Source organism: Miscanthus floridulus, chromosome 8 (assembly GCF_019320115.1).
Source record: "Miscanthus floridulus cultivar M001 chromosome 8, ASM1932011v1, whole genome shotgun sequence".
Taxonomy (NCBI): Eukaryota; Viridiplantae; Streptophyta; class Magnoliopsida; order Poales; family Poaceae; genus Miscanthus; species Miscanthus floridulus.
Window position 1 is genome coordinate 100,870,293 of NC_089587.1, and position 71,556 is coordinate 100,941,848.

The window sequence follows — 71,556 nt, forward strand, 5'->3', positions numbered from 1 at the left end:
CAGCACTAGAAAGAGAAAGCCGAGGGTGAGTCCTGTAGTCCTTTGCCCCTGTTTGGCTTATTTTCTTTTGCGCCTAACCCCATCCTGCTTGTCTCGGTGCAAGGTTGGAGAAGGAGGCTTCACGGGTAGCTGAGACTTCCATCACGGTGCAGGTGGTGCTCGAGGCCGAGATCAAGGGGCACAACACGCTGTGGAGCACCGCCCGTACCGCCTGTGAGGCCCTAGAGGTTGAGGGGGTCTAGTCGGGCAGCTCCCTTAGGAGCCGCTTGATCGCGTTGAGCGGCCAAGTGCACGAGCGACTTCGAGGGGCGCTGCACATGGGCATCAAGCGTGCCCTAGCCGTCGTCGCCTCGCACTACATTGGCGTCAACCTCGAGGCCGTCAGCGATGGCTATGTCCTGGCCGAGGATGACGAGGAGGCCGATAAGGAGGTCGTGAAGCTAATAGAAGCAGCTAAGGGCCTCAACACCGCGCTGGCCAAGCTGTTCAAAGAAGAGGTGGTTCCTCCCACACCGTCCACCGACGCAGGAGACCTTGAGCCCTGACCTGGGCCTAAGAGGCCGTGTAAATAAATTAGAATTATTATCGTGACGTTTGTGGCCGTCGAGGCCTTTTTTTAAAGTACTTGTGCGTCTATGCTTTCTAATCGTTTCTTTTTATGGTATTTCTGAGCCTCTGCCCTCTGTCTCATTTCTGAACATATCACTTGTAAAAAACTTCCTCAGAGCCTAAGCTGTCCCTAGGGAAAAATGGTGGTGAGGGAGTGTCGTAGCCTGAAGGCGTAGGCTGTCTCATGACTCGGCCGGCCTTTTGGCCCTGAGATAGACTTTTGGTCCTTAGGTCTTTTACAATTGATTTGTCAGAGTGTGCTAGAGAGTTTGGCGTAGAAATTTTTTTGAAAAATGACTAAAAATGGTGCATGGGACTTAGGGGGGAGTCCCCCCTTCTAGCCCCCAAGGGGGGCTCGATTCTATAGAGGTAGAGACATGTCTTGTTTGAGCCCCGTAGTGGGCACCTCTGTAGAGGTGGAGCCGAGTCTCCCTTATGATGTTATCATAATGCTGAGGCCCATGATGGGCTCAGGGGGTTTCTCAGAAATTAGAACAATTAAAGAACATTTCTTTATTGTATTTCGAGAAACAATATATACAATGCCTAGAAATTTAAGGGTAAAAGCGACATAGCTGTTCTATGTTCCAAGCATTGGTGAGGATTTTGCCCTTCTTATTGGCCATCTTGTAGGTCCTGGGCTTTAGCACTTGGACGACGATGTACGGTCCTTCCCATGACAGGGTCAGCTTGTGGCGGCCCTTGTTGCTTTGCCTCAATCTCAGCACTAGGTCACCCACCTTCAGGTCTTGGCTTTGAATGCGCCGGGCTTGATAGCGTCGTAGGGCTTGCTGGTACTTGGCCGAATGTAGTAGCACAACGTCTCAGGCTTCCTCTAGTTGGTCAAGGGCATCCTCACGGGTAGTGCGGTTGCTTTGTTCGTTGTAGGCCTGTAGCCTCAAGGAACCATACTCTAAGTCAGTGGGAAGGATGGCCTCAGCTCCATAGACGAGGAAGAATGGTGTAAACCCCGTGGTTTGGCTCAGGGTGTTCCTCAGGCTCCAGATGACTGATGGGAGTTTAGCAAGCTATTTCTTGCCAAATTTCTTTAACCGGTTGTATATTCTTGGCTTAAGGCCATGTAGGATCATGCCATTGGCACGCTCTACTTGGCTGTTTGTCCTAGGATGTCCTACGGCCGACCAGGCCACACGGATGTGATGGTCGTCGCAGAACGTCAGGAACTTGTGGCCAGTGAATTGTGTCCCATTATCGGTGATGATGGTGTTTGGAACCCTGAACCTGTGGATGATATCAGTGAAGAACAGCACTGCTTGCTCGGACTTGATTCAATTGATTGGACAAGCCTCGATCCACTTGGAGAACTTATTGATTGCTACCAGCAGATGGGTGAAGCCCCCAGGGGCCTTCTGCAGAGGCCCAACCATGTTGAGCCCCCACACAGCGAACGGCCATGTGATGGGGATGGTTTGGAGGGCTTGGGCTGGGAGATGCATCTGCCGTGCATAGTACTTGCATCCCTCGTAGGAGCATACGAGCTTGGTGGCATCAGCAACAGCCATTGGCCAGTAGAACCCTTAGCGAAAAGCATTTTTGACGAGCATCCGAGGCGCTGCATGGTGCCCACAGGCTCCGGCGTGCAAGTCCCAAAGTAGGGCTCGACCTGCCTCGGTGGTGATGCATCGTTGGAGGACGCCAGATGGGCTTCACCTGTACAACTCGCTGTTGCTGAGGACGTAAGTCTTGGCTCGGTGAGCAAGCCATCGGGCTTCGGTCCTGTCTACGGGAAGCTCTCCTCGGATGAGGCAATCAAGGAACAGGACTCGCCAGTCTGTGCCCTAGTTGGCCTCAGGAGGCTCTGTGTTGACTTCCATGACCTCGGGCTCGGCCAAAGGAGTCTCGGTGACAGAGGGGGCCTCGAGCCCTACGATGGGCTCGACCAATGGGCCCTCTTCTGCTGCCGAGGCATAGTCGATGGAAGGCTTATGGAGGTCTCTAGCGAAGATGTTCGGAGGAACCGGGGCCCGTGCCGACGCCATCTTTGCCAGTTCGTCTGTGGCCTCGTTGAATTTATGCGTGACATGGTTGAGCTCGAGATCGTCGAACTTGTCCTCAAGGCGACGTACTAGTTTGCAGTACGCCTCCATCTTGGGGTCATGGTAGTTTGACTCCTTCATCACTTGATCGACAATGAGCTATGAATTACCCCATACATTGAGACGTCGTACTCTAAGTTTGATGGCGATCTACAAGCCATTGACGAGGGCTTCGTACTCGGCCATGTTGTTGGAGGTGGTGAAGTGGAGCCGAATCATGTAGCGCATGTGCACTTCAAGGGGTGAGATGAAGAGTAGACCCACACCTGCCCCAGTCTTCATCAGGGACCTGTCGAAGTACATGGTCCAGCATTCTGCCTGGACTTGAGCAGGTGGCAGTTGGGTGTCGATCCACTCAGCCATGAAATCGGCCAAGGCCTGAGATTTGATTGCTTTCCGAGGCGCAAAAGACAGGGCTTCCCCCATGAGTTCGACAACCCACTTGGCTATCCTACCCGAGGCCTCCCGGTTATGGATTATCTCCCCTAGGGGGAAAGATGACACCACAGTGACCGGGTGGGACTTGAAGTAGTGACGCAGCTTGCATCGAGCCAAGGCTACGGCGTAGATCAGTTTCTAGATGTGGGGGTAGCGTGTCCTAGTCTCAGAGAGCACTTCACTAATGAAGTAAATAGGTCATTGGATGGGTAGGGCATGCCCCTCTTCCTACCTCTCAACCACTATGGATGCACTGACCACCTGGGTTGTTGCGGCAACATAGAGTAGGAGGGCTTTGCCTTCGACCAGCGGTATCAGGACGGGAGGATTGGTGAGCAATGCCTTGAGCTTGATAAGGGCTTCTTCGGCCTCGGGGGTCCAAGAAAAGCGTTCCAATTCCCTCAAGAAGCGGTACAGAGGCAAGCCTTTTTCGCCAAGGCGCGAGATGAAGCGGCTCAGGGCCGCAAGGCATCCCATAATCCTCTGTACACCCTTGAGGTCTTAGATTGGTCCCATGTTGGTCACGGCTGAGACTTTCTCCGGGTTGGCCTCGATGCCGCGTTCTGAGACTATGAACCCCAAGAGCATGCCTCGAGGGACCCCGAAGACACACTTCTTGGGGTTGAGCTTGATGCCCTTCTCTCTAAGGCATCTGAAGGCTATTTCTAGGTCATCGATGAGATTGCTGGCCTTCCTGGACTTGACCACGATGTCGTCCACATAGGCCTCGATGGTCCGCCCGATGTGTTCGCCAAAGACTTGGGTCATACACCGCTAGTATGTGGCCCCTACATTTCTGAGGCCAAATGGCATAGTCACATAGCAGTACATGCCAAATGGTGTGATGAAAGAAGTCACGAGCTGGTCGGACTCTTTCATCTTGATTTGATGATAACCGGAATAAGCATCAAGGAAGGATAGGGTTTCGCATCCCGCAGTGGAGTCAACGATTTGGTCGATTCGAGGTAATGGGGAAGGGACTTTTGGACAAGCCTTATTCAGACTGGTGTAGTCTACACACATCCTCCACTTCCCATTTTTCTTCTTAACTAATATAGGATTAGCTAACCACTCTGGATGGGACACTTCCTTGATGAACCCGGCCACCAAAAGCTTCTATACCTCCTCGCCGATGGCCCTACGCTTTTCCTCATTGAATTGGCACAGGCGCTGCTTCACCGGTCTGGAGCTGGCCTGGATGTCCAAGGCATGCTCGGTGACCTCCCTCAGTATGCTCGACATGTCTGAGGGACTCCATGCAAACATATTAGCATTCGCAAGGAGAAAGTCAACGAGCACGACTTCCTATTTGCTATCAAGGGTGGCGCTGATCCTCAGCGCCCGGTCGTTGGAGCCGGTGGGGTCGACCGGGATGAGCTTGACGGCTTTCGTGGGCTCGAAAGTCCCGGCATGACGCTTGGAGTTAGGCACCTCATCACCAAGCTGGTTGAGGTTGACGATGAGGGTCTCAGCTTCCACGAGAGCCTCAGCGTGCTCGATGCATTCGACGTCGCAGTTGTATGCATGCTCATACGTGGACTCGACCATGATAACACCATTGGGACCCAACATCTTGAGCTTGAGGTAGGTGTAGTTGGGGACCGCCATGAACTTGGCATAGCACGGGTGCCCCAGGATGGCATGGTACATCCCCTTGAACCCAACCACATCGAAGGTGATGACCTCCTTGCGGTAGTTGGAGGGAGTACCAAAGCAAATGGGCAAGTCGATGCACCCAAGGGGTCGCGTGCATTTCCCTGGCATGATGCCGTGGAAAGGCACGGCATCACCCTAGAGCTGTGACTAGTCGAGCTCTTGGAGCTCCAGGGTGTTGGCGTAGAGGATGTTGAGGCCACTGCCTCCGCCCATCAACACCTTAGTGAGCCAGGTGTTGTCGATGATGGGGTCGACGACAAGCGGGTATTGCCTGGGGTTTGGGACATAATCGGGGTGGTCATCCTGATCAAAGGTGATCGCCTCCTGAGACCAGTTGAGGTACCGGGGAATGGCCACCTTCACCAAGAAGACCTCTCGATGCTCCCTCTTCCGCTGGCGTGCTGTGAGGCACGCTAAAGGCCCATCGAAGATCATGAAGGCGTTGTGCACCTCGGGGAACCCATCATCCTTGTCTTTGTCCCTGTCGCTGGTGCCCCTTTTCTTGGCATCGTTGTCGGGGAACCCAAGCTTGGCGTAATAACACCGGAGTATGGTGCACTCCTCGAGGGTGTGCTTCATCAGGCCCTAGTGGTAAGGGCAGGGTTTCCTAAGCATATTGTCAAAGAGCCCGGGGCCTCTAGGGCCTCAGGGATTCTTGCGCTCTACGGTCGCGACTAGGCCAGCCTCGAGGACTTCTTGCTTGCCCTGGCAACCCTTCTTCTTTTTCTTAGGGAGGTGGGGAGCCAAGGCCTTGGGGGCCTCGTCCCTCCGCTTCCCCTTGGCTTTGTTGTCGGGGAAGATGGCTCTGACAGCCTCTTTGCCTGAGGTGAAGTTGGTGGCGACGTCGAGGAGCGCGGTAGCCAAGGTCGGTATGTTCTGGCCTAACTCCTAGACCAGATCTCGGCAGGTGGTGCTAGAGAGGAAAGCCTAGATGATTTCTGAGTCGCCAACACTTGGCAACTCGGTGCATTGCTTGGAAAAGCATTGGATGAAGTCTCGGAGAGACTTGCCCGGCTTCTGGCGACAACTTTTAAGGTCCTAGGAGTTCCTGGGGCGCACATATGTGCCCTAGAAATTCCCGACGAAGACCCTGACCAAGTCACACTAGTCGTGGATCTACGAGGGAGGGAGGTGTTTGAGCCAAGCTTGCACTGAGTCTGATAGGAACAACGGGAGGTTGCGGATGATGAGTAGGTCATCATCCACGCCGCCTAGCTGATAGGCTAGGCAGTAATCGGCTAGCCAAAGTTTAGGGTTGGTCTCGCCATTGTACTTCATGAGGTTGGCCGGTTGCTAAAATCGGGCCAGGAAATGAGCAGCGTGGATAGCTCTGCTAAAGACTCGAGGGCTAGGTGGCTTAGGAGAAGGACTGTGGTCCTCCCCACTGTCGTAGCGGCCACCTCGGTGCGGATGGTAGCCTCAGGCAGGCCCCTCGTTGTCGTGGCGCCGTCGTCTGCTGGCCACATCATGGTCGCCTTGCGCCTCACATCGGGCGCCGAGGCGGTCGTGCACCGAGGGGGCCATGTTGGCTGTTGGCGCCTGAGCAGGCTTGAGACAAATCGAGGCCTCTCTATCCTACCGAAGCGATGTTGCGGGTAGTTCCAAAGCGCCCCGCATCATCGCAAGGTGGAGCTCTCGGCCTGCTGCACCGCGGCAGTCTCGAGGAGGTCCCGAATCTCACTGTGGACCCATCGCCCCATTGTGGTAGAGGGCTCGGGCATCCTTCGAAGAAGCATCACCGTGGCCGTGACATTCTGGCTAGCACGATTGAAGATAGGGGGTTGCTCGCCCCCTTCATTATTGTTGATGCGGCGATGGACATCGCGAGCCCTCTGCCAGGCTGCTCCGCCGTCATCGTGACCCCACTGCTCTTGCTCGAGTGTGTCTTGGAGCTACTACAGAAGGAGTCGGTCTTATTCGACCTTGGCCTGAAGCTCATGGAGCTGCTCTAGGTCCGGGCGTCAAGGCCCTTCGGGGGTAAGGTTCTCGTTCTGCGCTGCTCGGGGCTCGACACGTGGAGGTGTGGCGCCACCCGCCCCCCAGGGGTTGGGGAGCGAGAGCCTGCCCCTTCATCCTCATCGTCTATGCTCGGCATCTCAAGCTCGACGTGGAAGCACTCACGAGTGGGGTCATAAGTGCCTTCATCATTAGAGTCAGAGTAGCCGAAGCAGTAGTCACTTGTGGCCAGGAAGCAATGCATGGCTTCAGGGTTGCGAAGTTCGGAGAAGTCCACTCTAGCCCATGCCTTGTCCTCTTCTGAGGAGTCAACACGGGTGTGGGTCAAAGTCATGGTGTCGAAGTTGAGGACGAAGCGTTGGTGGCGTCCTAAGGGCTCCATGTGAGCGGAAGTGTAAGCGGAAGCATAGGCGGCGGTGGTGGCATTACATAGCCCAAAGGGGTACGGGGATGGTGCCATCGCCAGGCTTTGCTCCGCTAGAGTCAACTCCTCAAGAGGTGGCAGGGCAGAGCTTGACGATGGGGCATCGCTGCATGCCACCGGCGTCTTTCCCTTGTCTAGGCTCAGGCTAGACAGGTCCCCAACCAGGGACCTCGTGCCAACAACTGGGCATGGGATACCGACGGACCACGGTGCGTCGCCCTGAGCTTGCGCGGTGTCGAGGTGGTCCCACCCGTGCCATGCCTAGCGAGCACGATGAGAGCGGCGGCTTGGGCGTCGCCTGCGCCTAGGCTGCTGGGGCATGACGTCGTCGACGGTCGGTAGGACTCTGGGTGAGAGGAGTACCATATTGTACCCATATCTTAGAGAAATGAACTCTAGGCTCCCGAACCAGATTATCGTGCCGAGACGTAGTGGTCGCACGGGGTCTGCCATCCAGAACTTGTCGGGATGACGAAGATGACACGTAGTAGCGCCCTTACCTGGTGCGCCAACTGTCGGTGTTTTGGACCGGCGGGCCCTCAACCAACTAGTGAAAATGTACTGCGTGCTCCTAATCCCGGATGGTGATGTAAAGAGACACAATGTTTATACTGGTTCAAGCAAGAGGTGCCCTATGTCCAGTCTAAGAGATCAATCTTGTATTCCTTACACCGAAGTGCTTGTAGTAGGGGGTTACAAGCAGGGTGAGAGAGGGAGCTAGTCTAAGGTCTCTACGTGGAGCGGTGTGAATTGCTTAAGATATTGGTCTCAGGCAGCGAGGAAGCGTGCGTGTTATGAAGTGTCGCTTGCGCGAGTGAGTGAGTCTGTCTGTGTTCGTCTATCTCGTGAGTCCCTAGAAATGGCCTCAGTCCCTCCCTTTTATAGTTGAACGGAGGACAGGGGTGATACATGCGTTCGCTACGCGGCGTCTCGTAAACAAAGGTGGCGTGTCCGAGCCCTGTAGCTCGTCACTGTGGCGGCATGGTCGACGGAGCGACCCTTGTCCTTGATGCACCGGGGCGACACGCCGGTCACACCCGATCCTGTGCGACGTGGGAGCTCCACTGATAGCTTGACGTAGGGCATGGCGGACGACGTGCCGGTCGCTGTGCGTTGACAGTATGAAGAGCCGAGGCTCGGTTGGTGCCGAGGCCGAGCCATCGTGGGGGCTCAGTGGGCGCGAATCCTGAGGCTACCGAGACCCTGAAGTAAATTGCCGAGGCTTGGAGGGAGCAGTCGGTTCTGTACACTGATTCTGAGGCTATAGTGACCTGGACTTGACTCCCCACGTCGTGTTGTTCCTGGAGCAGGGGTTAGGTAGCACAGTGCAGTGCAGGCGTCGGTCGTGGGCATAGCACCGAGCACAGCGCCCGGTAACCCCTGCCCCGTCCTGTCCCAGACGGTATGGTATTGATGTGACTTCTCGTTTCGTCGGTCGCTCTGCTGTGTCGAGCCGTCGTCCGGGTGATGTCGTGGGAGTGGTTGGTCGCATTAATTAGACGTGACGTTCTGTCAGGGAGATCGGTCAAGGCGGAGGCGACGGGGCTGTTGCCGAGCCGGCCTCGAGCGAGACGGAGGATTGATACCGCGTCTGATGCCTTACGTGCGGGGCCTCGAGCGAGACGGAAAATTGATGCCCCGTCCGAGGCCTTACGCGCGGGGCCTCGAGCAAGACAGAGAATCGGTTCCCTGTCCGAGGCCTAACGTGCGAGGCAGAAAGTCGGTAGGCCGTCCGAGGCCTCTCATGCGAGGCCTCGATCGAGGCGGAGAGTCGGTGGCCTCGGACAAGGCCGGGGGTTAGCCAATAGTTGTTTCTTGGCTTTGATTTTGATATGGTCTAAGCGATTTTTTTCGGTTTTCGCTTAGGGGACCTCTTTTTATGGTGCCCGACAAATAAAATACTACGGCAAGGATGCTAATCATGTTGAGAAAATTCCATTTATGATCTCCATCTCTTTAGAATTAGTACTGATGTATTTTGTTGGCTTTATTTTCTCCTCTTTTTCACGCAATAATAAGGCACCTCTATAAAATATCTTTGATGACAGTCCAACAGTTGTAAATTTCTTTATGTCCACAATATATTTATCCTTAAAAATAATAGTCATAAATTTAAGACCAGAGGATATTAATGAATTACCAACTGCTACATTTAAGTTATTACTAGACAAGTCTCCATGAACATCTTGAGGAGCTATGGACTCATCACCTACTCCACGGTGGCTGCTTATTTAGCGTGTCATGTCCGATCTATTCGTTAAACGAAGAGTTATGGACCTACGGTGAATCAGTTAAAAAGTTTAGGACCCAAAAATATAATTTAAAAGTTGATGAACTTGGATGACATACCACCAAAAGTTAATAGACCCAAAAATACAGTTTGAAAGTTGACAGACCTAGATAACCACCACCAAAAATTAATAAATCAAAAAATACAGTTTAAAAATTAATAAACCTAAATAACATACCACCAAAAACTAATAGATCTAGGTGCATTTAACTCTTTATTCTTCCTTTCCCTTTCATCCCAGCCATCCTCTCCACCCGTGCCGAAAGCTCCCCATGCCGACCTCCGTCCCTCTCCCTTGGACCAAGGCCACTCCCTTTCCCCCGTGGGCTTCAACCCAGCAGCCGCGCCGGCCCGCTCAGGAGCCCAGCACCGACACGCGGGCCCCACCAGTCAGCTCGCTCCCCTTTCCGGCACCGACAAGAGGGGCCCGCCCGTCATCTTCCACCTCCCGCCGGCTCCGATCTCCTTCTCACTTCCTGCTCTGCTGGCTGCTGCTCACGAATCCAGACGGGATTCCGACCACCGACCGCCTCGGCTCTCACCCGATCCCACCCCGCGATCACCGCGCAATCGTACTGCCCCTTCCTCCTCTTCTCGTCCCATCAATCGCGAGCGAAAACACCGGCCGCCATTAGCGCGAAGACGAGCTCTACGGCCGGCACCTCTCCTTCTCCTCCGTCCTATAAAAGGCGCCCAGAGCTCCGCACACGCACGCTGCCTCCTCTCCGCCCCTCTCTCCCGTTGCATCGCCACCAACTCACCGCCGCCGCCGGCATTAACGGACCTCGGCCCGCGCTACCGATCTCTGGGCGACTGCAGCCGACCGCACTGATTTTTTTCGTGAATTTTCTCCCGAGGCGCGCATGAAGTGATTTACGCGGTGGGGTGTGTGGCTCTGAACGTGTGACATCTACATCCACATGTGACAAGAGGCTACTGGCTACAGCAGCAGCAACCAAGAACCCGTGAAAGTAACCGACGAAACCGCCTAGCCAGCTCCGCATCAATGTCCTCTGTCATTGACACGATATGGTCAGATATGCGTGAGATAACTATCTATGCTCCGATTCGTGTATATACTAGCTAGGACTTTTTATGAGGTTGGGAGAGATGCGAACTTGTTGCTTTTTAGCATATTTGCAGGTGTGCCATCGTGTACGACTGGCTGTGCTTCAATCTCGCAGCAAGTCCCAACTCTTCGCCATCTCCATCTTTACATAGCTAGTACAGTGTTTCATAGGTAGTACAAACTGTCATGTGTCACACTGGACGGCATAGTGAGTCTATCAGTATACTGTCTCCGTTCGGCTTACCATATAATCCGTACTATTCAGCTTGTTTTTTTAGCTAGAACATTATTTTTCTCTCACAATAATTCAGCCAGAACAGTGTTTTTCAGCCAATTCAGCAAAGTTTCAGCAAGCCGAATTGGGCCAATTATCCAATCCATGCATGATCCATCAAAACCTAGCTTGCTCTCTCCATTGATCGGATACTGATTTTGTGTGATCCCTCGTGTGGATGGAATGATAGATGATGAGCTGGGTTTTCCAAATTACTATGGTTAATTATCAGCAGTGCCGGTACTTAGAGCAACTCCAACAGAGTTGGTAAAAATAGACGGCTTGTCGATGCGGGACCCATAGGATACCCCGCAAAGGACAGAGAAGATCTAGTCTAACTAGGATTCTTCCCCTGTAATCTTAGTAGTATAACTATTAAGCAATCCTACTAGGATATCTCATTATAAACCGACTAGGACTCTAGCCTCCTGACTATATAAAGGAGGGCAGGGCTCCTAAGACAGGGAGAACAATTGTACAACACAACACTTGAGAATCAATCCAACGCAAAGGCTAAGGCCGACTGGACGTAAGGTTATTACTCGATCTACGATCGAGGGCCTGAACCAGGATAAATCGACTGTGTCTTGCGTTAACCATCATGTTCGGCATACGCCGAAGCCCGAACATACTGCCCCGGGTACCCCCGTGGCAGGCTATCGGTGATAAAACATCGACAGCTGGCGCGCCAGGTAGGGGACTTCGGCGACTTTGCATCCAAGAATTCGATGGACCTCGACAACATAATCTTCCCGACGGAATCAACTTTCATCTTCGGCTCATGGATCTGCGAGGCAGACAACAACGGCAAGCTTCAGGGCCATCTCCTCAAAGATCCAGATCATCATAAAGAATTTCATATTTCACCAAATACAACGGATCAGCTCACCAGAAGATTCGCACAGCTCACAGTATCCGATTCAAATCAGATTTCACGGCCACTCGTATCCGATTCGAATTTAAACATCAAGGCGAAGTTTTATCCGAGTGCTTTCAAGAATCCGAGTTCTTTTTTGGCAAGATTCCAGAGCACATCCCAAAACAACTCGGATTACCCTCAGAATTCTTCCAAAAAGTCGAGTTCTTTTTCATTTAGGCTCGACAACATGGCAAAATCCTATCAAGAACAGTTCGAAAGATCTTTCAATCCAAGATGTGGGATACCACTGACAGGAGCTCAGGAGGGCCTCGTGCTAACAATAACATCCCAAGACTGCATCATCCATTGGCCAGGTTCTGTTCCTGAGGACAACAACACCCAACTAGTCGGCACGACGACGACAGCAATTCTACCCTACCAAGAAGGAGACTCGATCTACGACACCGAGGCATCCACTAAAGTCATTAGCAACTCTGACAGCATGAAAGCTAACACCAATAACAGAGCGACTCATGCACGAGAAGTGCTCATGGTTCGACGACCGCGGTCACCACTAAATCCCCCAGAAGCACCCGATGTCAGATCATCAGATGAATCAGAATCCAACATATCACCTTTTGCCCAAGGCTACGACGGAGAAACAGATAGTCAGAAACAAGCTAGAGAAAGAAAAAACAAGTTAAAGCAAGGGCGTCAACACCGTGCTAGGCAGCGCAAGGAAGCTTGGATCAGATACGAGTCAGATTTGGCTGAGTACGACAAAAGAAAATCGCAACGAGAAGTAGAGGGGAGACACACGGCGAATACACCTTACGATAAGATTCGAGAAGCATTAGAAGAACTCGAAAAAACTTCACACCCCAGTGACAAGTATGAACAGCTCCAGAACTTGCTCTGACCAACGATCCCGAAAACGCATGAAGAGAGAGCTCGATCAAGACTACCCGCAAGATCAACAACCCACAGGCAAGAAGATCAAAATCAAAGGAAATCCGCTTTCGAAAGACTTGGGCCGAGTAGAAGCCATGACGAAGGAAGTAGGAAGGAACATAATCAGAGTCACCGATTTGAACAACCAAGGAAGACTAGGAGTAGGGTACCTACCCAGACAATCTCGCAAGATTATTCCCGTCAGAACGACAGCTGGCCAGAAGAAGGTGCCGAATCCGAATTCAGAGAAACCAAGACACACGACAGATTCCCCTGTTTCGCGAACAGGCTTGCAATGGCACGATTACCTCACAAATTCAAACCGTCTAACCACTCCAAGTATGATGGCAAAACTGAACCAAGGCAATGGCTCAGAATATATTCACAATCAATCGAACTAGCCGGAGGAGATGACGATATCAAAACCCTGTTCTTTCCCATGGCACTGGAAGCCATGCCTCTCCAATGGTTCGACAAACTGAACCCAGGATCTATCAGAAATTGGGAGGATTTGCAAAGAGCTTTTTGTGAAAATTTTGCAGGAATCATTACACATCCAATCACCCATGCAGAATTAAAAGGACTCAAGCAAAAGGGAGGTGAAAGTCTCAGAAATTATTATCGACGATTCGGCGAACTACGAGCCCAAGTGCATGACATAACCGAACGAGAAGTAATTGAAGCTTTCTCTCACGGAATCATGGCTAGGTGGCAATTTCAAGACTTCTGCAAAGAAAATCCGAGAAACAATGAAGAATTCAGACGAACAGTAGAAAAGATGATTACTGCAGAAGAAAAAACCCAAGAAAGGTTCCCGAACAGAAACAACCAGGACAACTCGGACAAGCAAAATCATCGAAATAGCAGACATCAAGAAAGAAAACGTAGACCAGACAATACTGTGGCAATGGCCGACAAATCAAAGAAGTTTACCAAACCCAGAAGATATGATGACATTGAAAACATACGTTGCCCATTGCACCCTAACGGGAGACACACCATTGGAAATTGCTATACTTTCAAAGATCAATACACAAGAAAAAATAAGGAAGACACCAAAGAGGAAAATCAGAAAAGAGAAGAAGACGACCACGAGGACAAAGGATTCCAAAAACCTAGGGGAACGGTAGCAGTGATTTTCTCAGGGGCTCCGGATTGCAGAAGCAAACATCAAGAAAAACTAGCACTGCGGACCATTATGACAGCAGAACCGGCTACACCAAGATACCTCAATTGGTCACAGTATCCTATCCAATTTACCAGGGAAGACCAATGGACTAGCGTGGGAAACACAGGCCATTATCCATTGGTTCTGGATCCGACTATAGCTGGTATGACTGTCACCAAAGTACTAATCGATGGAGGAGCTGGGCTTAACATCATCTTTTCAGAAACTCTAAGAAAAATGGGACTACAACTCGCCGGGATGATTACACCAACAAGCACACCTTTTTACGGAATAGTACCCGGCAAAGCAGCCATGCCACTCGGACAAATTACTTTACCTGTTACCTTTGGGACTCCTTCGAACTACCGAACAGAGTTTATCAAATTCGAAGTCGCCGATTTCGATTCATCATATCATGCAATCCTAGGACGTCCAGCACTGGCCAAATTCATGGCAATACCACATTATTCGTACTTACTACTAAAGATGCCAGGACCCCACGGTATCCTTTCTCTTCGAAGCGATTTAAAGCGCGCTTTTGACTGCGACGTCCAGGCAATCCAAATTGCAGCCAAAGCACAAGCTGACAATGGGAGAAAAGAAATAGCCACAATCGCGGCAGAAACAAGCCAAGAAGAATTAGAAATACCAGCTAAAAAACCCAGTATCATCGCACCACCAAAAGAAGCCGATGTCAAGCGAATCGACTTAGGCACGGGCGACACCTCCAAGACAGCAACTATCAGTGCTCACCTCTCGGAAAAATAGGAACTCGCGCTCACCAACTTTCTTCGGGACAACAAAGATATCTTCGCTTGGAAGCCAGCCGACATGCCAGGGGTCCCAAGAGAGTTGGCTGAGCACAGAATTGATGTCAACAAAAGCTCCAAACCTGTAAAACAACGGCTACGACGATTCTCACCCGACAAGAAGGCGGCAATTAAAAAGGAAATAACAAAACTGATGGCAGCTGGGTTCATCAAGGAGATCCTACATCCAGACTGGCTAGCAAACCCGGTCCTTGTACAGAAGAAAAACACGGACGAGTGGCGTATGTGCGTCGATTACACAGATCTCAACAAACATTGCCCAAAAGATCCGTTCGGGCTACCACGCATTGACCAGATAGTCGACTCGACAGCAGGATCTGCGTTATTATCTTTTCTCGATTGCTATTCAGGATATCACCAGATCGCACTAAAAGAAGAAGACCAGATCAAGACATCTTTCATCACCCCGTTTGGTGCCTACTGCTACAAGACCATGTCGTTTGGACTAAAAAATGCTGGCGCCACGTACCAAAGGGCTATCCAGACTTGCCTGGGGAATTAAATCGGTGAAAATGTGGAGGCATACGTAGACGATGTGGTGGTGAAAACAAAAAACCCAGACACTCTAATTGAAGATTTAAGGCAAACTTTCGAAAACTTGAAGAAATGGAGATGGAAATTGAATCCAAATAAATGTGTATTTGGAGTTCCCTCAGGACAACTACTCGGATTTTTGGTCAGTCAGCGCGGGATCGAAGCCAGCACCAAGCAAATTCGAGCTATAATAGAAATGGGCCCACCTAGAAATGTCAAAGATGTGCAGAAACTAACAGGATGCATGGCGGCCCTCAACCGTTTCATATCAAGACCCGGCGAAAAGGGGTTACCTTTCTTTAAACTACTAAAGAAGACAGACAAGTTCGAGTGGACAATAGAAGCCGACGAAGCTTTCAAAAAACTTAAAGAATACCTCACTTCATCGCCTATCCTGACACCTCCAAAGAAAGATGAAGATATGATGCTATATATCGCGGCCACTCCAACCGTAATCATCACAGCAATAGTCGTAGAAAGAGAAGAACAAGGGCGCGTGTATAAAGTGCAACGTCCAGTATACTACATCAGCGAAGTGCTGTCAGAATCCAAAATCCGGTACCCACATGTACAAAAACTACTCTACGCTCTACTCATTACCTCTCGGAAGCTTCGCCACTATTTCGAAAGCCACAAGATTACCGTAGTGACAGATTTTCCACTCGGAGACATCCTACACAATAAAGACGCCACAGGGCGCATATCCAAATGGGCAGTTGAAATTGGAGCTCTGGACATCAATTTCACCCCACGGAAAGCAATCAAATCTCAAGCCCTCGCCGATTTCGTGGCCGAATGGACAGAGATTCAACAGCCCTTATCAGATACCATCCTCGACCATTGGAAGATGTACTTTGATGGATCACTCAAACTAGGCGGGGCCGGTGCAGGCGTTCTCCTCATTTCTCCAGAGGGAAAACAACTCAAGTACGTCCTTCAGATATTATGGCAAGCTACAAATAACGAAGCAGAATATGAAGCCCTCATCCACGGGCTACGAGTCGCGATTACCCTCAGAATAAAAAGATTACTCGTATACGGCGACTCAGCAGTGGTCATCAACCAAGTCAATAAAGATTGGGACTGCACCAAAGAAAACATGGGTGCTTATTGTGCTGAAATACGGAAACTTGAAAAACACTTCCAAGGATTAGAAATTTTACACGTTTTACACGATTCCAATATTGCAGCAGATGTCCTTGCCAAGCTCGGATCAGACAGAGCAAAGGTTCCACCCGGCGTGTTCATAGAAGAGCTATCAGTTCCCTCTATCAAACAACCCGGTGAAACAACACATGAAATTCAGGCTAAAGGCGTTCAGATATTGATAATCAACACTTCATGGACTCAAGTTTTCATTGACTATATCAAAGAAAACAAATTACCAGCAGATAAGGCAGAAGCCACCCAAGTTGTTTGCAGAAGCAAAAACTACGTTCTAGTAGGAGATAAACTTTACAGAAGAGCAGCATCATCAGGAGTACTCCTAAAATGTGTTTCGTTTCAAGAAGGAAAAGAGATCCTAAACGAAATACACTCAGGTTGCTGTGGAAATCATGCCGCTTCAAGAACACTGGTTGGCAAAGCATTTCGCACCGGATTCTACTGGCCAACCGCTTTGAAAGACGCAGAAGAGCTTGTCAGAAAATGCAAAGGTTGCCAAATGTTTGCAAGACAAGCCCACGTACCAGCTCACAATCTTATCTGCATCCCACCCACTTGGCCTTTTTCCTACTGGGGGCTAGATCAAGTAGGACCTTTGAAAAAGGCAAAAGGCGGTTTCGAGTACATCTTTGTGGCGGTTGACAAGTTTACCAAGTGGATTGAATACAAACCACTCGCGAAATACAGCGCAACCAAAGCAGTTGAGTTCATCCAAGACATTATGCACCGTTTCGGCATGCCAAATCGAATCATCACAGATCTAGGCTCCCCCTTCACAGCTACAGAATTTAAAAGCTGGGCACAAGACTGTGGTTTCAGTATAGACTATGCGTCTGTTGCACATCCAGAAGCCAACGGACAAGTAGAAAGAGCTAATGGACTCATACTAGCCGGATTAAAACCAAGGTTATACGAAGAACTAATGGACTATGGGTCCAAATGGATTGAAGAACTACCGAAAGTAGTATGGGGGCTACGAACTCAAATAAGCAGAGCAACAGGCCACTCACCTTTCTTCCTAGTTTACGGGTCAGAGGCCGTACTACCCACCGACTTGATCTGGACATCCCCAAGAATAGAACAATATGATGAAGGAGAAGCAGAACAAACAAGAAGATTAGAACTCGACAGCTCAGAAGAAGTCAGAATAAACGCTACCCTTCAATCAGCTAGATACCTACAAGGTTTAAGACGGCACTACAACAAAAGTACCCAACCTCGATCACTACAAGTCGGAGACTTAGTGCTAAGAAGGATACAAAAGACTGATGGACGACATAAGCCACTCAGTCCTTGGGAAGGCCCGTTCATTGTCACAAAAGTCACCGGACCCGGCACATACAAGTTAATGACCGAAGATGGAAAAGAAGTCAGCAATATATGGCACATCAGCCAGCTAAGAAGATTCCATGCGTAAAAACAACTCAGGGAAAAGCAGACATGCAAGCCACAAAGGACCTATGTTCACAATCAACGAAAGACAATACTCTTCAAAAACATATGTATTAGTTTATACTCATGATCAATAAAGATGATATTCATCCACAGCACGTCTTGTCATGACTTCCAACGAGTTGTTTTCACGAAACAAAAAAGCAAAATGGCTGAAAACATGCCTGAGCATCCCGGCCGAGAGCAAAATAGCTAAAAAGACGCTTGAGCCCGCCGATGAGGGTAGCTAAAAGCTAACACCCGAAACAAAAAGCAAAATGGCTGAAAACATGCCTGAGCATTCCGGCCGAGAGCAAAATAGCTGAAAAGACGCTTGAGCTCGCCGATGAGGGTAGCTAAAAGCTAACACCCGAAACAAAAAAGCAAAATGGCTGAAAACATGCCTGAGCATCCCGGCCGAGAGCAAAATAGCTGAAAAGACGCTTGAGCCCGCCGATGAGGGTAGCTAAAAGCTAACACCCGAAACAAAAAGCAAAATGGTTGAAAACATGCCTGAGCATTCCGGCCGAGAGCAAAATAGCTGAAAAGATGCTTGAGCCCGCCGATGAGGGTAGCTAAAAGCTAACACCCGAAACAAAAAGCAAAATGGCTGAAAACATGCCTGAGCATCCCGGCCGAGAGCAAAATAGCTGAAAAGATGCTTGAGCCCGCCGATGAGGGTAGCTAAAAGCTAACACCCGAAACAAAAAGCAAAATGGCTGAAAACATGCCTGAGCATTCCGGCCGAGAGCAAAATAGCTGAAAAGATGCTTGAGCTCGCCGATGAGGGTAGCTAAAAAGCTAACACCCGAAACAAAAAGCAAATGAACCAAGCCAACTGAAATCTAACTTCAAAAGACCCTCCAGCACTTTGTTCCGAAAAGCAAGAGGCTCGGGGGCTACAACCAGATGGAGGTACTTCTTCTTCAAAAAAGCACAAGCACCACTCAAGAAAGCACTCGGATGCCGAAGTTTATCAAAGCTGCATTCTATACCGAGTCGTTTTACATAGTGCGGGCGAAAGGTTGCTAACGCGAAGATCTACATCTAACAAAGTCATCACACGGACAAAGCACTCAACGAATCACAAAGGAACGATAAAAGAAAAGTACCCGACAAATCAAGGGGCCCCGTAAGAATAACACATAGAGCCGTTTTGCGGAGCAAAGACGGGAACAGAACAAGGTACTCAACAAGTCAAATAACTTCAACCGCACCCAAGCAAAGAATACATCAACAAGAATAAAGAATCTTCATTTAAAAAGGAGTTTAATATTACAAGGGGATGCTCAAGCGAGTCAGGCATTGTCATCAGAGAGGGAAAGGTCAATATTTAAACCATCTACAATCCTACTGGCTAGATCTTCGACCTCGGGCTCCATCTTTTCAACGGCGTCAAGATATTCTTGGCTTTCAGCTTCTTCCGCTATCTTGGAGAGAGGCGCCTCCGGAGCAAGGACCCGGACCTGGGCCAGCACATTTTTGGTACATACTTGGGCGCACCTCTTCGCGAACTCTTGGAAATGAGTCGGAATCCGAGGAATGAACTACGCCCAAGATTGCCCGTCATCCGCCGAAGTCCGGAGGACGTCGGCTACCGAACGAAAAGATTTCCACAAGGCATTCCAATTCTCGGTAGCCGTCGCCAGCTTCCCAGATAGGCCTTCAATGGTTTTTTGGGCCTGCATAAGATCTCTGTCAGCTCCACGCCTAATCAGCCTAGCAAGGGCGAGTTCTTCCTCAGCGTGAGTATTTACCTCCTCAGCTCTATTATGACTAGAACGGACAAGGGCCTTCATTTCATCAATACTCTCCGAGAGCTTTTGTTTCTCAACCCAGAGAGCTAGAACAGAACACCAAAGAACAAGTCAGCAGAAAAAGAAGTCAAAATACAAGAAGAAACAGGCAGAACCCGCGGCACCTTTGCTTTCATTCTTCGCAGACTCCACCGCAGCATCTCTCTGTTTCTCCGTCTCCACAACCCGGGCGCGAAGGGCTTTCTCCTCCTTTTGGTGCAACTGGCGCTCCGTCTCCAACTCAGCCCGGAGAAGGTCAAGATCGGCTTTCAGAGCGTCTACCTCCGAAGACAACTTCCTCTCATTTTCAGATGAGAAAAAGAAGCCAGAATGATCACGAGAAAAAGACTGAGCAGAAAGAGGCAAAGAGAAACGGGGCGTAAGGATAGAAGAAAAACAAGCATGCAAAAGAAAAGTGGCAGAAAAATTTACCTGGAGCTTTTCACCAAAAGAAGTCGCGAGGGTCGACAAGCTCCCCCAGGCTGCGGTCAGCTCCGATAACCGATGAGTGGCATCGAATTGTTGCACCACATCATCGGACAGGGAAGGGCCGCCGGAGGCAAAAGAAGGGGAAAGAGAAGTCGGCTGGGGCGAAGCAGGAGCGACCAGAGCAACCTCTAGGGAAGCCGGAGCCAAATCCCCAGAAGAACCCGGCGCGACGGCCACAGTTACCTCCGGAGCGACCAAGCCCGCAACTCCGCCAGGAAGCTCTGAAGCCCCCGCCGCGACTTCATCAACAGAATGATGTGAGTCTCGAGGCTCAGAACTCGTTGGCACAGCGGGAAGCAGAGAAGAAGTCGGTGGAGAAGTTAGAGAAGACGAAGCACTGAAAAGTGATAAAAGGAAGCACCAATAAGAACCAGAGGAAGGAAGATAAAAGACAAAAAGACGAAGCAAGAATCTACTCACCCGACTACTTTTTTCCTTGCGAAGCCAAGAGAAGGCCTCGCAGGGGGAACCACGACGGCGAAGACGTCCCCGTCACCCAGCGACGGGAGCGGGACAGCCGACAACGGAGCCACGGAAGAAGCCGGAGCCGGAGCCGTGGAAGAACTCCGCACCAGAGGAGCAATACAGCTCGGGGCAGAAGAAACTAAAGAACTCGACCCCGGAGCTTCGGAAGAAGTCGGCGTGAGAGCATCAGAAAAACTCACACCCGACCTCCGATTACTTCAAAAAAGTTCAAGACTAAGATTAAAAACAAAGAGGAAAAACTCAATGCGACAAGAATATGAAAAACAACTCACCGCCGCGTGATAAGGGGAACTTCATCATCCTCTTCTTCCTCAGCCAGCGAAACCAGAGCACCCGCTGAAAAAGAGATGAAAAGTACTCGGTTCAAGAGAGAAACATGAAAATAAAAGAACAAAGAAGTACTAAATGTGCTCACCTAAGAGCATGCTAGCAACAACTGGAGTACCTGAAGGAGTACTTGGTTTGCGAGGCTTCTTGGAGACAGGCAAGCCAGATGAAGACCCGTCCATCCGCCCCCTCTTCGGGACGCTGCGAGGTCCGCGAGGGACTAGACGAGGAACATACTCTTCATATAGATCATCAGATCCGAAAGATACCCCAGGAAGGGCTGTAAAAGTTTGAGACTTACTAATTACAGAAGTACCGGCTAGATGATCCCCGGCCTCCGCCACAGCAGGGAGAACATCAAGGCGGATCGGATCAACGAAGTTCCGACCAAGCACCTACGAAAAAAGACAAAACACCAAGACAAAGAAAAACTAAGCAAGAACGGACGCACAAAGAGTACATAAAGAACTCAAATAAAAGAAAAAGGAGGATAGACAACTCACAGCTGGGGGCGGGTTGTTGGCCGAGTACTCAGGGACGGCAGGAGGAATGACGCTCACTCCTTTCAGCATTTTCTGAAGACGCTCGAGTACCTCCTCACCGGTCAGCTCAAGAGCTGGGACCATGCGCGAAGAATCCTCGGCCCCAGAATACTCAAAGCCAAGATGTCCCCGCTCTTTCAAGGGCTGAACCCGACGACGAAGAAAACTTGAGACAATACCAAAGCCGGTCAATCCTTGCTGTTTCAGCGTACTAATCCTATCAAGGAGAGGTTGGATCGCCTGAATTTCAGCAGGAGACTCAAGCTTTTTGTCCCACCGGTCATTCGCCACAGGACCGGATCCGGAGTGGACAACAAGAGAAGGGATCAAATTGGCAGCGTAAAACCACTCGGCACGCCAATCCTTGACAGAATCGACCAGGTCATAATCAAAAAACTTGATTTTGAGACCCTAGCGAAACTGAATCCCGCAACCGCCAAGGACACTGGTTTCCTCGCGGCGGGGTTGAGGTTTCAGGCGAAAGAAAAAACGAAAAAGAGATAGAGAAGGAGGAATCCCAAGGAAGGCTTCACAAAGATGGACAAAAACAGAAAGATGGAGAACGGCATTGGGGGTTAGATGGTTCAAACTAACCCCGAAATACCCAAGAAACTGATGAAGGAAGACAGAAGCAGGGAGACAGAGACCAGCGCGGACAAAAGAGACAAAAAGGACAATCTCACCAGGACCCAGGGCCGGAACCCGATGCTCGCCCGGAACTCTCCATTCAGCGATGACTTTGTCCTGGATCAAGCCATCACTAACGAGCTCGCGCAGCTGGTCTTCGCTGGTTGTTGGAGCCGGCCAAACCTTCTGAGCTACCCTCATGGCCACGAATTCCTGGTTTTCGATCAAAGAAAGCGACGACTCCTCGTCCACAAAGGTCGCCTGAGATTTGCTTGCGGTCTTCTTTTTTCCCATGAATTGGCGGAAGCAACTAAGGCGCTAAGGAGGATGAAGCTAGAACGATGAAGCTCGGGCGATAACGACAATGACGGCGGCGGTTTTTTGAGAACTAGGGTTTAAAGGAAAGAGCTGGGTGACAAGGGAAAGAAGATAAAAGGTCTTTAAATAGATTTCTCAGTGATACAAACGGCCCATAAGGCCCGTTAAAGCACGTCGTGGGAAAACAACGGTCCATTTACCGACGCAGCTAAAACGACGGAGGGCACGAATCCACACAACGGTACGAACCAACAGGCAGATTTCAGACTTATCCGCGCAGCAACACAGCAGGGTTATCAGATGACCATAGGAACAACTCGTTGAACCAAGAAGAAAGAAAGGGCTACCTCACGAGTAACAAAAGAACCCGGTTATGTAAGAAAGAACTCGGTAGTCCCATGAATGACAGGGATCACAACAGAAGAGTCAAAGACAACTCAGAAGACAAGATTCGTTACATTACAAGCAACTTCAAAAATAGAAGATTACAAACCCTACAAGACCCAACGAACTCGGCACCACGAAAAGCAAAGTAGCAAAGAGGAACACGGACACGACTAGGCTCTGGAACGACTACGTGTCCCAAATTGCTACTCGGAAGGACAGACCGCTATCAGCTACACTGTTTTCTTCAAAGGACGAACGCAGTGCATCCAAGGCGGAAATCGGCAGCACGGCAGGGCGACATGGAGCAGAGAAGGCCGGCGGGCATCTGTCTACCCAAGACCGATGTGATGCTGGATATGATGTTGATCTGCACCGGACGGTCTCAAGACAGGCGACGAGGATCAACCCGGAACTGCCGGATGAAGGAACGAAGCCCACATCACAAGACTTCCTCCAACTACCACCACGTACATCCTGGCACAATGCTGTCGCGGGATTAGCCTACCTCTAATCCCTATCACAAGACTTCCTCCAGCTACGACAAGACACACAGGAACTACAAAATACGCCCGGGGGCTGCTCTACTTCACAAACTACCATGTTCACAACCAAGAAGGTTTCAACAGAATGTCCAATGGATGAAAACAAGCACTCCGGGACGGTATTTATAGGCCAAAGGATCGGTGCACATGGACCAGGAGCACCAACGAAATAAGCCCAACAAAGGACACAGTGAAAAGACAGGACTCAATAATGGATGACTCAGGCGAGAAGAAACAGTACTCGAAGACGGGCATATTCGGAAGAATATACTAGCACAGTACAACCCGTGAACAAAAGGCATTTACGCTCAACCACCACAATACAACTACATCTGGCAACAGCAGACTATCAAAGAATACGCCAAGACCTCGCATCCGAGTTCTTCCTGAAACAAAAAGAACCCGGACATAAGCTCGGAGGCTACATGCCGCGAAACTACTCGGATAACGAAATAATCCAAGTCTCGGGGACTACTTCAGAACACAAATTCTTCAAACAACATAAAAGATCAAGACCCTCCAACTTTTTGTTCCAAATAGCAAGAGGATCGGGGGCTACACTCAGTGAGTGCACTTTTTCCTCGAAAAAGCGCACGTCACCAAAAGATTTTCTCAACGCAGACCACTTCAAGACATTACGACAAAAAGAACCCGGAACGATCCATATTCGAGCTCTTTTTAAAACTTCAACGAACAATCAGAGCAACTTCAAGACAAGATCCTCCAGCTCCTTGTTCCAAATAGCAAGAGGCTCGGGGGCTACAACTAGATGGATGTATTTTTCTTCAAAAAGCACTCGCGACTCAAAGATCCCAAGAAGCGCTACAAGGTTTCACTCCAGAAAGCACTCGGATGACATTTTGTTCCTACTCAACAAGTCTTGAAGGAGCAGAGCGAGACTTTCAGAGCTCAACCATGAAGTGCTCGGGGGCTTGTCGATGCGGGACCCATAGGATACCCCGCAAAGGACAGAGAAGATCTAGTCTAACTAGGATTCTTCTCCTGTAATCTTAGTAGTATAACTATTAAGCAATCCTACTAGGATATCTCATTATAAACCGACTAGGACTCTGGCCTCCTGACTATATAAAGGAGGGCAGGGCTCCTAAGACAGGGAGAACAATTGTACAACACAACACTTGAGAATCAATCCAACGCAAAGGCTAAGGCCGACTGGACGTAAGGTTATTACTCGATCTACGATCGAGGGCCTGAACCAGGATAAATCGACTGTGTCTTGCGTTAACCATCGTGTTCGGCATACGCCGAAGCCCGAACATACTGCCCCGGGTACCCCCGTGGCAGGCTATCGGTGATAAAACATCGACACGGCTAAACTCGTGATTTAACCAACCTCTAAAATAGAAACCCAGCAAAAAAAACCTAGAAAACTCCAACAGTCTTTCCAATAAGATGAGGCGAATGGCTAGCGGCACGTGCAAGCTATATCTAGCATGCGAGAATTTGGGGATACAATAGCTGTTGGACTCTCTCTTTTTTCTAAAATAGTCAAATATAGATTACACAACATGGATGGCTCTTTTATTGGAGTTGCTTGCCAGCTAAAAAATGGTATATCTGCTATTCACATTTTGATCAGAAGGTGTACATTTTTTTCTTTTCTTATATTGCTTACATGCTTGCTCGGTTTTACATGCAATCAGAGATATGAACATTAACTTTACCCATTTTCTTAGTATAATAGGCAGATGAACATGCACCCAAACAGATTCAAAATACAAGCAACGAAGATCAGATAAAATTAACATAAAGTTAAAACTTATCTTTAACGACTCCGATCCAACCATCATCATTGATAAAATATTCGTATAGTCGTATATGTACGAACGACTCATCAGACCCGACACCCGAGTCAATTATCAAGAAAGACAAAACTTATATATATCCAGCCATCGTCCATCGATCATATCATCACACACTTATAAAGGAGTTTTATCTTCACAATTTACATCAGTATATAACAACGTAATTACTACATACCAGTTAATATCACCTCTTCATCGTCTTCTCCAAGTTGGCAATTTGACATACCTCTCTGCTGGCTAAACTTGTTTTCATACGTACATGCACGTGTTCACACGCACGTACAGTCAGGCAGGCGGGGCCGATGTTTGCCGGCCGGCGGCCGCTCGCCTCATCTTCTCATCTCTTAGCCCTGGACGCTCGCCGGCTGAGCACCACCCAGTAAAGCACCCGGTAGAGAAGGAAGAAGCCGAACAGAACCTGCACGCCGGTCCACCGCTCCTCCGACGTGAGCCCCTTCTCCACCAACACGTCGCGCCCCGTCTCCGAGCACTCGCTGCCGTCGGCGCCGCCGCCGCCGCCCACACCGAAGCACCGGTTCGCCGCGCACGTGTACTCGTTCGCCAGCAGCGCGTCAAGCGCGTACTTGTAGGGCGACGCGTAGTGCATGAACACCCAGTACGACGGCATGCTACCCCGCGACAGGAAGTAGCCGGAGAAGAGGAAGAAGCCGGCCAGCGACACGGATACCAGGGACATGCCGGCGATGTAGTCCGGCGCGAACGAGCTCACGAACAGCACGAACGAGTTGGCCGTCAGCACCACCGCCCACACCACCAGGACGAACGCCGCGAAGGCGCCCGCCGACGAGCAGAGCCCCACGAGGAAGTAGACGCACACGGAGTAGAGCAGCGCCACCGTGAGGAGGTACGGCAGGAACACCAGCGTGGCCGCCGCCACGTGCGACGACAGCCGGTACAGTCCCGCCGCCGTCTCCGCCAGAACGATGGGCCGCTCCGTCACGAACGTCGGCAGCGTCTCGGTGGTGGAAGTCAGCAGGAAAGTGAGCGTGAAGGCGAAGAGGCCCAGCCGCTTGTGCGCGCCGGCCTCGCCGTAGCCAGCGTGGATGTAGATCGTGCCCAGCAGCGTGCCCACGAGCACAGCCTCTAGGAAGTTGGTGAGAAGCAGCTGCTTGCTCCGGTACACCACCTTCCACGCCCTCTTGTACAGTACCACCAGCTCGTGCAGCCTCGACGACGGCGAACCGGTAGACGACGACGTCGCCGTGGCCATCTTGTGGTGGCTCGACGACGGCGAGTTGAGTTCTTGCGTCGTCGGTTGCTTGGGTTCACGGGTAGAGGGGGTGGGATGAGGGAGCTGGTCGAGGACCTCAAGGGCGAACTCGAGTGGGTTGAGCTGCGCGGGGACGACCAGGCCGTGGGAGAGGAGGGCAGCGTCGAGGGACGCGAGGGAACCGTGGTGGAGGACGGTGCCACGGGAGAGGAGGAGCAGGCAGTCCACAGCGGAGAGGAGGCGCGCGCTTGGCTGGTGGATGGAAAGCACCACCGTCGTGCCACGCGCGGCCGCGACGGCGCGGAGGCAACTGACGACCACATGCGCCGAGGAGGAGTCTAGGCCGGACGTCGGCTCGTCGAGGAGGAGCACCCCGGGGTCGCGCAGTAGGACGAGGCCGATGGACACGCGCCGCCGCTCGCCGCCGGACAGCCGCGCGGGGGAGACCCGCGTGTGCGCGACGTGGGTGAGCCTGAGGTCGGCGAGGAGCGCGGCGACCGCGGCCGAGGCGGCGGCCCGCGACTCCGGGCGCAGCAGCGACGCCGCGAACGCGAAGGTCTCGGAGACGGTGAGCAGGTCGAGCGCGACGTCCGCCTGGGGCACGTGCGACGACAGCCTGCGGAACGACGACATCGATCGCAGCGGCGCGGCGTTGAGCAGCAGCCGCCCGTGCGTCGGCGCCGTGCGCGTGGCGAGGATGTCGAGCAGCGTGGACTTGCCGGCGCCGCTCGGCCCCACGACGGCCAGGATCTCCCCGGCGCGAGCCGTGAGGGACACGTCGCGGAGGATGTAGTCCGGCGGCGCCGCCGCCGCGCCGCACGGCTTCAGAAGCTGCGCGACGAGCGACCTCGGCGCGGCGGCAGGCTTCGCGTAGTAGATGTTCCGGGCGGCGAGCTCGTACGTGACCTTCTTGGGCGGTGGAGACGTCGGAGATGGAGGCGATGGGTCGTCTGCATTGTTCGGTTCTTCCGTGACAGTAGTAGTAGTAGTGGTTGCCATTGTGGTGGAAGTGAAGGAGCAGAGGAAGAAAGGGGTTATGTACTCCAAATTCGCCGGCCCTGATCAAGGGAGTGCGCTGCAGCCAGAGTGCACTGAATTTTTTCCCGAGGCGCGCGTGAACTAAACTATTTCTGTTTACGCGGGCGGTGTGTGGCCCTGAACGCATCTTGATGCGTCACGAGCGTCGTCTTGCCTCTCTCCTCTCCCCTACACGACGACGAGCGCCTAACTGTCCCAGGACAAAGAGGGTTCACGTGACACAAGAGGCTACAGCAGCAGCAATCAAGGAGCGCCTAGCCCTCCGGCCGCATCATCGTTCTCTGTCGTCCACATGATATGGTCAGATATGCATGAGATAACTATCTATGCTCCCATTCGTGTATACTAGTATGTAGTTGGGACTTTCTGTGAGGTTGGGAGAGATGCGATCTTGTTGCATTTAGCATATTTGCAGGTGTGCCATCGTGTACGACTGGCTGTGCTTCCACTCCAGCAAGTCCCAACTCCATCTCCATCTTTATATACCTAGTACAGTGTTCCGTAGGTCCGTGAGTGCAAACTGTCATGCGTCACACCCGGCAGCCTATTGAGTTTATTAGTATACATGGCCTGCTCGTTTCTCTGAAATTTGACTTATACTTATTTGTTCGCTGAAAAGTATTGCTGCTTCTCCGAGCCCATGATCTATCAATACCTAGGTGGCTAGCTTGATACTGATTGTGTGTGGTCGCTCATGTGGTGGATGATGAGCTGGTTTTTCTAAATTATGGTTATCAGCAGCGCAACACTGTGCTTGGTACTTATGCCAGCTTGTTATTCACATTTTTATCAGAAGGTGTACATTTTTTCTTATTGTTTGCATGTTTGCTCGTTTTACATTTTTATTGTTTGCATGTTTGCTCGTTTTACATGCGATCAGAGATCAACATTAACGTTACCCATTTTCTTAGTTAAAAAAATACGCGGATGAACATGCTGCCAAACTGATTAAAAAAACAAACATAATAAGAGAGGAAAATTAGCTCTTTAATATTAGCTATAGACATAGACATAGAATATATATAGATATAGATATCGTGGATGCCTAATGTATGCGATTTTGAGCATGAATCCGGCCCTATCAGATGATATTAGGGCTCAAAGAAGAAATTAGGATATTATTCAGGTGAACCTTTGGCTTCGCATATTTTGGAAGCGGATCAAACAGGCTCTAGATATAGGGCATGTTTGGTTTGTGACTACAACTTATCATGCCACAAGTTAGCCATGCCATAATTTTTTTAGAGCTGTTTAGTTCGTTACCACAACAACGTGCTGCACTTTTTAGCACCATGTCCTACACGGCATAAACTAATTTTCTTGTCATGCTTTGCCACAAGTGTAGCTTCAATTTTACTCGCCAAACTTTTTTTTGACAGACAAAGTTTATCAAAGGTTTGGCATGACAAACTACGGCACGAACGAAACAGGCCGGTTGTCGGATCGGTACTGTTCCCATGCCCACCCGAGGATACATAGTAACTAGCCGGTACCCGCGCGTTGCCGCGGGCGTGAGAATTATCATCGCCATCATATATAGTTGTCAATCAAACTACAAAAAGATCATAAAACCTTAAGTTGCATGGCTGTTATCAGTATATATGGAAGAAAGTTTGGAAATTGGATAATTTCTGACAAAACCCACTGTTTCGCCTCATAGAAAGGGTATCTTGTCGAGATGACTTAAATGATCTTAGCTTGATGCACAACATAGTAAGATATCTATGGGTATGCAAGACTGCAGGAGCATCAAACCTGCTCATGATGTACTCTGAATAAATCTTTGGCCTATGGGCTTTGCAACCTACACCTAACAAAGCACCGAATAAAGTGTCAGGCTGTGGCATCCTCCCTTTGTTCCTCCTCTTCCTCAAAATCACCCTGAAATGCACTTCTTCTCGGTTACAGAGTTCCAGATGCTTGAAAAACCCATCTGTTCAAACAATCCAGAAAATGCCATACATGAAACAAAATCGTTTTTTCAGTTTTTTTAAATATGAAAATGGCAATGTAAAATGCCAAAAGCCAAATAATTTTCAAGAGCATGCCGTTGACCCACTGAGCTTTGAGTATGCCATTAAGCCAATGTAAAATGCCAGAATCAAAATAATTTTGAAGAGCATGGGGTTGAGTCACTGAACCTTAAACAAAGCTTTTGTGAATGCGAGGCAGGATTGTATCACAGGAGTAATCCTTGGTCAGGAACTCATCAACATGGGTAAGTGTGAACCCTAAAATGAAACTGAAATACCCATGTAAATACAGGCCCAAATACTTACCCCTAGTTTATTATTATTATCATAATAACTATTATTGCGAAAAACATCAGAGTTTTGAGCAGGGAAAAAAAAGCTGTAACTTCAGGAGACACTTGAACATACGTCCATCGCTTGTGCCTGATCCTGCGGTAGTCGTAGAGTGCCTCAAGTTGTTACTGATAGACATCAACAATGGTGGCAGTGAGGTGCAGGTAGGAGGCCCCGAGAACACTAACATACCTATAAGAAAAAGCAGAGTTAGGTTATTCGAGTGTGAGAAAAATGCAGTACTCCAAAACAGTGGAAACAAATTCGTACAATGTTGGCGGGAAATGAGAGAGAGGGGCTATACCTGCGCTGCTGGCGCCAGCAGGGCCATCAATAGGACAGGTCGCCGGTCGTGGATAGCCAGGATAGGTCGCCGTCGTCCACGGCCGGCCGCCCTCCTGTTCATACAGCCATATGCCGCGACGGAGGGGCCGAGAAAGGACACGGAATCAGGACACACTGAACAGAGCACCACACACATGCAGGTTTGTCAGGTATCAAGTGATACTGTTAAGCGAATTATCAAATGAAATCATGATCAGAGAGATCATAAAAGTCATTTTATCGCTCTCAGAAACTGTATTCATGTAAGAAGCAGCATAAATGCATAAGCTGTCAGGAAATAACATGCTTCAGAACTGCAGCTCATCAAACAAATTACATAAGCCGTGATAGGTGAGAAGAGGACGGACATAATATTATAAGCCGTGCTTGGTGATCTGGTGTGTTTTATCTTAAGCCATATAATAGATATGAATATTTGCCTTCCCTTGTCTTCAAAGTCATGTCTACATGGCCAGGGCAATATTAGGAGTCAGAGAGTAATAATATGAATATACACATGGCTCAAACCAGTTTGAAGAGTAGCATAGGGATGGAAGACAAAGATATCAAGGGCAATATATGTATATCAACAATCTGTATTTTTGGTCTAACAATGAACTATCAAACCTCATTAGTCATATTATGCTATATCTGCTAACAAATTAGTTACTTTAGGTCTAAAAAACTATCAAATTGTCTTTGTTTCTTCCTTTTATTTATTTATTGTATGACATGCTCCTTTGCCTAGACTAACACAGAGCATGATTTTTTTTTTTTTTGACAGCTATGGCTATGAGCCTATCAGGACCAAATAACGTAAAGAAATGAAACATATAAATTAGTGAGTAGAAAAGTGCATAATTTTACTTATGGAAGGATATTTCAAATGTTGGGGTGCTTGTAGCTGTAGATTAGCATGGAGCATTACCTAGAGGTAGCAGCACACCATGGACACCTTGTTGGATTGCTGTTCTTTCCCAGCAAGCACAGCGTCAACAGGAAGTAGCCCCTTCATCCTCAAGCAACGCAAAACATTTGCATCCTCCTTCAATTTGAAGCACCTGCTCCTGATTTTCCAAGCCATCTCCTCCTCTAACTCTCCCAAATCAGAGCAAGTATAATACACAACACCTGCACTCCTGCCTCTGGTTTTTGCACAAACACATCAGCCTTCTTCTTCCCAAAATTTCTCCTTTTCCCTGATGAAGGTCGTGCACCTGCGTAATCCAACAAATATGAGAGGATTGGTCGGGGGGAAGGGAGCTTAACGATTTGATGGATGAACTCACCACATTTCGATGGCCTCCATGCAGAGGAACGTGGGCAGCGTGGCACGGAGGAGATCGATGGAGCACGTATGTCTGTGTGGCGAGTCAGGATGTGGGTGCCTTCAGTAGTTTGTCATCTCGCATGGACGCTATTGCTCATCCGAGCATCTGGTGTGGGGCGAGGGGCAGGAGGCAAGAGGCGAGGCGTGGAGAAGGTGCAGCGACGCCACCATCGCTGCCTGTCCGCGCTGGATCCACGCAGGCAGCCGCGAGGAAGGCAAACGGCCGCATCGACGCACGCAGCCGCCGGCAGGGCCGGCCGGCCGCCACATCCGCGGGCGCTGGCGTGGGGGACGTGATGGTCGGGCGACGATGGAGGATTTGAGGCGTTGGCGCAGACTGGGCTCGGACCGGTGCTGCCGCGCAGGGCCCCGGCGGCGGCGGAGCGGCAAGCGTCAGGGATGGTGGGACAGGTGGGCGCGGAGAGAGGCCCGAACCTGCAAGCAACGCAGCTGGTTGGACATGCGGCGGCGGCTGAGGAGACGCGGACGGGCGGAGGCGGTGGGAGTTCAGGGACGGCAAAGCGGTGGCGGCTGTGGAGACGGAGCGGGGACGGCAAGTCGGCAAGGAAGAAGCGGATGCGGGAGGGGGTGGGATTGGGCTGTTTTCATCGGGGTCAGGCAAAGAGTTTTTTGGCAGAAGAGCTGGTGACCCTGTGGCCGTTGATGAGAAATCTGACGAACAGGGAAAGCAGGTGACGTGGCTTAAGGAGAGAAAAAATTGGTATATACACAAATAAGGGAATAATATGGTAGATATGATAGATTTATAAACGCAGAAATTTCACAGAAATTAATTACACAGGTTAATCAAAACTTTGCACGGGCTGGGCTAGAGGCCTAGAGCTGGATGGATTTGCACGGGCTGGGCTAGAGGCCTAGAGCTGGATGGATGCTTTGGGGGCTTCAAAGCCCATTCCATTGCACGGGCTGGGCTAGAGGCCTAGAGCTGGATGGATGCTTTGGGGGCTTCAAAGCTCATTCCATGAAGGGAATCCATCCAATCCCATTCAGAGTCGAGTTGTTTCTCCAAAAAAAAAAAAATCAGAGTCGTGTCGTGTACTCGTGTTGTGGCCGGAGGAGACACGGTCGAGAGGACTCGGGAGAGATTCCGCCACCGCCATCGCCATCGCCGGGCTCAGATGCCGCCGCCGCAGTCGGGCATGGCCCTCTGCCGCCTTCCCACGGCCACCCTTGGCCTTCCGCTTTCTCTCCCCTGTTTGCTATCTCGTCCCCGCCTGTCCCTCGCCGCACGTCGCGCCAGGGCCGTCGCCGCCAGGGCCTCCTCCTCCTCGCCATCACCGGACTCTTCCTTCGGTTCGCGGATGGAGGATTCCGTCAAGAAGACGGTGGCCGACAACCCCGTCGTCATCTACTCCAAGTCATGGTGCTCGTAAGATTAATAGCCCCTACTGAACCAAACCTAGCATTGATTCATTAGCTTCGATTCGCCCTCACCTCATCTGATTGACTGATTCCATGCCATGCTCAACGTCGGCAGATATTGCATGGAGGTGAAGGCGCTCTTCAAGCGGATCGGTGTGCAGCCTCACGTCATCGAGCTCGACCATCTCGGTTCGTCCCCTTTTCCCCTTCATGTCCTTCCTTCCAGAGCGATGCTCTCTCTGGAACTGAACTGAGTACCGCTCTTTAATTCAGATTACCCTAAAGGACTGTCATATATGAAATCATGTATCATTACCATTGACTGTCCAACCGTGCTATACCCCATGTCCGTGGGCAATCAGGTGGCAATGTTACTGAATCATTTTTGTGACTTTGAGATGGAGATGTTTTCTGCTGTTCAAACTCTGTGGTTTCTTTAGCTGCACCCCTGGCCAATTCGGGTTGACTGGTTGAGGCCGTTATAAATGTTTGATCAAGTATATATACATACATGGAAAGGTGCTCTTGCACACTCAACACCATTGGGAATTGACAATCTCTATTGCCAAAGCTCTATAGCAGGTGTAGGTTAAAATTTACCTAGCCTGAACCTGTGAAAGCACAACATCCCATCAGAAATGAGCATCGATGTCTTGCGGCTTGTGATTCTCCTTGTCCTACCATGGATACCATCAATACCCGTGTATTTGACGCTGCTAGTCATGTTCAGTTGGCCAAATGTGCTATGGCCATACCCATTTTTTCCCTGTGTGATATGTGTGGTAGTTGTGCACTATTTTGTGCCTCATGGAATGTGTATGAATGTCATATACAGTTTTTCGTTCAGGCTCCTCTACTCTCCACTTTGCCAACCAGTTATATGGTCTTTCAGAACCCACATGTTCATAATTTCATTTGATTTTCTTCTTCGTCACCATCAGCTACAAATCCTATCACATGCAAAAGCACTACCAGTTGAACAGTAGCTTGAACTATTGCGTATACTGATATACTTGTTTGACTCGTACCAGACATAATGCATTTGGCATGCTCATAGGCACTAGGGACTTCAGCATACCTTTTTAGTAGATGATACCCCACGCGTTGCTGCGGGGATTTTATAGAAAGATTATTGTAGATAGTTTTATAGGATTCATGTAGTAATTTCAACAATTGTTGTTTAACTAATTTACAAGTGAGTATATATAAGAAAAATATAATAATGTTTTTGTGTGCTATGGAAATAAATAGAATCCGTTCAAAAATAGATTAGTCATCTTCACGAAGATATATCACGATCACCATGATAGGAGTACTAATAAAATTTCTTATTGTAAATAACTATAACTATATTTCTAATTTTTGGTAGCAGGAGTGTAGTGGAAAATTGCATGCATTTATTGACGATGTCCTGCATGTGGTGGGGAAAAAAACAGCATGATTAGTAGGAGAGGCCACATGTATACTTATACCATGCAAAAAAATGCAACACAGATACTTACCACCAGTTACTCTAAGATATGGATACTTCCCATACGACATATGTACCAGCGAAGATACGAAACGTCCCGCGGCGGCGATGCAAGGACCAACTCGATGGTGGCGATCCTGGTGGACGCGTCGATGGTGGCGATCCTGTTGGCCGCAGCGCCGCAGCGGCTCCGACGCGTCAGTACTGGTGACGTGTCGACTCGATGGCATCCAATATAAGCGACCATCGTAGACCGGCGACAGCACTGAGCATGTTCTTCGGGCCGAGAAGAAGCACCTGCTGCTTCCCAGGGAGGAGCCGGAGGACGCGAAGGACAGTGGCGCTCTCATCACCCTCCAGGCCGCCACGACATATTAGGTGCTGCGCCATTTGCACAAAGGTAAGCCAGCTGTTGCGGCAGCATTGGCGAGTGAGGAGCATACAGTAAGGCAGAGCCACCCGTCGACGATTGGACAGAGGAGTGTTGCCGGAGAAGATGTCGGGTCGTGATTCATGAAGGAACGCAAGAGATGAGGTCGTGAGAAGGCAACGCTAGATTTAAACATGAAGGCAGCAACCACGACTCGAGCAGTTTCTTTCTCATAATGCATAATGGGATCGTGAGTTGTGGCAGTGGAAAGGATATTGGGAAGAAGAAGAGTCATAACGGAATGAGAAGAGGCCGGGAATGGGTGGGGCGTCATGTCTGGGAAGGAGAAACGATAGGTGGTGTCTTGTTCCTGCGTTCAACAAAGAGATGGGAAGTGTGGGCCATATTGATGACGTGGTTTCACAGAATTACAGAGAATTCTTGTAGTGGGTTCCTCCTATTTAGGTATAGTAGATTCCTATGTGTTTTGAGTGTGCTAGTGAAGCTGGCCATGTCAGCATATCTAAATGTACCCTCGCTATGCTTGTGTTTTTGTGTTTTAGACTTTTAGTAAGTCACATGACCTGAAGGGTTGTGATTTTTTGGTAATTATTTCGTACTGAAAATGAGAAACAGTGTAGTAATGCAGTGATTCTATATCAATTTTCATGTTGATGTTCTTATGCAACTGAGAGCTAATCCCTTTCAGGCGCCCAAGGACCACAACTACAAAAGGTATTAGAGAGGCTGACTGGACAGTCTACTGTTCCTAATGTTTTCATCGGTATGCCAACTTTCCCTTTCTCACCGTCATTTTTACTGTCTAGCCTAGCTTTTTTCTTTTGTTCATGACTCAGTAGCAAAATCACTCAATGATACCAACACATGTGTCCCATTTGTAGTTTGTTACTGCATGGAAATTAATTCACGCATGCATCTTGTTTTGATGTACATTGTATGACTCAATTCTTTAAATGATTGTTTTGTTCTATTCCAGGTGGAAAGCATGTTGGTGGGTGTACAGGTATTATAAATGTGCTCTTTGTTGAATGCTGGTCATTATTTACAGACATACAATGTGGCAAATGATGATGTCCACCTGTAGATTAGATGAGAGTGTATGTAACCTCATAATATTTTTCCTGTGCTAAGCTATTCCTGCTACATGAGCAGGGGTGAAGCTAGATTAGAAATGACCCTGGTGCATACTCCACTGTGTATATTAAGAAAGGGGCAGACCCAGTGCCGGAGGCTCCCACATGAGTGGGGTCTGGGGAAGGGAAAAACCGAGGCAAGCCTTCCCCGTAAATCTGCGGAGAGGCTGCTTCGAACCCACGACCTGGTGACTCAGTGAGACAGCTCTCACCACTGCACCAGGCCTGCCCTTCACTGTGTATATTAAGAAATCTATACAATTTTCCTGTATTTGAGAGGTCAATTGCTGCAATTCGGCTTAGCCAAAGATACATATTCTTCTAACACTAGGAAGATAATTGAAGCAAAGGCCATCCATCTTAAATTTCTTCTATGCATAACACTAGAAAGATAATGAAAGCAAATGGCCATCTCTAGGACTATAATGGAAGCAAATAGGCATCCATCTTCAATTTTTGCTTTGTATACCTGCGCTGTGGCTGCATCTGCATTATAAGGTAGGCTGTGAGTCTGCGAGAAAAATAAAAATAAAAATAAAAAACTTGCTAATACTGGCATGCGCTGTTCTTATGTTGTAGATACTGTGAAGCTGTATCGCAAGGGGGAGCTAGCTAGCATGCTGTCGGACCTGGATATCAACATTAACAACTCGTGACAAGTTTGAGCATGTTCTGCAAGGATGGATTTGAGGCTTGAGAGACTTGGGCCGCCCTGTATTGAGTTTTTAATTGTTGCAGATCCATTATGCCTGCATGAAAAAAAAAACTGGTGTCATTTACACATTTTTGTTTGGTACCCCGATTAAATCATTAAATTTGAGTATTTGACCATTGTAGAAGGGCAGGCCTGGTGTAGTGGTGAGAGCTGTTTCACTAAGTCACCAGGTCATGGGTTCGAAGCAGTCTCTCCGCAGATTTGCGGGGGGAAGACTTGCCTCGGTTTTTCCTTTCCCCAGACTCCACTCATGTGGGAGGCTCCGACACTGGGTCTGCCTTTTTTTTTATTTGACCATTGTATGCACATTGCTAGAAAGAAAAGGGAACGAACTCGAAAAATCTTGTGTCCTTGGTAATTTCTTGTCTTTTTTTTTCCAAGCACATAAGTATATATTGCAATGCATGGAGTGCTACGATGTGCGGCATGTGACGTGGAGCATTAGCAGGTAGAGAGCAGGTAGCTGAAACTCCCGAGTTTGACTGAGCCTGTGTTGCTGCTGCCTGTGATTTCTGGAGTAAACATACCACCACTGCCGAAGCAAGAAAATGAATGGCCTGAAAAATGACTGCCGAAGCTAGAAAATGAATGGCCTGAAAAATGCGGTGGTGTAAGGTTTGTTACGCAAGGACAGGGCGGCGTGTACGCAGCCGCGGTTACAGGCGGAGGATCATCGTACTCCTTTTCTTCTTCTGGTAGCGTTGCAATCAAAGAACTCGGGCAGTGTGGTTGAACATCCCCAAGAGCCGACCGGGGCGGCGGCGGCTGCTGCTGCTGCCATGCCACCCTTCAAGATGCATGGACAGATCGATGGATCACTAGACTGGCTACTTCAATGCGGTATAAATAGGGATCCTCGCCATGCTACGCAATGCAGTGCAACAGCTCCATCAACATTGTAGTATTTACCATCGTACTGTCTGCATTTCTTCCTAGGCGTTCCGCAGCAGCGAAGAAGCAGTCAAGCAGAGCATATCACAGAATGCTTTCAGTTGCAGCAGCAGGTAACCGCGGCAGGCTCGTTGCAGCCACCGCGTGCTTCCTCGTCGCCCTCCTGCAGCAGCTGCAGGTGCGCTCGGCCACGGCCACGGCCACCCCGCCTCGTGCCTTCTTCGTCTTCGGCGACTCGCTGGTGGACAGCGGCAACAACAACTACCTTGCCACCACGGCGCGCGCCGACTCGCCGCCGTACGGCCTCGACTACCCGACGCACCGCGCCACGGGCCGCTTCTCCAACGGCCGGAACGTGCCGGACATCATCAGCGAGTACCTGGGCGCGGAGCCGGCGCTGCCGTACCTGAGCCCGCACCTCGACGGGCGCAAGCTGCTGGTGGGCGCCAACTTCGCGTCGGCCGGCGTCGGCATCCTCAACGACACGGGCATCCAGTTCGCCAACATCATCCGCATCCAGAAGCAGCTCCGGTACTTCCAACAGTACCAGAGCCGCGTGAGCCGGCTCATCGGCGGCGACGCCACGGCGCGCCTCGTCCGGGGCGCGCTCGTGCTCATCACGCTCGGCGGCAACGACTTCATCAACAACTACTACCTGGTGCCCTTCTCCGCGCGGTCCCGGGAGATGTCGCTGCCGGACTACGTGCGCTACGTCGTCTCCGAGTACGCCAAGATCCTGCGCCAGCTCTACTCCCTGGGGGCGCGCCGGGTGCTCGTCACGGGGTCCGGGCCGCTCGGGTGCGCCCCCGCCGAGCTGGCGCTGCGGGGCAGCCGGGCCGGGGAGTGCAACGCCGAGCTGCAGCGCGCCGCCGCGCTCTACAACCCGCAGCTCGTGGACATGATCAAGGGCGTCAACGCCGAACTCGGCACCGACGTCTTCGTCGCCGTCAACGCCTACCGGATGCACATGGACTTCATCTCCGACCCGGCCGCCTACGGCTTCGTTACCTCCAAGGTCGCGTGCTGCGGCCAGGGCCCCTACAACGGCCTGGGGCTCTGCACCGCTGCCTCTAACGTCTGCCCGGACCGCAACGTCTACGCCTTCTGGGACAACTTCCATCCCACGGAGAAGGCCAACCGCATCATCGTCAGCCAGTTCATGGACGGCCCCCAGGAGTACATGCACCCGCTCAACCTCAGCACCATCCTCGCCGTCGACGCCCGCGCCGCTGCCACCTTCAACTAAGACAAGAGTATAGCATATGAAAACAGACGACATTCATATCATATCATATATATTATGCACCCATCCAAACCCCAGCAGTTCATCAGTATTTGTACTCCGATACGATACATCATACATCCAGTAGCATGCATTGCACCCTAGTATTAGTACGCACGTACGGTTCCTGCTGAGAATCTGAAATAAAAACGAGCTGTACTTCATCATTCAGAGTAAGCATACAAATATCTCTCTAATAAAGGTCATGTAGCAGCCAGACAATAAGCAAGCGCGCAGCAATCTCACCACATTTAATTTATTGCCAATTAAAAACAAACATCTCTACATATATGCAGTCGTCGTTACACTTGGACGTGGGGATATATATACCACTCTATATTTATACTGTAGTTGCTGCAGTATAATGCCAGCAACCACCCAGAAATTAGTCCCAATGGAATAAAGACGAATCAATGAAACATTGATCACAATTCAAGGGTACAAACTTGACCCATTCCACACCACAAACTGGTATTGGTATTCATTCATACATACTGGTAGCCAGAATTGACATGTGGCTTTCATAAAATGACCACATTTGGGATTCACGTATCATGTGCATCAGCATCAACCTGCAAAAGTGTTTGCTTCCCAAGGGGAAAAAAATGGAGAAAAGCAGCAGCACATCCATCAGCTGAAATCACTTCCCAGTATGAAGGCGTGTATTTCTGACCAGCTAGAAACCGTATAAAGCACTCCAGACCGTGCCTTGAACGCGGATGCATCTTCCTCCGTCAGTTGCCTCTGCTTCTCTACTAGACCAGGGAACAATGGGACAAAAGAAACACCAAACTGTTTGCCCACTCTACGCAAGATTGTGCTTGACCCAATGATGATACCAATATCCGCCTCCAATAAGCAGAGCAAATCTCCAACTGAGTCTCCAATATAAACAGACAGGAATGGCGCTGTACTGTCCACGTCACTTCTGATGCTCTTGAACTTTTCAACTTTGTCTAGCGGAGACTGCATCTTTCTGTCAATCTCACCAGTTGAAACAGATTCCTCAAAGGCAAACTCGTTTGAATGTATGTTCAAACCATCTAGACAACCGGCTGCATGAAGGCATGACAATGCAAAGGAAAGTAACTGCCAGTTAAGAACTGTCTATTCAAAACAAATTTGAGATGTTGATTGTTAGCTTATAGCAACAACACAGGTTAGCAAATTGGCTTAATCGTGGTGGTGCCATTGTCATCAGAGAGACAAAGAATACCTGATGAGAAGGCGGATCTTATAAGTTCTGCACACCAGCAATAGGAAAGAATATGGATATCCAAATTGAGGTTCTCCCTTGTTTTTACAATCTTCTGAAAGAAATTTTTACAGCCACCTTGAAGAATAAGCCGCTCCCCAGCTTTCCTGATGTCTTCTAAATTCATTCCCCTCAGGACACCAGAGTCGACAACCCTAGAATTTGCAAGCTTCTCAAACTCAGCTAGCACCTCCAGGCCTTTATACAGTTTATCATAATCTAGTGACTTTGCTGTAATAAAACAAAAAACACAAACAATCATTAAATCATTCAAGCATGGCTTATCTACTATTGCAAAATCACAAACCAATAGAAACAAATGAAACACAGAGGCCATGATGCACATACATTCTTCTAGAGGAAGTAGTATTTCCATGCATTCCTCATACTCTTCCATGTATTGCTTAGAGAGCATGTTCCATGAATTTCTCAGGTCTCCCGATTTTGTGCGGTCGAGGTTATTATCAATCCCACTTTGACTTGCCTTTTGGAATGACAAAATTGCAATCTCCGCCAAAATGGCAGATGAATCAACAACAGTGCATGTCAAATCAAAATCAGAAAAGATCAAGAGTTTATATTTTGGATCACAATATCTTGAAAGTGGAGCTACAACAGTTTGGTCCACAAGCTGAGCAGAAAAGAACTCCACTTCCAGTTTCATAGCTTGCTGGTAGAGCTTGCCAATAATCTCAAGCTCCTCACCAGTTAATGAGACACTTAGTTTGTCTAGCAATTCTTCTATTTGGAGTGCATTGTCCTGTGGAAGAGAGGGTAAAACGAGAGATGATTCAGCACATGAACCAATTGCATTGAAGCATGAGCCAATACTACAGTCAAATGTAGAAGCACTGATGTATAGAACAATGATAATTCTATACCTCAAAATCACTGGATGCATATGTGTTAATCCATTTCTTGTATGGGTGATTTTCATCTTGTTTAAGGAAAGCCATGAGTTCTTTGCCTAGATATGCATAAAGCCTCATGCATGGAGTCATGGCCCCAACAGTGTATGCAGCAATTTTAGTCTTCTCAAATGGAGTAACCATTTTGTCAGAACCTTTTGTGCCATCAACTTTTCCAGCCGCAGTTGCAAGTAGGAAATCAGTGTACTTGGTTGTAGCTGCGCTTGGAGGCATCTCTTTGGTAGGATCAACTCCCCACTCCTGCAAATAGAATAGACAGGAGGGTACCCGATTGAGTGTTAAGAAAAATAAGTTGGGAAGAGGATTAGTTAGCAGTTATTGAATCAGAGAGGAAAGATGAAGTTCAGTTTTAAGGACAATAGATATATCTCTAGCAACTTATACAATACATCAGCTGGTAAGCATTTTGTTGTAGATGCAGGGCCTTAAAATGTACCTTCATTAATTGAATACGACATAGTTACATACTTCCATATAAAAATGCATGATCAGGATATATTAGAAGTGTTTGCTCAAGTTCTCTCAGTTTAGGGCTAAAATCATGAGCGAAATGATTCTTCCATCTGTCTTTTTTTTCTTCCCAAAGTGTCCTTGCGCCTTTACCTGTCCTGTATGTGACCTGGACTTTTTTTACCACATTCCTCCAAATTCTCCCTGCCTTCCTCTTGATTTTTCTGAGACCGTGTTCCACTTGATTTTTCTCCCTCCACGTGCTCCTCTTTTTTACCTTTTTTTTTTCCTTTCCGACTTTTCTTTCACCACCATACTACTCCCTCTGTTCCAAATTATCACCCTGTTCGCTTGTTGGTTTCAACCAGCCCAAACCAGCCAACCAACAGTGTTTTCCTCTCACATAAAACCAGCACCAGCCAGTCCAAACCAGCCCAGAAACCAACCAGCGAACAGGCTGTATAAGTCACTTTGACTTTTTTGGTACATAGATTTTGCTATGTATCTAGACATACGTTATATGTAGATACATAGCAAAATTGATGTACCCAACAAGTCAGAGCGACTTATCATTTGGAACTGAGCAAGTACTATTCTTTTTACCAGTTCCCCCATCACACATGCATGCCTTCCACTTGTATTTTCATGTGTGTTCCACCTCCAGATTCCTTTTCTTTTTACCAGTTTTTCCCATCACGCGTACCTCCCACCCCTCTTTTTTCATGTGTGTGTTCCTGCATAGCTGTTTTTCTAAAAAATCGGAAGGAGAATTTATAAAGATAAATAACAACAATATAATAAATGTAAAAAACAAAGTAAAAGGCAACATCACAAGCCTTTGAACGTTTGACCCTTCCCTACGAAAGAAGGATTCCCCCACTAAGTTATTGTTGCAGTTTTAATTATATGAACAAAACTTGTCATATTAGAACCTGGTTGAATAGATCGTCCAACTAATTATACAAATGGAAATTTTGAGCGGTTTATTGTCCAGTCCCGTCTAAATAAACACTATGCCAAATCAGCACAAAGAATACACCCTATTTAGTGACGCAGAAACAAAATGCATCTCTTAAGCTCACAACCGTCCAATAGGATCCAACAGACCAATCTCTCTTCGTGTCCGTACGAGTTAGAGTTGTGTGTTTAAGCACGGTGCGGAGTCCGATTCCAAAGCAAATTGGAATACGAACCGTTTTCATGATCTGCCACTCTCTCACGCACCCATACGAGCTAGAGCAGAGTGTTTAGGCATGGTGCGGAATCCAATCGCAAAACGAATTGGAACGCATGATGTGATTCAATGATAAATCTCTAAATCTCCCGTACTCATGAGTTAGTGCAGCACGCATCTAGGAACAGTACATAGTTCGATTCCCAAAAGAATTGAGAAGCACGACCTGATTTCAGGTAACCACGCAACAACCTCAACGTCTCGTTGCAACGCACAAGTATGTTTGCTAGTATGGTATAAGGACTCAAGGGACATAAAAAAACCTCTTATGCAGTGAAATATCTGAAAACTGAAATACTCTTAACAACAACAGGCAATAATTAGCAAGATTTTGAATTCAACAGTGTTAACATGCTAATAGAGATCTATTTGGTAGTAAGCAGGTTAGGTTTACAAGTAATCAAAGGATGGAAGGCAAAGGTACTGGTAAGAAGTGAAGACTAAAAAAGAAAAACAGTATGTGCAATAATTCGTTTGGGGAGGAATGCATGGACTATGATCTTCTCACTCCGACAAATCAAATGGTCAAGGAAATGAAACAAATCCTAAAAAGGACAACAATTTAATCATAAGTTATACCACCAGATAGGACAGACAATATTGAACTGATAGGACTATCTTATACATATACACTAAAGCGAATTACAATTTTTTGTTTTTTTTTTTTAAAAAAAAGCTATGTTGGCTTGTAAGCATTTTGGGTATAGATGCAGGATTTCAAAGTGCAATACTGTAAAATAGGTGCACAGTTGGCATAGTGGACTGCTCAGGTATGGCTTAATTAATCTAAGACAAGAGCAAGCAGCAAAGTTGCATATGCACGGCACAATCAAGATTCAAGAATAGTTAAGATACACAATCAAGATATATGTTAGTGTCAAAGCTACAAGATGAATATGAGTGATGTGGAGCAGTTGATTTATCTTTACTGAAACAGAACAGATCTGTTTCATTTGTATTAGTAGTAGTTTCCTAAAGGATCCATGTGTACATCCATCATGTTATAGTAGGATACTAGGTTCAGCGGTGAGGCTTGGCCTGCAACCGCAAGCAACCAATCCATTCATTGGCGATTCCATGGGAAACATATGGGTGGGGGAGGAAATGACCTTCAGAACGGAGGCGTGGAGGTTGAGCTCTTGGAGGATGGCCTTCCTGAGCGCAGCGATGGTGGCCCTGTCGTCATCATCGTCAGCGCAGTCCTCCGCCATTTCGTACCTGATTGATTGCGCCACGGGAGGAAAGGAAGAATCAGATCAGATCCAGTCCAGTTCTGGGAGTGGTTAGGCGAATCAAATCGGACGGAATCAGGAAGGAGGGAATTGGACTTACGCGCGAGCGAAGGCGTGAAGGAAGTGCGCGTCCTGCGCGATGTAGTGGCGGAAGACGTCGAGCCGCAGGTTGCCGGCGGCGAGGGAGAGGATGAAGGGCGTGTATGCGGCGAAGGCGGCCTCCCGCGTGGAGGCAGCGATCCAGAAGCGGCGGGCCGCCGAGCCCTCGGCAACGACTGCGGCGGAAGCGGGAGAAGGAGATGACGCCATGGACCTTCTACCTTCGCCTGTCGACGACCAACAGGAGAAGGAGCTAGAGGTCGAGGGGGAGGCGGAGGGGCAGGGGAAGGGGGAGGGGGAGGCGGAGGCGGAGGAGACGAGAAGAGGGCGTCGCAGCGGGAGGCAGAGGCGGAGGCGGCGAAGAACAAGCATATACGTGTGTATGTGTGCAGAGAAAGAGGAAGAGAATGGGGAGGAGCCTCGCCGCCGGCCGGCCAATACTCTCCCCCACTCACTGCTGCTACAAGACGACGGGGACTCCAACCGGGCAGAAAGTGGCCGGCAAATGCTTTCTTTTTTTTAAGCCTTTTACATGTGTGTCGTTACGAATGATGGTCCAGCTTATAGGCCACTAAAAAGTTTCGAATGTACTGTGATGTCATGGCACTAAACTTTTTTTTTTTTTTTTTTTTTGCCTTCCATGACATTTCGTCCACTTTTACCTCTAACGATGTCAAACAGACGGATGAAATGACCATGTTGCCCTACAGTGGGGCCCGTTTGTTAGTCACCTAAACCTTCCTCTTTTTTCTTCTCTTTCGTATAGCAGCGCCGCCCCGGCCAAATCGAAGGCGCCCGAGAGCCCAACACGGTGCTGGGGGCATCCCGACCAACGCGACCAGCGCCTCGGCCACCATTACCAACGTGCAGACGAGCTTAACTCCGCCACAGCCACTGTGGGCAAGCTCTGCCCCGGCCGCCACGAGCGAACTCCGCCCCGACGCATGGCAGCAAAGCTGCTGCCGTCGCGCGACCGCTCCTGCAGCTTGACGAGGCCCTTGAGCGCCGTTCTGGATGGTGGGCGAGCTAGACGCAGGCGAGGTTGCCATTCCTTGGCGTACACCACGGCCGCACACGACGTCGTCGTCTGGGCCTGTGCGTCATCCGCAGCCTAGGCCTTATCCATGGCGGCGGCTAGCCTCCCTGCGCGGCAAGTGTGGCACCCACCACCCACGTCCGCAGCGCCGCCACCTGCGCAAGTGGACGCCCCGCCGTGCTCTAGAAGCCACCGCGAGCACCGGTCGAGCCCATGTCTGCCCTGCCTCGCGATGCTCGGCTATAAAAGCCAGAACGAGTCCGCCATGGCCACCCTCTACATCTTTCAAAATTCGCCACGAGCGAGCCTTCCCGTTTCAATTCCTTGTAGCAATAAGTGATTAAGGTTAAAAGCTAGCTCCTAGAAGCAATCCCGTCGAGAACAATCAAGGGTAGGGGCTGTATTGGCGGATCCTGTCGTCATTGTGCGCCATGGCTGTAAAGCCAAGACCGTGCGTGGCTAGATTTTTTTCATCCCTCTCTTGGTCATCGTCTCAGTATCCCTGACGCAGGAGGTGGCTCCACCGACGGAGGCGGCGCATGGCCACGCCAGCCATGCCACCCGCGCGCATGGCTGCGCCCTGCCCCGTCGTCCTATGCGTAGCCGCGCCCTATCCCTCTGGCCATGCTGCCCGCGCGCACGGCGTTCAGCGAGGCGCGGTTTGCCCCGAGGCGGCACGCAACCGGCCTCTAGATGCAGCACGGCCGTCCTCCAGGACGTGGCGTGGCCGGCTGAAAGGTCCTAATATGGCTAGAGGGGGGTGAATAGCCTATTTAAAAATCTATAAACCAACTAGAGCAATTTGATTAGTATGACAAATAGCGAAAAGCAAACTTGCTCTAGCTCTACAAGGGTTGCAAGCCACCTATTCAACAATTCTAGTTGTTATGATCACTAGACACATAATTTACTAGGTAACTACTCACTAAGAGTTCTCACAAATATTACACTAAAGAGCTTCACTAGATGAACGTAATCCACAAAGCAAGCTCTCAATTCTAGTTATATTAAAGAGCTTGCTATAGCTAGTTTGCGGGAATATAAATGAGTAAGTGAGGTGATTATACCGCCACGTAGAGGAGTGAACCAATCACAAGATGAATATTTTATCAATCACCGGGAGAATACCAAAGGGCAAGAGACAACTAATTTTCTCCCGATGTTCACGTGTTTGCCAACATGCTACATTCTTGTTGTGTCGACCAATACTTGGTGGTTCGGCGACTAAGAGGTGTTGCACGAACCTCGTCCACATAATTGGACACTGCAAGAACCTACCCATAAGTGAGATAACTCAATAACATGAGTATTCCACTAGAGTTATCTTTCGGCGCTCTACCGGAGAAGGTATAAATCCCCTCACAATCACCGGAGATAGCCACGAACAATCACCAACTCTTGTCAATCCTCCTCCGCTGCTCCAAGCCGTCTAGGTGGTGGCAACCACCAAGAGAAACAAGTGAATCCCATAGCAAAACACGAATACCAAGTGCCTCTAGATGCAATCACTCAAGCAATGCACTTAGATTCTCTCCTAATCTCACAATGATGATGGATCAATAATAAAGATGGGTGGGAGGGCTTTGGCCAAGCTCATAAGGTTGCTATGTCAATGCAAATGGCCAAGAGAGTGAGCTTGAGCCGGCCATTGGGGCTTAAATAGAAGCTCCCACAAAATAGAGTCGTTGGCTCCTCAGTCCACTGAAAAATAGGACGACCGGACGCGCAGGTCAGATCGACCGGATGCTAGACCCCAGCGTCCGATCGCGCGATGTGTGCCACGTGTCCCCTACTTCAAACGCTGATCGCTCGATCTCAAATGTCATCCGTATATTTAAGTTATGACCGGACGCAGGACATCAGCGTCCGGTCGTTTCTAGAAAGCTTTCATTCACGAAAAATCATGACCAGACGCGTCCGGTCATGCCCGACAGGACTCACCCAGTGTTCGGTCCCTCAGGGTCTCCTCTGTGCGCTGTCGTGTCAGCAGGACCAGATGTACCCCGTCAATGTTTGGTCACTGAGTGACCCAGCATCCGATCGAAGACCGACGCCAGCGTCTTCACTCTTCCACTAACCGGACACGCCGGTCCTTCCAAGACCAGCGTCTGGTCACTTACAGTGACCTTCGTCTTTTCTATATAGTGCGCCGGTGGCACCGTCGGACTGTCCGCACTCTACGGGTGGACACTCCGCCGGTGAAGTTTCTAACCCTTGCTCAAATGTGCCAACCACCAAGTGTATCACATTGTGCACATGTGTTAGCATATTTTCACAAACATTTTTAAGGGTGTTAGCACTCCACTAGATCCTAAATGCATATGCAATGTGTTAGAGCATCTAGTGGCACTTTGATAACCGTATTTAAATACGAGTTTCACCCCTCTTAATAGTACGGTTATCGATCTTAAATGTGATCACACTCACTAAGTGTCTCGATCACTAAAATAAAAATGGATCCTACTATTTATACCTTTGTCTTGAGCCTTTTGTTTTTCTCTTTCTTCTTTTGATCGTCACCATGCCTTCACCATCATCACGATGTTCACCATTGCTTCATTACTTGGAGTAGTGCTACCTATCTCATAATCACTTTGATAAACTAGGTTAGCACTTAGGGTTTCATCAATTAACCAAAATCAAACTAAAGCTTTCAATCTCCCTCTTTTTAGTAATTGATGACAACTCTTACACAAAGATATAAATTAAGATTTAATTGAATCCACGTTGCTTGCCCAAGCACATTTACCATGTGTAAAAGGATATGAACAAGTTTCATGAATCGCATATGGTAGCAATTGCTCCCCCTACATATGTGCTAAGAGTTTGGATTGAAGCTTGCACATATGCTTAGATAGAAAAATATAGGAGACAATGCCTACCAAATGATGCTAAGATATATGAGATGAACCTTTGAAGCATGATACCAATCAGAGTGCACCAATATATCATCCTTAGCACCATTAGTAACTAGACATACATAAAAACTAGAATACCCCATGAGATCAACATTACAAGCGAGGGTCTAATTTCTATAAAATAAACATAAGTCTAGTTACTTTAGCCTATGCATGCTAGTTTTTCATTTCACCATTCAAGCATATAACTAGCATACACCACACAAGCATGGATATTGAAATTTAAAACTTGTGATGCAAGCAAATATATGAAATACACATTCAAATGCAACATACAAGTTTATGAGCTTGCTCCCCCTACTTGTGTGCATTTTTTATTGATCCTCTTACAATGTTATTTCATTTCATTTCATTTGTTTGCTCCTTCTATCTTACTATCTTTGTGAGTTTCTCTCCCCCTTTGTCAACAATTAGCATAAAAAGGCGAGCTCAAATTATAGATAGGTTGGGGTGGAACCATGTGAAGTGAGGATTATTTTCCCAATTTAGTTCAATCTAGATCACTTGCAAAAGATATTTAACTCAGTTTGATCTAAGAACAAGCTTCTTCACACCTCTAAATAAAGAGTTATCTTGTACCATGTTGAGTTAAACACTTATAGCTTATTTTCTAGATCAAACACTAGGTTTACAAGCCCACAAACATGTCATATGCTACCACTAGATCATTTCAAACATACAAGCAATAGTGGTACCATACAAGCATCAAATTTATTTAATTTTCATGAATGAGCCTAGGACATGATAGAAATGACTAGATGCACTAAACAAGTCCTTAGCAATGGATGGATGACATGTCAATCAACTTTACCTTGCTTTGCTCGAAGGAGAGGCAAGTCATATAATGGGGGGGTGCATCAACACATATTGAAGAAGTCAAGTATGTTCAATTCATTCCTTAGTTTGCAAAACCTCTTCTCATCAAGTGGCTTGGTGAAGATATCGATAAGTTGATCTTCGGTGCCCACACTCTCAATGCAAATGTCCCTTTTTTATTGGTGATCTCTTATGAAATGATGGCGGACATCAATATGCTTTGTTCTTGAATGTTGAACCAGATTATAGTGACTCACAAATGTGTCATTCTTCATTTGTTTAATTTGAAGACCAAGGAAGTAACTAAGCTCTCCAATTATGGACATCTCAAACTCACTTGCCATCATCTTGCCAAACTCCTCATAAAAATCTTAATTTGTTGACCCAAATATGATATCATCAACATAGATTTGCATTACAAACAAGTCATTTTCAAGCTTCTTGGTGAAGAGAGCGGTATCAACCTTTTCCATCTTAAATCCCTTAGAGAGTAGGAAATCCCTCAATCTCTCATACCATTCTCTAGATGCTTGTTTTAATCCATACAAAGTCTTTCTCAACTTGTAAACATGGTTGGGTTTCTTCTCATCTTTAAAACCAGGAGGTTGCTCAACATACATAAGCTCATTGATGTACACATTGAAAAATGCACTCTTCACATCGATTTGGTACAACTTCATGTTGTGGGCATAAGCATAGGCTAACAAGATCCTAATTGCTTATTGCTTCCAATCTTGCAACCAGGGTATATGTTTCTCCAAAGTCAAGACCTTCAACTTGAGTGTAACCTTGAGCCACTAATCTTGCTTTGTTCCTTATTACTATCCCATCTCGATCTTGTTTGTTTCAAAAGACCCACTTGGTTCTAATCACATTATGATCCTTAGGCCTTTCAACTAACTCCCATACTTTATTTCTTATGAAGTTGTTTAGCTCTTCATGCATAGCATTGACCCAATCAACATCCCTCAAAGCTTCATCTATCTTCTTAGGTTTAATGGATGACACAAAAGAGAAATACTCACAAAATGAGACTAATCTTGATCTAGTTTGTACACCTCTTGAAATATCACCAATTATAGTGTCCAATGGATGATCTCTTGCAACATTGGTTGGTTGAAGCACTTACACTTGATTGCTTGCATTTGATTGATCACTTGGTTAAGATGATAAACTAGCCACTTGTTGTTGATCTTGCACTTTGTCATCACTAGTACTTGCTTGAACTTGATCACGAGAACCACTAGCTTGCACATTTGAGTTAGAGAGCACTTGATTCTTGTTATCTTCAACATCAATCACTTCTCTAGGCCTTATATCACCAATATCTATGTTCTTCATTACATTGATTAATTGAGTATCTCTTACATCATCTAGATTCTCATTTTCCTCCTAGGAACCATTTGTTTCATCAAATTCCACATCATGAACCTCCTCAAGAGTACCACTAGCCAAATTCCAAACTCTATATGCCTTGCTAGTAGTGGAGTAACCAAACAAGAAGTCTTCATCACATTTCTTTTCAAACTTGCTCAATGTAGTGCCTTTCTTCAATATATAGCATTTACAATCAAAAACCCAAAAGTATGTTATGTTGGGCTTTTTTCCATTCAATAGCTCATAAGGTGTCTTCTCTATCATGGGGTGACGATAGAGTCAGTTGCTATAATCGCAAGCCATGTTGATTGCTTTGGCCCAAAATGAATGACTCATATTGTACTCACTCAACATTGATCTTGCCATGTCAATCAAAGTTCTATTCTTTCTTTCAACTAGAACATTTGATTATAGAGTGTACTTGGCCGAGAATTGATATCTAATTCTAAATTTATCATACAACTCATTAATTCTTGTGTTCTTGAACTCAATTTCATTGTCACTTCTCACTTTCTTGATGGTTGTTTCAAACTCATTGTGAATGTCCTTGACAAAAGATTTGAATATTGTAAACACATCACTCTTATCCACTAGAAAGAATACCCATGTATATCTAGTGAAATCATCCATAATCACAAATCCATATTTGTTTCCACCAATGCTAGTGTATGTGATTGGTCCAAACAAGTTTATGTGCATCAACTCAAATACCTTGGATGTACTCATCATGCTCTTCTTAGGATGTGTATTACCAACTTGCTTTTCGGCTTGACATGCACTACATAGCTTATCCTTCTCAAATGTGACATTTTTCATGCCTCTAACTAAGTAATGCTTAATCAACTTGTTCAATTGTTTCATTCTAATATGACCAAGCCTTCTATGCCATAACCAACCTATGCTAGACTTAGTGATCAAACATGTTATCAATTGAGCTCTCTAGCATTGAAATCAACAAAGTATAGATTCTCATATCTAAATCCTTTGAAAATCAAGTTAGAGCCATCTACACTTATGATCTCTATATTATCCACGCCAAATATGCACTTGAAACCAAGATCACATAATTAAGCTACCGATAATAGGTTGAAGTTCAAGCTCTCTACTAGTAGTACATTTGAAATGCTCAAGTCATTGGAGATTGCAATCTTACCAAGACCCTTGGCATTGCCTTTTCCATTGTCACCAAAAGTGATACTATCAATCCCATTGCTCTTATTTTTATTGATTGAATTGAACATTCTTGGATCACCGGTCATGTGTTGTGTGCACCCACTATCAAGCATCCAATACCTTCCTTTGGCCTTATAATTTACCTACAAAAGAAGATTAATTCTTTTTAGGTACATAAACTTGCTTGGGTCCTTGAAGGTTAGTTACCAAGGTCTTTGGTACCCAAATGACCTTCTTCTTTGGACCCACAATTGGTGTACCAATGAACTTAGCCTTCACACCATTGGCACCCTTAACAAGCATATAACAAGAATCAAATTTAATGGAGGATATATTTGGTAGCTTGTTCTTGTTAATCTTGTAATATCGCTCTACATGCCCAACTTGCTTGCATCTATTGCAAAACCGACCATTGCCCTTCATAAAGCTAACTTTGGGAGTGACAAAGGCCGCCTTGTCTTTCTTGGGGGTATAGCCTAATCCCTCTTTGTTGAGAGAAAACCTTTGGCTATCCAAGCACTTTAGCAAGCGGGCATCTCCACCATAGGTATTGCCTAAGGCACGAGTGAGCTCACTCACCTCCTTCTTGAGGGTCTCATTTTCCACCATTAGTGAGACATCACAAGTGACACCATCACTCAAAGGTGAGGTAGAAGTAGTAGTGCTACAAGAAGTGTTAGTGGGAGCAACTATAATGGGCTTATAAAAAGATTCATCAATAAGATCACATGTTAGTCCCAAATCACAAGACATGATCACTTGCTCCTTCTTAGCTTCCTCCTTTTGACTTGCTCAATGAGAGAGGAGTGAGCTTTTTCAAGCTTAGAGTGAGCTTTGCCAAGTATCTCATGGGCTTCTATTAGCCTCTCATAAGTGGCATTGAGCTCATCAAAGGATTGCTCAAAAAATTTGATTTTCTTGCATAATTCTTTGCACTCCTTTCTCTTCATCTCAACGCAAGTGTGCACTTGCTCACACATGTTCAAGAGCTCCTCCTTAGTGTACTCCTCCTCCTCATCACTCCTACAAGCATCACTTTCACATTCATCATTATTACTCATATTATATTTTACCTTGGTAGGCTTTGCCATAAGGCATATCGATGGAGTGTCGAATATGGAGGGCTTGTTGTTGATGGCGATGCTTGCTAGTGCTTTCTTGATAGATTTTTTGTCATCATCACTAGAGCTATCACTATCCGAAGAGCCATCACTATCCCATGTGACCATATAGCCTCCACCTTTTTTCTTCTTTTGAAAGGTCATTCTCTTCTCCTTCTTCTTCTTCTTTTCTTTCTTGTCCTTCTTGTGCTTCTTGTTTTCATCCTCATCATTATCACTATTGTAGGGATAATTTGCTACAATGTGATCGGGGCTCTTGCAATTATAGCATCTTCTTACATATTCTTTGCTTTTGGTGTGATCTATTCTCTTTCTCGCACCATAGCCCTTCTTCTTCATGAATTTTTCCATCTTGCGTACAAAAGAGGGCCATAGCTTCATCATCAATATCACTAAGATCATCATCATCACTTGATTCTTTCTTGGACTTTCCCTTATTCTTGGATGATGATGAGCTAGCCTTGAATGCTATACTCTTCTTCTTCTTCTTGTCTTCTTCCTTCTTATCATCCTTGTCATCTCTCTCTCTTTCCACACGGTATGTCTCTTGTGTCATGACATCACCTAATACTTGGTTAGGGGTAATCTTCTTCAATCCTCCTCTTATGATAAGCAATCTCAACATCTCAAATCTTGGAGGTAGGCACATTAAGAACCGATGAGAGACATCATCATCCTTGATCTTCTCTCCCAATACCTTCAAATCATTGACAATCATTTATAATCGATGGAACATCTCCGAAATGCTCTCATCATCCTTCATCTTGAAGCTTGTCAACTTATCCTTGAGGATGTATAACTTGGCACTGTTCACCGCCAGTGTACCCTCATATGTTTCCTCCAATCTCCTCCACACCTCATTAGCTCTTTCATAATCCTTAATTTGCTCAAACACCTTGGAATCAATGGCATTGTATGTGGTGTTGAGAGCCATTATATTGCATTGCTTGTTGGTCATGTCTAGGTTGGTGGGATTGTCGGGATCAATGATAGCATAGTCATTCTCGGTCACATCCCATACTTGATCATTGATTGAATCAAGATACATATTTATCTTTCTCTTTAAATAATCATAGCATGTGCCATCAAAGAACAATGGTTTCTCCCCCACATGGTTGAACACAACTTGAGCCATAATTTGACATCGAGGTTGTTAAGCCTTCAATTAAACGGTGACCACGGCTCTGATACCACTTGAAAGGTCCTAATATGGCTAGAGGAGGAGTGAATAGCCTATTTAAAAATCTACAAACCAACTAGAGCAATTTGATTAGTATGACAAATAGCAAAAAGCAAACTTGCTCTAGCTCTACAAGGGTTGCAAGCTACCTATCTAACAATTCTAGTTGTTATGATCACTAGACACACAATTTACTAGATAACTACTCACTAAGAGCTCTCACAAATATTACACTAAAGAGCTCCACTAGATGAACTTAATCCACAAAGCAAGCTCTCAATTCTAGCTACACTAAAGTGCTTGTTATAGCTAGTTTGCGAGAATATAAATGAGTAAGTGAGGTGATTATACCGCCGCATAGAGGAGTGAACCAATCATAAGATAAATACTTTATCAATCACTGAGAGAATACCAAAGGATAAGAGACAACCAATTTTCTCCTGAGGTTCACGTGCTTACCAACACACTATGTCCCCGTTGTGTCGACCAACACTTGGTGGTTCAGCAGCTAAGAGGTGTTGCACGAACCTTGTCCACATAATTGGACACCGCAAGAACCTACCCACAAGTGAGGTAACTCAATGACATGAACATTCCACTAGAGTTACCTTTTGGCGCTCCGCCAGGAAAAGTACAAATCCCCTCACAATCACCGGAGATGGCCACGAACAATCACCAACTCATGCCAATCCTCCTCCGCTGCTCCAAGCTGTCTAGGTGGTGGCAACCACCAAGAGAAACAAGTAAATCCCGCAGCGAAACACGAATACCAAGTGCCTCTAGATGTAATCACTCAAGCAATGCACTTGAATTCTCTCTCAATCTCACAATGATGATAGATCAATGATGGAGATAGGTGGGAGGGTTTTGGCTAAGCTCACAAGATTGCTATATCAATACAAATGGCCAAGAGAGTGAGCTTGAGCCGGTCATGGGGCTTAAATAGAAGCCCCCACAAAATAGAGTTGTTGGCTCCTCAATCCACTGAAAAACGGGACGACCGGACGCGCAGGTCAGATCAACCGGACGCTGGACCCCAGCGTCCGGTCACGCGATGTGTGCCACGTGTCCCCTGCTTTAAACGCTGATTGCCTGATCTCAACGGTCATCAGTACATTTAAGTTGTGACCAAACGCGCTGCTTCGAAGTGACTGGATGCTGGACCTCAGCGTCCGGTCATTTCTAGTAAGCTTCCATTCATGAAAAATCACGACCAGACGCGTCCGGTCATGCCCGACCGGACTCACGCAGGACCAGACTCACCCAGCGTCCAGTCACTTAGGGTCTCCTCTATGCGTTGCCACACCAGTAGGACCGGACACACCCCGTCAGTGTCCGGTCGAAGACCAACGCCGACGTCTTCACTCTTCCACTGACCGGACATGCCGGTCCTACCAAGACCAGCGTCCGGTCACTTACAGTGACCTCCGTCTTTTCTGTGCATTGTGCCAGTAAAATTTCTAACCCTTGCTCAAATGTGTCAACCACCAAGTGTATCACCTTGTGCACATGTGTTAGCATATTTTCACAAACATTTTCAAGGGTGTTAGCACTCCACTGGATCCTAAATGCATATACAATGAGTTAGAGCATCTAGTGGCACTTTGATAACCGTATTTTAATACGAGTTTCACTCATCTTAATAGTACGGCTATCGATCCTAAATGTGATCACACTCACTAAGTGTCTCGATCACTAAAACAAAATGGCTCATATTATTTATACATTTGCCTTGAGCCTTTTGTTTTTCTCACTCTTCTTTTCCAAGTTCAAGCATTTGATCATCACCATGCCTTCACCATCATCATGATCTTCGCCATTGTTTCATTACTTGGAGTAGTGCTACCTATCTCATAATCACTTTGATAAACTAGGTTAGCACTTAGGGTTTTATCAATTAACCAAAATCAAACTAGAGCTTTCATCAGCCCTAGGCGCGGCGTGGCCAGACCTCAGGCATGGCTCGTGGCCAGCTCGAGGGCGGCGCGGCTCTCGGCCGGCCCCAAGAACGGTGAGTATGCGCTCGTGGTGGCACCGGAGCACCCGACGTGAGATGCAAGCAAGGCAGGCGTCTGAGGACTGGGCTCGTGCTAGCGACTGGCCCGCGGGTAGGGGTGCACTCAGACGGCGAGCACCTCCGGTTCGGTGGTGTGAGCGAGGGCAAGGAGACAAACATGGAGATCGACCCATCTTCGGCGCCATCCCCGTCGTCGTCCCATGCTCCTTCCGCGTCGGCTGAAGCAGCGGGTGCCAGGCCTCAGCTCGCGCTGCTCGTCTTAAGGAGGAAGAAGGTGTTGGAGTCGCTGGCAGCTTGGCCCCACCCGGCGGAGAGAGAAAGTGGTAGAGGATGAGGTTTTGAGAGAAGGGCATTTTAGACGTTTTCACTGGCTGGGCCCACGTGTCAGGGCTGGCAAACGACAAACCAGACGGAAGGTGGACGGAATGGCTTGGGAGGCAAAAAAAAAAGTGTCATGGCACCAGGGTGCGTTTAAAGTTTTTATTGGCCTGTAGGCTTGGAGCATATTTTATAATGGCACACTGGAAAAAGGCTCATTTTCCCCTTTCTTCTTTATTTATAAACCCAATATATAATTCTTCCTCAGACAGAGGGTTTATTTATATAAACCCAATATATAATTCTTCCTTAGGGAGACTGCCATTTGCATACATGATTAGTAGAGAATCATGTACAAACCCAATATATAATTCTTCCTTATATAAATACAGTAATAAATTGCTAAGTTCTCCACGAGGGAAACAAGATACTCCCCCTGTTTTAAAATATAAGAAGTTTTGATTTTTCTATATTCATATAGTTTTTGCTATACACCTAAATATATATTATGTCTAGATATAGAGTAAAAACTATAAATCTAGAAATGTTATAATTTGGGATGTATGAAGTATTACGTAGGGAGACGACCATTTACATAGATGATTAGTAGATAATCAAAATCAATGGAGATAAAGACGACGAGATAGCCTAGGTAATGTATATCGATCTATTCTCAGATCTGGCAGCCCAAAATAAAGTTGTAGTACTATGGTAGATATCTACACACAACTAATTCAATGTATCAGAAATCGTTGTGATCCAACTTTCAACCTAAAACTAGAGTTGTTCCAATTTTAAAACTTGGTATTGTGACTTGACCACTCCTGGATGTGAGAGTTAAGTGTGCCCTTGGTTGGTCAGCACATTTTATCAAACCAAGTTTGTGGAAAAATTCTGGTGCCAAATTAAAAAAAATCAAAAGTTTCTTACACATAGTACATTGGGAGAGTAATTGCTTGGCAAGTACTACCTCTTGAAAACACTTGACACATTTCACTTTACACGCTTTTTTATGTTATATATTTGACCACTATAGTTTTCAGAATATCTATTTCTATTTTGTACCTAACAACAACAACAACAACAACAACAACAACAACAACAACAATAATAATAATAATAATTATTATTAATTAATATAATATTAAAGAATAAAGTGTTTCTTCCAACCTTTTTTAAAATTCCTAATATTGCCCTAAGCTTCGTAGGTTCACCTGTTTTTATTTTTTTTCTGTCATGCACGATTCCGGCGAACGTCGTGTTCGTTTCTTCTTCTTCTTTGTCTTTTTTGTTCCTTTTTTCTATCCGTTTGCAAGGATTTTTTTCCCTTTTTTTCTTTTTCCGTCGTACGTGTTTCCACGGACGTCCGTTATCTCTGTCTTTTTTTCCCTTTTTCTTTGGTTTGTTCGCACCGTTGTTTTTTCTTTTTTTTATTTTATTGTTGATGTGTTTATTTCCCAAAAATATAAAAAATAAGAATTAAAGTAACAATCTCTCAATTTTGACTCTTCTCTATAAACAAAAAAATTCACCATCAAAATTTTATTGTCATTTAAATTAAAAACATTTGTTTTGTTAGATCTGGTTACGATGATGATCCAACTAAATAGAATGTAAACTAAAATCTAACAGTTGTCCAGTCCAATATAAATAAATACTCCTCCTTTGGGAAGTGCACATAGACCAATGTTTGTTTCCAACAGTGCCGGCCCTAGGGGGGTGCAGGAGGTGCGACGGCTGAGGGCCCAGGTGGGATGGGGGCCCAAGCCTAGGTATGTAAGACCCCAAACCCTTTAGCTATAGTCCATTAGGCTTAATGAGAAGGTGGCCCATCAACAAAAGAAGAAACGGAGCCGGCCCAATGAGGCATGTACATCGTCGGCCTTTTGTTTCCCAGGAGGCGAGGAGCCGAATTGCCAACACCCGGTCACCCGCACACGACACATGCCGCACATCGCGACTTCTTCGCGAGACGGCGAGACGCAGCGCCGATCACCACGCGAGACGAGATCGCGACGGCCAGGCACCGACGCCCGAGTTCCAGATGACGACGGCGACCAGGCAGCTGAGGCAGGGCTCCACGAGGACGACGACATCTGATCTTGGTTATTGCCTTCTGCCCTTTTTGCGAATCTTGATTTAATTTCAGTTCATGTCCAAATTGTCTAGGCCCTAGGTATTTTTTCCTTGTTCAATTTTTTGTCTAGTACTTTATACTCATATAGTCATATTTTTCTTCTAATTTAGGTCCGGTGTTAGAATTTTAGAATGTTACCTAAGAATACAGGGGCTGCGAAAAGAAAACGAAAAAGACAAGAAGAAAGTCTGTTAAGTCACAACAAGGTGCTTTAGATCAGGTGTTAGATAAGATTTTACGGTCTGGAGGGGCCATCGCGACGAGTTCGTCATAGGGCCCTCAAAATCTTAGAACCGATGCTAGTTTCCCATAAATATAAAATGGAGAATAAAAACAACTGTAGGTCTTTTAATACTCAACTCTTTTCTACAAATACAATTTTTTAACATAATTTTAATTAAGAATTATATTTATTTTATTAGACTCTGGTTCAGCCGAACTAATCAAATTGTAAACTAAAATCTAAACGTTGTCCAGTCCAGGAAGTACACCTGCACCAATGCAATCTTCGACGAGGATCGCCACGTGAAAAATAGGGAGAGGTCTTCCCTCATCTACTATACCTAGATAGAAGACCCCCCCCCCAAGCAAATTTGTCTACAAATCTGAGAAGCCACGTCACCAATATTACCTAGCGTTCTCCTACCGAGTCAGTTCGTGGGAACCAGAAGAGTCATCGACGGCCCCCTTGCACAATTGACGCATCCAGTCGCTCAGAACTGGAAGAGACACCGACTCCTCGGCTCCTCGCACAATTGATGCATCAAGAAACAGCCGCCAAGCAATTCGATCGTCTCCCCTACCCAACCTTTCTCAAGGCGACGACAATATTACCCAGCGGACTAGATGAGGATGTGGCCAGCGTCTCCATTCCAACCGGGAGAGCAGCGCGCTTGGCCGAGGCTCAGATTATTCTTACATCGACGAGTCAGTGATAGCGACCCCGTTCTTTTCGCTGAAATGTTAGTTTGGAAAATAATGTTCACCGATTTGTTGGCTTCGTTTGCTTCGCTGAAAAAAAAATCGAAATATTGTTTCGACTGATATGTTGTGAGAAAAATACGATTCTGACTGAAAAAACAAGCTGAAAAATACGAATTATAAGAGAAGCGATCAGAAAGTTGCCAGAAAAAAAACATTGTCACGGGTGATAAGCTCACGTCATGCGGTTGCGTGCAGTGGAGCGGATCGCCGTCCTCTACGATGCGCCAGATTGAGCTCCAACTCACGTTGTGCTTGGCAGGGGCAACGAGAGCCCCGGTGGTGGCGCCGCTTCGCACGATGTCGAGGTCTCTGACCAGGCTCAGCTCCACCGGTGGCGGGGACGATGGGGGCTCCTCAAGACCTCAACCCATGTCACCATTGCCGACGCCAAGTACTTCTCTTTCCTGCTGGAGAGGATATGGGTTAGGAAAGTGAGAGACCGAGGGATATGAACAGAAAAGTAGTAACTACAGAACCACGCCTGGGGCGGTGCAAAGCAGATAGCGACATTTTTCACTTTTCTCTGCTGTCCACGTTTGCTACAGAACGACGTGAAGATAGCTCCGAGCTCATGGTTGGACACGGTCTTTGGTCTTCAAGGAGCAACTATCCCTTCTCTCTTGTTGCAGCAGTAAAATCTAGAATGTGTTCTAGCATATAGATAGGTTTCCACTACTCCTGAGTTATTCATCATGTTGTATTCTGAATGGCTACATTATTGTCGATTCTATTTTTTAATTTACAATTTCCATTTCTCTTATACTTCCTAGAATCCAGCATTTTTTTAGTTTCAATAATTGCCTAGCACCGTTTACTACATTTGATTTTGTATCTTCCATATATATATTTTTTGACTTACATATCGAAGAAATGGATTATGTTCGTTCGAATGTTCAATTAGACAAACAATACTAAAAGTTACCGCAGGAACGCGCGGGGCGCTATCTGGTAATCATTAGTGAATAGACCAGTACTTGACATGCTAGCAACTGACTCCTTATTCTCGACTTAAATCAAATATCAGAATTACAAACTTTTATGGGTCATAAAGGAAGTCACAAAACTCGATTTTAACTGTAATAACGTATGGATAGTATGAAAATTAAAATTAAAATATATTTTTTAGTAAGTAATTTTGTGAAAATCTATCAAAGGTCTATATAGTTTGATACAGGCTTAATAGGACATTGCCATATCATTACTAAGATTAACTTATGTAATAAATGTTATGGTCCGGCCCTGTTCGTTTCGCTGAAAAGACAAGCTGAAAAGTACCGTTCGCTGATTTGTTATGAGAGAAAAACATTGTTCCTTCGCTAAAAAAGTACGACTGCAAAGACAAGCGAACATGCATGTTATGATTGTTTGTTTTCTCATGTTACAATGTATGAGCATATTTGATATATTATAAAAGAGAAAAGTAAATCTCTGGTATGTCCTTTTTTACTTTGTAAAGTTCTCGCGTCATTCTGTATCATATATGACCCGAACTAATAATCCATGCTTATACGAGTTAGACTAACTCGTGTCCATTAATGATACGAAGTCTGATTCTAATATGTTTTTGGCTTTCGATGCTACGCACGGTCATGTTTGCTAGTACAAGTCTGATTTTTTAGAAAAGGTTTAGTCAAACCTAAAAACGACAAACATCAATAGCTACTCAATCCGTTCCAAATTATAAAACGTTTTAGCTTTTCTAGATATATTGCTTTTAGTATGTATCTCAACAAACATCAATAACTACTCAATCCGTTCTAAATTATAAGATGTTTTAGTTTTTCTATATACATTGCTTTTAGTATATATCTAGACATAATGTATATCTACGTGCATAGCAAAAGCTATGTACCTAGAAAAGCCAAAATGTCTTATAATTTGGAACGGATTGAGTAGTTATTGATGTTTGTCATTTTTAGGTTTGACTAAACCTTTTCTAAATAACAAGTTTTTATCACCGAAAGCTCTATGTAGTCACCAATAATGATGTTTGAACACCAATATGATCCCTAAAACACTGTCTTAATTTGGGCACCAAATTTCCGTAACACACATCGAAATTTTACAGCTATGAAACCCTTTTTGAAAAAAAGAATGCCCAACATCATCGTACAGAAAACTAATTTCAAATAAGATTTAAAATGGTTGACTCTATAAAAAAAGAGTAATTATTTGTGACCGAAGGGAGTAAATATTAGTTAGTGGCAACTCCGAGCTCACATTGGCACTAGAGTCCATCCGAGCACAGCATGTGACATGTTCGATGACGTTCCCAAACCAGGGTCTATCTTTGCGGCTCCAGTAATCTCCCAAGAAGACCATAATTAGACGTCTACAAACAAAGGTCTGTGTAAGTAATAAAAAAATATTACAAATGAAAGTCAGAGACGAATACATAAAAATGTTTGAAAGTTAAGCTAAGGTCAAATGAGGTGGTCATCTAGGTCATTTTCAGTGCCTCTTTTTCCATGTCAATTATTGCTAAAGTACTTTGAAATCTGCTGTCCGTTTTAGATGACGAGGAAACTTCTGTTTCGCTAGCTGCCACTGCGAGAGGAGAAATTGAGAAATGAGAATGGCCTCCATGGTTCCATCCTTACAAAGTTCCGAAAGACTACTGGGCTGTTAGAATTCTGGGCTCAGATTGAATATCCCATCTTGACAGTCTTGGCAAGTGGCCAGAAGCCCATCTGACCTCCCTCAACTATTCTACAAGTTCTGTGTGCCTTCCTTAATCGAAAAGCCAAATTTTTAGATTCTTTTAACTTTTGAAACCGTCCAATTTATCTTTCTGATTGGTTTTGAAAACGGTTTTATTACCTGATTTGACGTCATGTCAGCCACGAGGAAGGTAAATCGGACTTTTACGATAGTTCAGGGAGGCCAATAAAACTTTATCAAAAAGTTATAGAAATAGTTTTTTAACAGGAAAATTTTTTCTTGAAAAAATCATGCTCTATGTTTTTTTCTGATAGGCACCATAATATAGAGCATGATTTTAGGAAATACACAAAATCCGGCATCTCAAGCCCATCCAAGCTGATTTTCTGCTCGATCATGTGCTCTCAGTGCTTGTGCAGACCTATGACAACAACGACAACGACAAATGAGGAAGCAGTTGCATCCATCCAGATTTTGAGTATCTTTGTTAATAAAATTTTACATAGTTAAATGTTTTTTGAGTAATTAGTTAAGCATTTTCATATTTTCTCCAACACTTTATTTAAAAAAAGGAGAGGGAATTAAGGGGGTGGTTAATGGAAGGCTAACCATGAGATTTTACCTAATTACAAAGACTATTGGAAGCATTTTCATGTTTATTTGTTTTTCATGTTTATTTGAAACCATTAAATTAAACTGACCTAGGGTATATCTTTTAGAGAAAGACGCCGCTAAATATTATGGCCTGCTATTTACAACATTTTTTTTATTTGGGATTTCTGGTGCATGCCTCGATGGTTAAGCAAAGACGTGTTGCTGAGGAAATGTTATTTGCAGTTTGCACAATGGGTTGCATGGTGATTCATGTTGTGGTCTATAAGAATTTGTCTTTGGCCTACATTCTCCTTTTCATATTTGGCCTAGTTTTAGATTTTAGGAGAATATGTAAGATTTAATTCTAGCAAAGAATAAAAACATATAGCATGATTTTATAAAATATATATATAAAACCGGACTCATAGAAAAATATCTGATTTACCATGAATTTTCCAAGGTTAAATAAGATTTTAGCATTTTTTTAAGTACATGTTTTTTCTTTGAGAAATGTCTGGATAGTTTTTTGAAAATAATTTCTACAATTTTTATATGAAGTTTATTTGACTTTTCTGAACTATTGTAAAGTCCGATTTACTTTCCTCGTGGCTAACATGGCATCACACGACGGTTTTAAAGTTTGAGAATCTAAAAATCTAGTTGAGACTTGTGTAAATGGGACTTGTGTAATAGTTGAGAGATGTTAGATGGACTTTTTGCCTTAGCTGCCAAGCGCTGCTGGGAGATTAGCAGGGAGATGGGCAGCATTTTGGAACTCACCCTGCTCGGCTGCCCTTTTTAGGAACGGCTCCAGGTCGTGGCTGACTACTCCCATGGTAACTGGCACGGTGTTTTATAAAACTAGATGAATTCCCCGTGCGTTGTCGCGGGATTTTCGTCGCTAAATATTATAGCCTGCTATTTACAACATTTTATTTTTTATTTGGGATTTCTAGTGCATGCCTCGATGGTTAAGCAAAGACGTGTTGCTGAGGAAATGTTATTTGCAGTTTGCACAATGGGTTGCATGGTGATTCAAGAATTTGTCTTTGACCTACATTCTCCTTTTCATATTTGGCCTAGTTTTAGATTTTAGGATAATATATAAGATTTAATTCTAGCAAAGAATAAAAACATATAGCATGATTTTATAAAAAATATAAAACCAGACTCATAGAAAAATATCTGATTTATCATGAATTTTCCATGGTTAAATAAGATTTTAGCATTTTTTTAAGTACATGTTTTTTTCTTAGAGAAATGTCTGGATAGTTTTTTGAAAATAATTTCTACAATTTTTATATGAAGTTTATTTGACTTTTCTGAACTATTGTAAAGTCCGATTTACTTTCCTCGTGGCTAACATGGCATCACACGACAGCTTTAAAGTTTGAGAATCTAAAAATCTAGTTGAGAGACTTTGTGTAAATGGGACTTGTGTAATAGTTGAGAGATGTCAGATGGACTTTTTGCCTTAGCTGCCGAGTGCTGCTGGGAGATTAGTAGGGAGATGGGCAGCATTTTGGAACTCACCCTGCTCGGCTGCCCTTTTTAGGAACGGCTCCAGGTCGTAGTTGATGGTCTCTACTCCCATGGTAACAGGCACGGTGTTCTATAAAACTAGATGAATTCCCTGCGCGTTGTCGCGGGATTTTCGTGTTAAGTGAATACTTATGCAGCGTAAATTCTTTTGAGTAGTTAGAAATTTATTGTTTTGTTGTAAAATGTAGGACTGAGACGTGTAAAGGCCACACGACTCTCAAGAAAGAGCATCAGTGGAACTGAATTTCCTACTAATGTTCATGTGCATTCTATTTAGGTAGGCCGATCTAGTGAGGCTGACTAATTACTTCGTAGTATGGTTAAAAATTGCCATGAGCAATTGCATTTGTTTACATAGAAGTTGAACCCACAACTGAAAAATGATCATTAAAAAATTGCTGCACATAGCTCTTTGCTACCGAAGCTACTCTCCACACTCTTTTTACTTTAGAAAAAAATACACAAAGACCGGAGAGCTCCCGACCCTCAAAATGCAGTTACCTATTCAAATATCAGGCCACATTGTGGTTGCGCAACTCAATGTAGGAAAAAACACATTATATCATACAAAACTAAAAACACAAAGGAGGGTTAGAACATAGAAACATCACTTACAGATTATTGAGAGAAGAAATCACCAACCGCAGAGAAGAAAAAGAAGACCGGAAGAGGGCTTTGTAGCTGCAGCCGAAAGAGGAACATGCAACCAACCTAACATTCTGCTCTTGAGAAATCTATGGCCGGCCGGATCAGATGCAGGGAGTAGTCCATCATGCGGCGAACAAAAGACGTCCTATACCTCAGTTTAACGCACAGGAGTATATATTGCTTTGCCGCAAACGGCGAAGTGACGAACGACCAGAAAAGCCATGGAGTCCAAGACCTTTGACATATAGAGCTGTTTACGATCGTCACAGGAAGTAAATTTCCATGGGTTGTCGACAGCAAGCGTCAAGGCCCTGCACCTCAGTGCTGGTTATTGGCATGGGAGCTATGCGCAGTAAGCAGCTAGGCTTTCTGATTTCTTGCTAGAGGAGATGTTTGGCCATGATATATAGCATAACATGACAAAATCTGACACAGGTTTTATTCATGGAAAGTGACGATTCATTCAGGCCGTTTCATTTGTTTGGAAGCAGTATTGGTTTCCGTTTCATGCATGTATTTCATTTATTTGGGAAGCAGTATTGGTTTTTCCGTTTCATGCATGTAATCCATGTGAGGATGATCCTTTGAGAAGCGTATTGGCTTCCGTTTCATACATGTAGTCCATGTGAGGACGATCAGTTATTAGGAGGCAGGCGTCATAGCAAATGCAAACTGCAAACCTTTTGGATGCCTCGAGGACTGCTCAGCTGCCTGTTGGTAGGGCCCTTAGGATAATGTGGCTTCACGAAATTGCTGATAAATATGTAGTGGGTTTTTGCTTTATAAGAGTAAGATATATGCGCAGTACATCCATGACCAAACACATAGATGAAAAACCGAGACGATCTAAACAAATACCCAACCAGTGTTATGTGATTTTCGTCTTCTCCATGACAGCCATGACTACCAACGACAGCGTCAATTGGTACCACACATGAAGCCTCCATTAGAGAAGATGATGCCATCAGATCAACGGTTGTGATATCTTCTTGGCCTCCAACGTCTGCCATGGAGGCTGCTTCTGGACGGAAACGATGGCAGCAGTGTGCAACTGCCTGCGCTAGTTAGGCCTCGGTGCAATCTGTTAGCATGTTGGGCATGAGAAGACCAGACTCCAAGGAGCCGAGCCGTCCGGCTAAGGGTCGTGTATAGGTGCCGTCAGATGGAGCCACCGAACACGGGGCGAGCATCACCTAAGGGGGCACACACAACATAGAATACCCACCATTGTAGCCAGCACTTCTGATGAGGCTTATTATCCATGAATGCTTTTGTTAGATTGATCTCTAATTCCAAACTAGGCCCAACAGCCCAATTAGGCATTTGATCTGTGCCCTGATCGGGGTGCCCAGCCCACTATGGCTGTAGGGCCCCTGTCACACTACGCTATATATAGAGGTGGGGACCGGCGGCTCTTGACACGAGGTTCGTCTGAGTCGAGCTCCCCACCGAAACCTAAACCCTAATCCCGATCAGAGAGGGGCGCAACCAGTGATGGGAAGCCACCAGCCGCGCCGCCCCGCTCCACCAACGTCGACGACTTCATTGACCTCTTCCCCAAATGTCGTTGTCCGTGCGTAGACTTCATCGACGAACGAGATGGCGGCTTTTGGATCATCTCCCTCTGCAGTGTTAGGTTCGACACGATCTTCTTCTATTCCTCTCTGTCCCTCTACTCTCGATATCACATTCACAATATAGAGAACCCGCTAGACCTAACCCTAGATGATCTTTTCGATTTCAACAATAGTACCAGAGACAGGTCTTCTAGGGCTTTTAGATCTAGATCGGGTGAACAAAAAATGAATCGGGTTAATCCTAACCCTAACGAAACCCTAACCCTAACTGGGTGAAGGAAAGGAGTAAGAAGAGGGACTCGGCTTAAAGAAGAACCCGAATCCAAGCTCAAACCCACGAAGAACTAGATGGGGGAAGATGAACAGTGACTCCAGTGAGTCAAACCCTAACCCTAATTTGACTTAACCCTAACCCTAATCCCCAATCGGATGAAATCCGAGAAGAAGATCCAAATCGGAGAAGAAGGGGAAAGGGGGAAGAACCCTACCTCGCCGTGCACCGTGCTGCCGCCTCACCGACGTGCGAGAAGAAGGCCGAGCCAGGCAGATCTTGCGTGGGCTCTAGCCAAGGGAGCCACGGCTAGGCCCCTCAACGGCGCCATGCTCCACTGCATCTCTCGGTCGCTCGCCGCGGCTTGCGCTGAGGGGAGGAGAAAGGAGCGCGGCGAAGAGAGAAAGAAGAGACAACCGAATGGCATTAGGGTTTCAGGGGAGCCGCTGCCATCGCCTTTTTGATCGAGCGACGCACGCGGACGACCGTTGGATCCAATCCGACGACTGGAGCGTCTCGGGCCAAAATGTGCCCAGGCAGGATTGCAGAATCCCGGCCCAAGCCCAAGTTGTGGCCTGGGCGCGGGGAGAGGAGAGCGGCGCGCGCCGCTAGGCCGTGTCACTGGGCCACGCGCTACTGAGGCTTGCTGGGCCGTTTTATTTCTGATGCAGGCCAGGCCAGAATGAGTAGTAAGAAAAGATTTGAAGTTTATTTGATTTTCAGAAGCAGATTTCGATGAATTTTGTCTAGTTTAATATCACTGTTAAAATTTGAATTAACGGGATAATTTTCCAAAGAATAGTTGACAAAAGTTTAATGCTTCTGAAAAATAGATAATTTTTTTTATGTTTTCCGCTACTAAAGAAATAGTTTATTCTCCAGTTATTTTGAACCAACGTGATATTTAATTGGAGAAAAAGAGATTTTGACAAGATTATGATATTGTTATTTTCTGATCAATGTTGTTAATAACAATATCGTAATTTTAATGATTTTATGCATTATTTTTATTTTTGTCCAATGGTGATGTAGATTTAATGTATAAACAGTTGTATGTTTTAATTTTGACCAACGTTGGAATCAAGGCATGCAATTGTTATTATTATTTATGTTCTCACTCTATATGAATTGTGTTTTCAGGCGGATACAACTTGATGGGTTGTATCAAAGAGATCCCCACTCTCAAAGGTGACAACTACAAAGAGTGGAAGAAAAAGATTAACCCGACCTTCATCTTGGCTGAGGTGGACTAGATAGTCACCTCACCGTATCCCACTAAGCCTGTGGCACCGGTGAGGGAGACAAATGAGGCTGATGCTGCTTGGGAAACTAGAGAGAGGAATTTTGAATCCCAAAAGATGTCATATGACCTTGAGCATAGGAAGTGGGTTACCGCCAACAAAAAATATTTGGCTATGATAAAGAACATGATTGAGCCTGTAATTGTGGGCTCAATCCCAGAGTGTGACACAGTCGCCGAGTACCTCAATAGAATAAAGAGTCAGTTCACTAGCTCTTCAAAGACATATGCTACCCAGCTGATAAAGCAGCTGGTGATAGAGAGGTACTCTAAAAATAGTGGCATAAGAGAGCACATACTAAGGATGAGCAATTTGGCATCAAACTAAAACCAATGGATCTAGCTCTTAAGGAAGAGTTCTTTATCCATCTGAGTTTTGCTTCCTTGCCAAAGGAATTTGACACTTTTGTTGTCAACTACAACATACAGCCCGAGAAGTCAGACTTAGAGAGGCTCATGGCTATGTGTATGCAAGAGAAGGAGAGAATGAAAGCTGTCAATTGTGACACTATCAATTATGTAAAAGACAACCAGAAAAAGAATAATAATGCTAACTCCTCCTCAAAGTCAAAGGGAAAGGGTCCCATGCTGCATCTGCCTCAGCAGAACAAGTTCACAGTAGAGAAAGACCAGTGTCTCTATTGCAAGAAGACGGGACATTATAAGAAAGATTGTCCTGACTACTTAAAGATGATCATGGCAAAAAAAGGTGAGAACATTATTACATTCATAAATGAATCCCTGTATGTACAGTATTCGAAATCTACTTAGTGGATTGACTCAGATGCAACTGTTTATGTTGCTAATTTCTTACAAGGATTCCGTTCGACTAGGACTACGCAAAGAAGAGAAAGACAAGTTAAAGTTGCAAATAGAGTTCGAGCAGATGTTGAAGCCGTTGACAATCTTTCTCTAGAGCTTGCTGATGGCTTCACACTTTTACTTAGAGATGTACTCTATGTTCCCTCTTTACAGAGAAACTTGATTAGTGTTTTATGCTTGGACAATGATGGATATGATTGTTATTTTGGAAATGGCAAATGTAAGATAACATTTAATAATGCATGTGTTGGTCTTGCTATCTTACAAAATGAGCTTTATTTGTTATCACTACGTGATGATGTGAATGTTGTATGCGATGATGGGAACGTTGCGTGCGACAATGAGAATGTGTCCTCGTCTGCGGATGTAAACAGAAAACAAAAGAGAGCACACGATGCGTCGTCGAAATTATAGCCCTGTCGTTTAGGCCATATTTCGAGGGGAAGAATAGAAAGACTAGTTAAGAATGATATTCTTTCTCCATTAGAGTTCTCAGATTTAGAACAATGCAGAGAATGCATAAAAGGAAAGTATGTAAAGAAAATTAAGAAAGATGTCAAACGAAGTACAAGAATTTAATAGATTATTTGCACATACATCTATGGTCCGTTTTCTGTAAAGAGTGTGGATGGTTATGATTCGTTCATAACATTCACAAATGATTACTCCCGTTATGGCTACATTTATCCAATCAAAAAAAGAACAAAAGCATTGTATAAATTTAAGATATTTAAGACATAAGTTGAAAACCAACATAATTTAAAAGATTAAGATAGTCAGGTCCGACCGTGGGGGGAGTACTACGGTCGGCATACCCCATATGGCCAAGTTCCTAAACCTTTTGCAAGGTTCTTACAGGAGAATAGCATAGTAGCCCAATATTCTACATCGGACGAACCTCAGCAGAATGGAGTAGCTGAAACACGCAATCGTACCCTGATAGATATGGTGCGCAGTATGATAAGTTACTCCACCTTACCATTGAACCTGTGGATGGAGGCGTTAAAAACCGCCATTCATATTCTCAATACAATACCAAGTAAGTCGGTGCCCAAAACACCGTATGAGTTGTGGACAGGAAGAGTACCCTCACTAAATCACTTACGTATGTGGGGGAGTCCTGCTAAGGCTAAAGTATTTAACCCAAACATTAGAAAGCTAGATCTCAAAATAGTAAATTGCCATTTCATTGGCTACCTAGAAAAGTCAAAAGGTTTTTGTTTCTACTATCCAGACAGACATACAAAATTTGTGGAAACGAGACACGCTGTCTTCCTAGAGGATGAAATGATGAGGGAGAGCATGGTAGCTTGAGAAATTGACCTTGAAGAGAAGTAGGTGTATGGATTCATGAGTCATTTTTCTCACTACCTGCTATCGCTGCACCGACAATACAAGATACTGTGGTGCCAACACTTGTTGTTATTCCCCCTGTGGCAACAATGAATAACGATGAGGAACCTATTCTTCAGGATCCTATAGAACCTATTGCCACACATGAGGGGGAGCAACAACAGCCTCAAACAGAAGATATGTCAAATGTGGAGGCCCCTAAAAGGTCTCAAAGAGTTAGAAAATTAGCTATTCCTGCTGACTATGAAGTATACAACACTGAGGAATTTCAAATGGAGGATGATCCCACCTCATTTGAAGAAGCCATGAGAAGTGATCATTCATCAAAGTGGCTTGAGGCCATGGAAGATGAAATGAAATCTATGAATGCCAATAAAGTTTGGGACATGGAAATAATTTCTAAAGGAGCCAAAACAGTAAGCTGTAAATGGGTCTACAAAACAAAACTTGACTCTCAAGGAAATATAGAGAGATATAAAACGCGACTTATGACAAAAGGCTTTACGCAAAGAGAATGCATTGATTACAATGAGACCTTTTCTCCAGTCTCATATAAGGATTCCTTCAGAATCATAATGACATTAGTGGCACATTACGATTTAGAATTACATCAGATGGATGTAAAGACAACATTTCTCAATGGGGACTTGGAGGAAAATATTTACATGGCACAACCGAAAGGTTTTGTCATGGAAAGAAAAGAACGAATGGGATGTCGCCTAAAGAAATCCATTTATGGATTAAAACAAGCTTCAAGACAGTGGTACTTGAAGTTTGATCAGACAATAAGGAATTTTGGGTTTAAAAAGAATGTAGAGGACAATTGTGTCTATGCAAAGTTTAAGAATGAGAAGTTTATCTTTCTTGTCCTATATGTGGATGATATATTACTTGCTAGTCGTGATGTCAGTCTACTACTAGAGACAAAGAAGTTTTTATCCTCAAAATTTGATATGAAAGATCTTAGTGAAGCTTCGTTCGTTCTAGGGATCGAGATTCATCGAGATAGAAGTAAAGGGGTATTAGGACTGTCACAAAAGGCATATATAGAAAAGATCTTAAAGAAATTCAATATGCACAAATATAGTCCCTCACCTACTCCTATAGTTAAGGGCGACAGATATAGGGATTTTCAATGCCCCAGGAATCAGTACGAGATCGATGAAATGAAAATAGTTCCATATGCTTCAACTGTCGGAAGCATGCAATATGCTCAAGTATGTACGCGCCCTAACTTGGCATTTGTTACCGGGTTACTTGGTAGATTTCAGAGCAATCCTGGAACAGAACACTGGAAATTAGTAAAGAAAGTCTTACGTTATTTGCAAGGAACGAAAAGCATCATGATGACGTATAGAAGATCAGATTCACTCCATATAGTGGGATATTCAGATTCTGATTATGCGGGAGATGATAGAAAATCTACGTCTGGATATGTATTCACTCTCGCAGGGGGGGCTACTTCATGGAAAAGCTCAAAGCAAACTGTTACTACATCGTCCACAATGTATGCCGAGTTTGTAGCGTGTTATGAAGCAACCGGGCAGGTGAATTGGCTAAAGAAGTTCATACCCGGTTTGAAGGTGGTTGACGGCATCTATAGACCACTTAAGTTATATTGCGATAATAATTCGGCAGTATAGTATGGTCACAACAATAAGTTAAGTGGTACTGCCAAACATATTGACATAAAATATTATGTTGTGAAAGATAAAGTCCGGGATCATGTCATAAGTCTTGATCATATAAGTATCGAAAAGATGCTCACGGATCCGCTTACAAATGGCTTACCACCCAACGTGTTCAGAGAACATATAGCCGACATAGGTTTAAGGGAAAACATATAATTCCTGGACAAATGAAGGTCCAAAGTTTAGTATCTATTTCAGAACAGAGTGGTGTGTTCTAGTTGTTAAATCTATCGACAATCGACCGTGACAATGAAACATGCTCTATGCGCTAATCTG

General features: G+C 46.2%; 4 protein-coding genes and 1 long non-coding RNA gene across 6 annotated transcripts; 2 read left to right on the forward strand and 3 right to left on the reverse strand.

The window, feature by feature from the left end:
* Positions 1 to 25,008: 25,008 nt before the first annotated feature.
* On the reverse strand, positions 25,009 to 27,539 carry LOC136473100 (ABC transporter G family member 4-like). The gene has a single exon (XM_066470793.1). It carries the CDS (start codon positions 27,278 to 27,280, stop codon positions 25,388 to 25,390), a length of 1,893 nt encoding a protein of 630 aa, XP_066326890.1. The 5' UTR covers positions 27,281 to 27,539; the 3' UTR covers positions 25,009 to 25,387.
* A 1,378-nt stretch (positions 27,540 to 28,917) lies between these two features.
* On the reverse strand, positions 28,918 to 31,849 carry LOC136473101 (uncharacterized). Of its 2 annotated transcripts, none has more exons than XR_010762490.1 (6): positions 31,239 to 31,849; positions 30,878 to 31,166; positions 29,930 to 30,084; positions 29,701 to 29,817; positions 29,461 to 29,550; positions 28,918 to 29,252 (listed from the first exon to the last, which is right to left on the reverse strand). It is a non-coding gene; the product is annotated as an uncharacterized lncRNA (long non-coding RNA). The 2 variants fall into 2 exon arrangements; XR_010762489.1 differs by having other exon boundaries at positions 29,461 to 29,561.
* Positions 31,850 to 32,297: 448 nt separating this feature from the next.
* LOC136477085 (monothiol glutaredoxin-S10-like) lies at positions 32,298 to 36,480 on the forward strand. The gene is made up of 5 exons (XM_066475104.1): positions 32,298 to 32,669; positions 32,778 to 32,851; positions 35,213 to 35,287; positions 35,501 to 35,527; positions 36,237 to 36,480. Exons 1-5 carry the CDS (start codon positions 32,419 to 32,421, stop codon positions 36,311 to 36,313), a joined length of 504 nt encoding a protein of 167 aa, XP_066331201.1. The 5' UTR covers positions 32,298 to 32,418; the 3' UTR covers positions 36,314 to 36,480.
* Positions 36,481 to 37,210: 730 nt separating this feature from the next.
* Positions 37,211 to 38,712, forward strand: LOC136477084 (GDSL esterase/lipase LTL1-like). Its single transcript, XM_066475102.1, has one exon. It carries the CDS (start codon positions 37,244 to 37,246, stop codon positions 38,507 to 38,509), a length of 1,266 nt encoding a protein of 421 aa, XP_066331199.1. The 5' UTR covers positions 37,211 to 37,243; the 3' UTR covers positions 38,510 to 38,712.
* A 63-nt stretch (positions 38,713 to 38,775) lies between these two features.
* LOC136477083 (bifunctional TH2 protein, mitochondrial-like) lies at positions 38,776 to 44,255 on the reverse strand. Its single transcript, XM_066475101.1, has 6 exons — positions 43,746 to 44,255; positions 43,523 to 43,631; positions 40,682 to 40,969; positions 40,149 to 40,560; positions 39,762 to 40,031; positions 38,776 to 39,600 (listed from the first exon to the last, which is right to left on the reverse strand). The coding sequence occupies exons 1-6, from the start codon at positions 44,114 to 44,116 to the stop codon at positions 39,176 to 39,178; spliced, it is 1,875 nt and encodes a 624-aa protein (XP_066331198.1). The 5' UTR covers positions 44,117 to 44,255; the 3' UTR covers positions 38,776 to 39,175.
* Between the last annotated feature and the right edge of the window lie 27,301 nt (positions 44,256 to 71,556).

Excerpts from the sequence above, each read along its gene's own strand:
- LOC136473100 (XM_066470793.1), bottom strand. The coding sequence starts at position 27,280 with ATGGCAACCACTACTACTACTACTGTCACGGAAGAACCGAACAATGCA.
- LOC136477085 (XM_066475104.1), top strand. The coding sequence starts at position 32,419 with ATGCCGCCGCCGCAGTCGGGCATGGCCCTCTGCCGCCTTCCCACGGCC. Across the intron at positions 32,670-32,777 it reads TACTCCAAGTCATGGTGCTC|ATATTGCATGGAGGTGAAGG; the intron begins GTAAGATTAATA and ends CAACGTCGGCAG. Across the intron at positions 35,288-35,500 it reads TGTTCCTAATGTTTTCATCG|GTGGAAAGCATGTTGGTGGG; the intron begins GTATGCCAACTT and ends GTTCTATTCCAG.
- LOC136477084 (XM_066475102.1), top strand. The coding sequence starts at position 37,244 with ATGCAGTGCAACAGCTCCATCAACATTGTAGTATTTACCATCGTACTG.
- LOC136477083 (XM_066475101.1), bottom strand. The coding sequence starts at position 44,116 with ATGCTTGTTCTTCGCCGCCTCCGCCTCTGCCTCCCGCTGCGACGCCCT. Across the intron at positions 43,632-43,745 it reads CTTCACGCCTTCGCTCGCGC|GTACGAAATGGCGGAGGACT; the intron begins GTAAGTCCAATT and ends GCAATCAATCAG. Across the intron at positions 40,970-43,522 it reads TCCACGCCTCCGTTCTGAAG|GAGTGGGGAGTTGATCCTAC; the intron begins GTCATTTCCTCC and ends TTCTATTTGCAG.